The sequence below is a fragment of the Carassius gibelio genome, chromosome B18 (genome assembly GCF_023724105.1).
Source record: "Carassius gibelio isolate Cgi1373 ecotype wild population from Czech Republic chromosome B18, carGib1.2-hapl.c, whole genome shotgun sequence".
Classification (NCBI taxonomy): domain Eukaryota; kingdom Metazoa; phylum Chordata; class Actinopteri; order Cypriniformes; family Cyprinidae; genus Carassius; species Carassius gibelio.
The window spans coordinates 20,812,879-20,884,967 of record NC_068413.1 but is presented as its reverse complement, the minus strand read 5'-3'; the positions used below and the strand labels follow the sequence as shown (position 1 = coordinate 20,884,967).

Here is a 72,089-nt window from a genome sequence, read left to right as displayed (position 1 = left end):
TTTAAGGCAATCAGTTTCCTCAAATGGTTTTAGTAAACCTAATTTGTCGGGTTTTTAAGGATATCTGTTTACTCAAACGGTTTGAGTTAAATTACTTGTCGGGTTTTACAGTGTAGAAGATGACCCGTAAACCCGTAAAACCTTCGTTCATCATCAGAAAACGGATTAACATATTTTTTAGGAAATCTGAGAGCGTTCTGACCAGGGGCGCCCCACCACCGTATAAACTCTGGCCACCCCTGGGGTGATTTGCAGTGGGTACTATTAATTTAAATGCAGAATGTAAATTCACAATAGTTTAAGAAGTGTGTGTGTGTGGGGGGGGGGGGGGGGGGGCTGCACCTGCTGCAGCCACCAAAAAAGATTGCAGGTTGGTGCCACCAGAGTAGTGCGTTCACACATCATATGATGGTCTAGACTAGTTTGCATACGCATTTATAGTGCGTTCTTTCACTGGAAATTTAGAATTATCACATTTTTCAAGATATGATGCAGAAAATGTATAGATCTATATTATTTATATAGTTTCATATAGTTACTATCACACAAAGAGTTAAGTTTTTCTCCAAAAGTCAGCATTATTACAAATGTGATATTGATTTATACAACAGTTCAATAAACAAGAAGTTAATATTAAGAGACTAATATTTAAGACAACATATACCCCATTTCTGCTCTATTTCTAAAAACAACAATCATACCAAAATCAGCCACTGTTTTGCGTCTGTGACTGTGAGCAACATGATAGTGTTTCGTTCCTGAATGAATCAACAGTTTAAATGATTCGGTTCAATCGAAATGACTCAGTTATTAACAGTGACTCACTGCCACCTACTGGCAGTTTTAACTTCACATTTAAAGGGGGGGTGAAATGCTCATTTTCACTCAATATCCTGTTAATCTTGAGTACCTATAGAGTAGTACTGCATCCTTCATATCTCCAAAAAGTCTTTAGTTTTATTATATTTATAAGAGAAAAATAGTCTGTGCCGATTTTTTTCGGAAAAACACGAGCCGCTGGAGGCGTGACGTGTGGGCGGAGCTAAAGAATCACGAGCGCCAGTAGGCTTTTGCGTTGAGAGCATGTGGAAGCTGTGACATTACCGTGAGGAAAAAAAACATCATCCAAAACAAACCATGGCTAACAGTCAGATTCAGCCGTTTATTTATGATCCAGAATCAGATCCAGAGGCTGAAACTGAACGAAAGCAGCAGCAGCAACGACTACAGCAGGACGTCTCTATGTTGTATGTATTGAAGCTGTATATATTTGCTTAGCGGTTTTGGAAAATGACTAAGTTCCACTTTATGTCATCTTTTTTTTCAAGGTTTACTTGATTTGCTAACGCGCCGATAGCTAAGTTAACAACACAGAGATATTTGAAGCAGTTTTACTCATCGCCTGCGGTTCCAACACACGATCGTGACCCTTTTCCGTTGGGACTGCATTATCCTTAAGATACGCAAATCCGTCGTCAAACTGGGCCATGTTTGTAAAACAAGCATCTTCGAAATGCAGGGAACAAACAAAAACACTTACACAACTCCGTCGATGCTCTGTAAAAATAAACTCCGTCCACTGGTCCCTTAATGTTTTTTTTTTTTTTTTTGGTAATCTCTGCAGGGTTGTCTTGCCCTCGCAACCAAAAACACACTTCTTTTGTGACATCTCGGTCTCTCACTCTGATCAGTGAATGTCTCTGCTGTGCGCTGCTCTACGGGAGCGCGCGCTCTTCCAGCAGAAGTGCCATAGGACCCATATAAGGAAATTCCGCTCCATCTAACGTCACACAGACCCATAACGTTGTCCATGTTTAGCATGGGAATCCAACTCTTTAACAGTATAAAAAACTCAGTATGCATGAAATAGCATTTCACCCCCCCTTTAAAGGTACAATTTGTAAGATATTTGCTGTAAAATATCCAAAAACCACTAGGCTAATGTTATATATTTTGTCCAGCTGATTACTAACAATATCTCTAATGTTTTCAACTACTTGTAAATCATGAGAAAATCCCCATTCTAAACAGTGACACGGTGCAGTGCAGTCGCCTGTCAGTGACGTTAGTTACCCTTTGTTACCGCCTTTACTGACGTAGAAACCACATGACAACAGTGTCGTGGACAAATGCGCAAGTAGTGTCTAGCGTCCACCAAACCACTAGCTTGCTTCAAGCAGTTCCTTATTTACTCCTTCTTGCACGTTTTATGGAGGATTGTGTTAATAGTTTATGGAACATAATTACTGTTTACCTTCTGCCGACAATGACAGCTACCATAAACGTAAGCGTACGGGCAAACCAAACGAACTAAGAAGAGTTTGGGACAAGAGGAGAAAAAGAGCGAGGACCAATATCGGTGTTACTTTTCATGTAATCTACTCTCGCAAATCGTTGAACTTCCGTTTGCTATGTATGCCCGATTATTGTGTTAGAAGACAACAAATCCCATCATTCAACGCTCTTTCTTAGCATCATAAAACCACACGATTGTTATTGTTTTGGTAGTGCTCCCTCTAGTGGCAGGTCCTACAACCTGTACCTTTAAGGTCCTGTGAATTAAACCGTAAAATATTGCTATTGTAATTGTACAGTACAATGCTATTTTGTGCATGCAAATTAGTTTTATTGTAATGTGTGTATGAAGTGAAGTTTGCATTCGTTTGAACAAATTTAGGACCAATACAGATGCTGAATTCATTGCATCTGACATGTTTACTCCTCCAAACTTAGTTTTAAAGAAAGTTCAGATTTTCACACTCGTAATTACGACTTTATGGCGGAGTTCATGTGCATTTCACTAAATACAATCCATCACAGTGGGCTTTCATCTCCACTACTTCTTTTGATGTCAATTTGTTGTGTCACAGAGGAAAAATGAGGGAACAAATTAATATCCATGCATTTAAAAAAGTGAAAAAGCATCCATTTGGACTTCATGTTGACTCTATAGAAGTCTACTCCAGAGACCCCATAAAGACTTTGAATAGATCAATTTGCGGAACAGAGCTTTAATCACATCTGCCACTCTGTCTTTGTTCTGTGGTTGTTTCTTTGATGAGAAATGGCAGCCACTCACCGCAGTTTGTCCTCAAATAGCGAAGGACATGTCACTGATGACAGAGGGTTCATTCAAGACTAGAACAACTTCCAAGGCCAGGTACACTTCATACAAAGGCTGGCGTTAATGGACATTTAGTCATAACACACTTGCTGAAGGCAAAGTGAGTCAGTTCCCATAAATTCCTTCTCCTCAATGACTGAAAGCACATCTTGTGCATGTTTCCAGTTTCAATGCCTTCAATCTCTGGTCTTTTTACATTTTCAAAGCAATACTTTACTCTTCTCACAGCTTGCCACCCACCTTCCTTTCTTCCATTCTTTCATTCGTTGCTTCTCTCTCTCTCTCTCGCTCACACACACTCAAACATCACGCAGATGTATTTTAACACTCTGAGCTGCTGGAATCCCATCATTAGTTGACACGCTCACAGTCTTGCCTTGATAGGTCAGTTGCCTGGCAACTAATGGTTTCCGTGGTGACAACAGTACCCCAGCCATTGTGTCTGTAAGTCATCTTAACCTGCTCCTCGCCATCAGTGACCCTCATTTCTGAAAGCACTCCGCATTAGCCTGCTACTGCTCTCATCTGCTGCCACACAAAAGGCAAAACTGCATTTTCAAGCATCTGCAGCTCTGTCAGCATCAGTTATCCGTGCAGGTGTGCAGAACGTGTTCTTCACCTCTGTCCGGCTCTGGGAAAATCACCTGTTAACGCTCATGCACTGTAGTGTTAATTGGGCTAATGTAAGGTTTTGCAGGGCTAATGAGGCACTAAATAATTCATGAATTTCCCAGCAGCCATTGTTATTGGAGATGGAAGATGTTCTGCTACCTGCATATACATATTAGTGTTTACTAGAATAATATAATGCTTTCTCAGCCTGCTATTTTGTTAATTAATAATACAGTAGGATTTCATTTGATTTGTTTAGGACTGTCAAAACTTTTATATTTTGCTCAGGACAGTATATAATATAATAATAACATGTGTTAATGTTTTTTAAAGAAGTCTCTTGCTCACCAAGACTGCATTTATTTGATACAGTAAAAAACAGAAATATTGTGAAATGTTATTCCAATTTAAAAGGGTAACATTTTATTTTAAGGTGTCCTTGTTACACAAGTTACATGTACTTATATTATAATAAAAATAAATTATGTTTACTTACATGCAAGTAACCCTAAACCAAACCATAACCTTTAAAATAACTGTTTTGTTGTTGAATATATTTTAAAGTGTAATTTATTTATGGGAAAATGATGTTATGTGTTAGCTGTGATATTAGTTATGTGATGCAATGCTGAATTTTCAGCATCATTATGGAAGTCTTCAGTGTCACAGAAATCTTTAACATGCTGACTTGAATGATCAATTATTATTAGTGCTTAATTATTAATAATAGTTTTTTTTTTTTTTTGGAGAAACTGTGATATGTCTTCGTAATATTTTTTGTAATATCAATAATTATTTACTGTCACTAGAATGATTTCTAAAATGATCATGTGACACATTTTAAAATATATTAAAATAGAAAACACTTATTTTAAATTGCAGTTCTATTTTACAATGTTACTGTATATGTTGTATACCAGCACCAGAGCAGAGAGATGGGGAGTTGTTCAGACATCAAGTCTTGTGGTAAAACAGCATTTTCCTCATTATTATGAATTATTTGGTCAGCCATAATCCACTTATGAAAATAAACTATATACAGTATAGACTCAATCACAACAGTCACACAATCACACAACATTTTGCAAAAAGTACAAGACAATAGGCGTCTTTCTACTGAAGCTGGAATAAATGGATGGATAAATAGACACATAAAAAGATTTTCTGCAAGTATAATACTAATTTCATATCAGACTTTTCTTCAGCAAATCTGGACTACTTCAGGCTTAAACTGAGGAGAAGCCTGTGCATTGATTAATGTGGCTTTACATGTACACTAAGTTATCACTAGATGGCGCTAGAGACTTTCCTAAAACGACTCAAACTTTTTCAGAACAAGACGATTTGACGGACTGTAAATTTAAACACTGGCGCTGAGCTACAACAATAATTATAATGGCAAATCTCTGGACAATATTCTTAACACTCATTTTTTGTGCAATTAGAAGTTGTGAGAAGTTAATTAATTAATATAAATTGTCACTTTTATCTCCTCCGCGTGCTACGGGGAAAACACGTGGGTAAGTTGTTTTTAAAACTACGATTCAGTAGACTTGAAAAACATGGCAGCACGAAACCTACATCAAGGTGCCAAATGGGCTTGAAAAAGAATGAATCTTAAGTCTCTGTGTTTCCAGGTTTCACACTTATTAGCATAGCTGTCGAAGTATGCCTCATCTGGATGGAGCGCTCCTAACAATCTGGACTGCATTAGATTCTTTTGTCTCCCTCTCTCTTCCTCCTTTCTTCTTCTTTTCCTCCTTTCCCCTCTGTTTTTACTCTGTGCTATTCATATTCCTTTCATTAGGCGCTGCTGCTCCCAGAATGCACTGCTCCCAGGCTGCATGGCAGATGTTTCACAGTTTGTGGTACCAGTGAAATTTAGATCAGTGCGAATAAGTGTTTTCCTCGATTTTAGGCATGAATGTGAGTGCTTCAATGAAGCAGTAATGGTTTTCATTCGCAGACACTGAACATCTGCAAGTTTACAGACACACATTTGTGTTTTTAATTATGGACGTGCGTATTATAAAATGGATGATGAGACACCTAAAAAAAGCGAGAACGATAACACAAACTAATGCAGCTGGCCTGTGATGCCTCGCTCCAAACTTCCCTGCAGAACCTCATGAGGACCGGTGTCACGGGGAGGGTCCACAACTACCCACAGAACAACCAATCCACAGCCAGACTCTATAGACACTATATTTAAGCTACAGGTCACAGATAGCATTAGCAGTTGAGTGTGTGTGTGTGTGTGTGTGTGTGGACGAGACTTCAGCACTAAGTCTGTTCTTGGTTCCTACCCCCTCCTCCATTTTACTCTCAGAACGCTGTCCCTGTAATTGATCCCAGATTGTCTGTTTGCGTTGCCAGAAGCGATTCATATCGTTTTTATCTTTCAGACAAGCGCTCTACCGTTTCCAGATGGAGAAGGCACAACAGGGTTCAAGTTTGTTTTTCAGAAAATGTAATGCTATAATGTCTTTGACTCCCAGAAAAAGCAGCATAAAGCAAGCGGGTCTGTGAACGAGTAGCTCTAGCCATGGACAGATGGGGCGAGTGAAAGCGTGTGAGAGAAAATAAGATCTCCTTTTTCTTTGTGGCTGTGTTCTTGAGCGGCTTTCCTGAGGATCATTTGTTTACTCGTCTGTTTGTTTGTGCACCAATGTTTGTTTGCTCTTCTAAGTGTTAAGAAAGCATATTATCCTCGTACATTTCAAACACTGTCATGGTTAGCAATGTGGTCTGGATTCCATTGAGAGAGAAAGCTTTGCGATGGTGGCTTTCCAGGGCAGTTCCGTTGATGTGTGTGTGTGTGTGTGTGTGTGTGATGACATGTATGCAGTTTGAGAAGCTGACATGAAAATCTCACTCCTCCATTGCAAGCAAATGTGGTAAACAAAAAAACGCAAAACAATTCGCCTGATGTACATTGTCTCAAGAAACCATTCCAAAGTTCCAAATGTTGTTTTGAAAAACCTATTACATTCAAAATCAAAATTTGAGTATGACGTAAATTATTTTAGAAGTATCTCACAATTTTAAATTAAAGGAATAATCTGGAGCAAGCTTCTTGCTTTCATAAGTTACCACAGAAAATTATTTTGACTCATTCTGTAAAAGTAAGAATGTGTGATACCACCACAATGTAAGTGTATGGGGCAAGTGTAGTGGAGGGTTTTGAAGTGAAATAGTGACATTTGACTTTTTTAATTCTTCTTTAAAACTACCTTTTCTGGGTGAAAGAGCTTCTGTTTATATGTTAACCATTTTGAGTTTCATTGGTGGAGTTTTCTTCATACTGTAGTGTCTCTCAAAATTTATCATGAACAATCGATACTGCAAAGCATTTTTATAGTAAATCATATAAAATATATTTTTACATCATGTATTTTTATTTATTTGAAAAGTGAAAAATAGAGGAATCAAATGTTTTTTTTTAGAAAACATTTTAAAGGGGGGATGAAATGCTATTTCATGCATACTGAGTTTTTTACACTGTTAAAGAGTTGGATTCCCATGCTAAACATGGACAAAGTTTCAAAAATTAAGTTGTACGTTTGAAGGAGTATTTTTGTTCCCAAAATACTCCTTCCGGTTTGTCACACGTTTCGGAAAGTTTTTTTCGAGTATGGCTCTGTGTGACGTTAGATGGAGCGGAATTTCCTTATATGGGTCCTGAGTGCACGTCTGCCGGAAGAGCGCGTGCTCTCTCGTATAGCAGCACACCGTGAGTGAAAGTGAAGTGACATTCAGCCAAGTATGGTGACCCATACTAAGAATTTGTGCTCTGCATTTAACCCATCCACACACACAAACACTGTGAACGCACACCCATTTATGCTGCAGTGCCCGGGGAGCAGTTGGGGGTTCGATGCCTTGCTCAAGGGCACCTAAGTCGTGGTATTGAAGGTGGAGAGAGAACTGTACATGCACTCCCCCCACCCACAATTCCTGCCAGCCCGGGACTCGAACTCACAACCTTTTGATTGGGAGTCTAACTCTTTAACCATTAGGCCACGACTTCCCTTTCCCAGTATATCTTCAGTTGGACTTCAGCACTACTTCTAAACAATTAAAGCGCACTAAGTGCAAAATTAGTTGTTTCAATTTAGCAGACTTTAAGTATACCAGCTTAAGTACATTTGCAGGGTACATAAATATGTAAATGTATTTGTAGCATACTTGGCATGAAATAAATGTATTTCAAATACATTTTAGTATATTTATTTTTCACTATAGGGTAAAAATGACAAAATGCATCCTGCATGTGAGGAACTGACTAATGACACCATGTTTAGTCTAAGTCTACAGTATAAACTTTTTTGCATCCATAAACACATTGTACAAAATAATTAATAAATAAGGCACGAATAAGTGACTGTTAATTCACACTTTTGTATACTTGACCAATAGCTTTTATTGTGCATGCATTGCTGTATGTTTTTAGGTTTTTGCAACCTAAGTTTAAAATTATTTACCGCAATAATGGAACAGTATGCCATAGTTGAAATAAACACAGCTTACATTCTATTCAACCTGGGGAAATGCACATTGGCTAGTAGTTCAAGGCCAGTTGCTGCAGTCCTGCGCCAGTTGTTTTCAGCACTGTCCTTGATGTCTCCTTATGGTGTCCTTTGTCAGTTATCTAGCCAGGTGTTGAGAGGACAGCACCAGACTTGATCTCTTTGAAGCCTTTTCTGTCCCTCTATCCTTCAGATTTCAATGTGAAGCCTAATCTCCTCTCTTTATCCCCATGGCATTTATCCATGAGATCATCAGAAGCAACACTGGATTGTAAAGGCTAATTGCACATAATTGCTCACTGGCTTTGAGACTGAAACAAGTAGCTCTGGGAGCAAAATAGAGCCGGTTGCAGTGAGCTGAGGAGATACGAGATACGAGTTCAGGAAGTCGTTTACAGAAAGATACCATATTTTCCTACTGACCAAATGAGGAATTGTAAAAGTCTTCCCATCTTGTGGGATCATCAAGGGGTCACCGATAATGTGAGAAAAGTGTAGCAAAGATTAAGTAAACTAGTCACTCTCACAAAACGCTTATACCCTCGTCCCTACGGACCAGCTTTGCATTTACCACAATGCGCAAATTGAGCTTCTCATTTTTCCCTGGACCCTGAGAAATATGACATCACACAAGTGCAGGAAATCCTATTTTGTAGCCCGTGAATGCTTCGTTATATATGTTTGGGCCGGTTAGAGCCAAGAGCAGAGCGCCAAGATGTGAAACCAAAGAGGGACAGAAAAAAAAAAGAAATTAATTTCCACAAGCTTCTCCTTCCCTCTGCCTTCAGCTTCTTTTGGCAAGACACAGGAAAACAAAGAGGTCTGTTAAGGGCCACCTGCTCAGGGAGGATTCTGGGTATGCACTTCCGCACACTGAACAGCTGAAGCGGAGCCACTGAAGCAATGGCCCTGAGGGAGTCTTTTTCTCCTACTGGGGGTCGGTAAGATTAAGAGGAAGCAGGAAGCAGAGGATGAGGTCGTCGCGGCCACTCGACCGCGGGCGTCGTTGCGAGCGCCAATGCTTCTTCTCTCTGATGGACAGTAGAGCAGTCTACATGCAGTATATAAACGCTCCACGCTACATTAGAGGCCAAAGCCTTTCCACATGTTGTTTGCAGAAGGCCTCTTTGGTGCCTTTTTCCCATCTGGCTCTTTCCAGGTCGACTGGACCACCTCCTCCGCTTATACACACACTGACGTGCACGATCCCTGACGTGAACCTGAGTTCTGCTTCACCGAAATGCAAGCAAACCCTCTCCGGGGGGTTTTTTGGTTTGCGCGTATACGCACACAAGCCAGTCTAGCAATGTCATGGGTCTCTCGCTCCATCGGTGGCAGGTCAGCTGAGCTGTAAAACTCACTCTAGTGTGTCCACCGGTTGGCAGAGCCACAAACATATCTACGGCACTTTGAGAAGCAGTTAAGCTCATCCATTCAGAGCCTGACACACTTTGTTGACAGGCTGCAAGCCCCTCTCCATCATTAAGAGTCTTGAGTGGGCCTGTTAGAAGCCATTATGGTATTGCCCTTGGTATGGCAGCCAAAGATATTACACAGTATACTGTATCTGGAGCCTGGGAAAATATGGTTTGTCTGTACAGTACGAACAAAACACAAAGCTGTCAGCAGTTATGGTAATGACAGAATTAGGAATGAATAAGCAGGGTCTGTCCGCTACCCTCCTTGAAGCTAGTCAGGATAAATTTGATGCTGCTGGAATGTCCCATCAGGCATCGGACTCCACCGTAATTCTTCTGTGGCGGAAAGTTATGAAAATGTGTGCTATTTTTTCAGCCTACCATGGGCTGCTTTTGCTGTGATGTACACTTTTGCTGTCCTTTGCCGTTCTCTCCTTTATCATCATGCTTGTATTTCTGTCATCTGTCTCTAACCTCAAACACAGGGGCCAAGATGATCAAACCAATGCAGAGCTGACAACTGCAACTACACAAGAAGAGACTAGGTAAAACAATATAAGATGTGAGAAGACGAGAGTTGAGATGAGGACAGAAGGAGACAATAGGAGAACAGATGCGACCAAATGAGTTGAGAGAAGAAGTTGAGAGAAGAAGATAAGAAAAGAAACAAAGGAGGAATGTAAGCGAGAAGGTAATACAAGATGAGAAAGGACACAGGACCAGAGGAGACCAGATGAGATAAGTTGAGAACTGAGGAGAGAGGAAAGAGGCATGGTGAGATTAGACAATATAAGAACAGAGTAGCAGAGATTAGATAAGGACAATAAAAGAAATGAGAAGAGATTACATGAGAATAGAAGAGAAAAGAGAGAACAGTAGAATAGATTATACTAGAACAAAATGAGAAGAGACGAAAGGAAAAAACATGATGAGAAATTAGACCAGAAGAAACAATATGGGAACCATGCAGATGAGATAAACTGAGAAGAAAGAAAATAAGAGGAAGGTGACAATATGAGAATAGAGGAGATAAGATAAAAAAAGAGACAAGGGAGAGGATACAAGATAAGAGTACACATTTTAAGGTGAGACAAAATAAAAAAGGAGACAAGACCAATTGTGATAAATTAAAATGTAAATAGGAAAGAGCGAGACAAGGTGAGTTTATGTGATTATATAGAACACGAGGAGAATAAATGAGAGGAGAAAAGAAGAATCGAGAGGATAGATGAAGAAATTATAAGGCTAAATGATAACAGAGAAGAAAAAACGAAAGATATGATGAGAGGCGAAGAGAGAAGAGAAGAGGGAGATGGGAAAATATGACGAGTAGAGAGAAAATGAAAGGAAACAAGAATAGATGAGGAGAAAACGTTTTTCTCTTCTTTCCCATTGTCTTGTCTAGTCATTAATTCTCTTGCATCTTGTCTTTTCTCCTTTGCCTCATCTTTTTTGTCCTCATCTTACCTCTTTTCACCTCATTTATTCTCTGTATTGGTTCAGATAGTGAACCAAACTGAGAGACCATTTTGAAAGCTGAGGAAACCTTTGCAGGTGTTTTTAGTTAATTAGCTGATTGGCATGTCACCATATTCTAATTTGTTGATATAGAGAACTGGTGGGTTTTTGTTAAATGTGAGCCAAAATCATCGCAATTAAAAGAACCAAAGACTTAAACTACTTCAGTCTGTGTGCATTGAATTGATTCAATACACGAGTTTCACAATTTGAGTTGAATTACTGAAGTTAACTTTTCCACAACATTGTAATTTATTGAGATGCACCTGTATGTCAGTGATGTTGAATAAAATAGACCTGACCTCTTCACCAGAATAAAAAAAAAAAAGGTTTTAATGTGTGTGCATGCAGACTGCTATCCCAACTGAAAGTAATGTGGGACACAAGAAAGAAGGGGCAACACAGAAAAGTAGAAGAGCTCTCGGCTAGGGGAGGAAATGCCAGGTTACATATTTAACAACACAGAGGGAAACTGTGCAGCGCTGCACATTAAAGGGTTAGTTCACCCATATATTAAAATTATGTCATTAATGACTCTCATGTCGTTCCAAACCCGTAAAGACCTCGGTTCATCTTCGGAACACAGTTTAAGATATTTTAGATTTAGTCCAAGAGCTTTCTGTCCCTCCATTGAAAGTGTGTACGGTATATTGTCCATGTCCAGAAAGGTAAGAAAAACATCTTCAAAGTAGTACATGTGACATCAGAGGGTCCATTAGAAATTTTGAAGCATCGAAAATACATTTGGGTCCAGAAATAGCAAAAACTACGACTTTATTCAGCATTGTCTTCTCTTCCGGGTCTGTTGTGAGTGCATTCAACAAACCAATATCCCGGACTAATTCATTTACTCAAACAGTAAACTGGCTGAACTGCTGTGAAGAGAGAACTGAAGATGAACACCGAGCCGAGCCAGATAACGAACAAAAGACTGACTCATTCTCGAGTCAAGAACCGTTTCTGTCAGACTCGTCTGATTCGAGAACCGAGTAGCTGATGATTGATTCTGAACTGATTCTGTGCTAATGCTATGAGCGCTGGTAAACCGAAGGTTTGAATCAAGGGCAATCATCGCCAATGACATCATTACGTCGAGAGCAAAAGAACCGGTGAACCGTTTTCTTCAACCAGTTTATTGAATCGAACTGTCCGAAAGAACCGGTTCGCGGAAAAGAACCGAACTTCCCATCACTACTGGTGATCCGAAAACCAATGCAACCGGATCATGACTCGAGAACGAGTCAATCTTTCATTCGTTATCTGGTTCGACTCGGTATTCATCTTCAGTTCTCTCTTCACAGCAGTTCAGTCAGTGTACTGTAAGAGTAAATGAATTACTCCGGGATATTGGTTTGTTTTAACTCAGAGGGAGTGTCAGCCACATTTAAAAAGTTAATAGCTTAAGTCATTTGTGGATTAATGCTTATTGCAGACGCGAACCGTTTAAAACGATTCAGTTCGATTTGGTGAACTGGTCCAAGGTTACATTCGAATGATTCGTTCGCGAACCGCATATCACTACACTGCAGTGAAAGCGCTCACAACAGACATGGAAGAGAAGCCAATGCTGAAGACGTTTTTTTTTTTTTTTTTTTTTTGGACCAAAATGTATTTTTGATGCTTCAACAAATTCTAAAGACCCTCTGATGTCACATGGCCTACTTTGAAGATGTTTTTCTTACCTTTCTGGACATGGACTGTATACCGTATATACACTTTCAATGGAGAGACAGAAAGCTCTTGGACTAAATCTAAAATATCTTAAACTGTGTTCTGAAGATAAACGGAGGTCTTACGGGTTTGGAACGACATGAGGGTGAGTTATTAATGTCATAATTTTCCTTTTTGGGTGAACTAACCCTTTAACTACACACAGAGCTTAGCCTGATACATTAATGACACAAAGGCTATCTGCACATACTCAGCAGTTACAGCACAAACAGCATCTGATCTGGATATGGCTTTCTTCAGTCAGTGTAAACACAGATCCTGATGCAATCATTTACTGCAATCGTTTTAGCTGAGGTCAGATGTTGAATTCATTATTTAGTCATGTGATGATCACTGAAAAGGAAATCACTGGCAGAGATGTCTGTCTTTATATCTTGATACATTCCATCAAGAAAATGCAAATAAGTAAATTTCACTTAAAAAACACACACACACAAAAAAGTTATTTTTTGTTCCATAGTACCTTAGTACTAAAATCTACCTCAAACATGCCTTTATATCACAATAAACAGTAAATACCATGGTATATGAATATCATTCAGTACCATTGCTTCCATAACTACAGGGTACTACACTATAATAAAAAAAACTGTAATATAATGACGATTTACTGGAGAATGTTTTACAGAAATTTCTTCGAAATGCACTAGCTGTTTTTCACTAAAAATTGTTTTTACAATTTTTTTTCCGTGTGATCTAATATTATAAAACAGTCAAGCTGCCATTAAAAAATGTTTAGCTACAAGCTGCTACGTACACATTCACCATCTGATCAAACTGATTCCATCAAATGAATCAGATTTTTATATGAAACAAAATGAGAAATTAAATGGAAAAGCATTTAATACATTTCATAAAGTGATTATTGCTTCTGCTGTACAGATGTTCACACACTCCCGCACACAAAAACAATATGATGTAATGTATGTTCCTATCAAATTACTAGCAACACTATTTTAAAAACTGAATGGTACCAATGTAAATGTATGTAGTAAATTTACCATTGTAGTAAATGGTGTTGTTACCTTTCGTTTTCTAGTTTTAGTTTAAATATATATATACCCCAAAATGGTATTACCATCTGATACCATTACTGTATCCAGCAGATCTGTGCTCTTCATGGCAATCAAACCCTAAATCCCCCCCGCACCCCCGCCATGCACAGCCGGATCTGTGTTGAAAGGGCACCACACCTGAAAGCTTTTACCCAGTAAACAGGCCCCAGATAAGACTCAGAGACTTGTAATACCTTCCACTCTGATTTCTCCATTCCTACCTCCTCTCATCGCCATTTCCCCCTCTTAAAAAAAAACACCCCCAAAACATTTTGTTTTTCTACTGCTCACATTTTCCAGCTTCCCTCCCTCTCTCTCTCCTCCCCTCCCAGGGCTGTAGGTCTGCCGGAGCAGATGTGTCTGGCCTCCGCAGTCTCAGACTGCTTTAATAAGGGATGTGTTTCACCGGTAAGGAATTTGGTCGGCCAGTCCGCCCCATCTAAAGCAGACCCACTCATCCTACTCATCACAAATCAACTCCACTTTGGAATCTCTGTCTTTTATCTACCTTTCATCATTGTCGTTGTGTGATGCAGCATCTGCGGCAATAAAATGGCAGGGGTTGCTTTTGTCTTTTGTTTTATATGTGAACTTGCAGAATTGTCGTGTTCCTGCCAACGAACATTCTGTTCAGTGCAATATGTGAGAATTAACTGACTTCAACATAGCTCAGCAAAAATTGATATAAACGTCTCCCGACTCAAATTTCAGGCATAGGTCCAGTTAAAAAGTACTCACCCTTGCATTATTGCAGACCTGCAAGATTTTCTTTCTTCTGGGGAACTTACAGTCATATGAGCTTGAATTTGAATTAATTGTAATACTACTTGTTCATTACCAGTAGGCCTTGATTTGCTCACATGCTCACATTTCCAGTAACCTATGTGCATAGAAGAGATTGTTACCTAGTAACCAAAGTAAATAGTATGTAGCAATGTTTGTTTTTCTTATTGAATTCCTCTGAACTTCTTATATGAGCAGGTAACAGTCATACGGGATTTCAGAAAGTCCTGTCCCTCGGCCTGCTCAATAATGAATGATGCAGTGTCACCTCCAGATACTCTATACCTGTCTCTGCCTCAGAGAATGAAAGAAACCATACGAGGCACATCAGGGCACTGTAAGGCACTAATAAATTATTTAAAGTAACTGAGATGGAGTACTCTGTCTGTTACCTGAGTCCCAGTAGTCTCTTCATTGGAAGGTTCTGGTTTAGATGGGACAGAAGAGAAACTGTCCTGTTGTGTGTAGGTCTGCTTTTAGCATTTCCTGAAGTTTGTGACACCATGGGGATCGTGCGGTTCTTTCCTTTACTCTGTTGCTTCCTCTTGGTTCTTGTAGAAGGTAAGGAGCAACGATAAAGGATAATGTCTGTTTTAGGACAGAAGTGTGTCAGGAATGTTCTTGATATTAAGCAACAGGACAGAGAGTTCATGTCTGAAGGGGAGGCGTAAGTAGCGATATGCTGAATAGGAAGGTCTGTTATACTTTTGAGTTATTAACAGTAATATTTGGTTGGGGAGAATATTTTTTATGATGAAAGAAAAACCAAGCCAATTAGAACTCTACAGAGTTTACTTCAAAAGTTTTGAGGCCTTTTTATCATCTTGACCAGATAAAGTTAATGCAAAGTTTGCAAACCTTGTAAAATAAATCATAATGTCTTCTATCCCTGTTGGAAAAAAAGAAAACAGTATATGGTTAGGTTTTGAAGCATGACTGCTGGTTTGAGCTGGTTTAAGCTGGTCAAGTGCTGGTCCTGAGCTGGAGTTAGTTGCTTAGGTCCAGCACATGACCAGCTAAGGACCAGCCATTCTTCAAAACATACCTAACCAGCATATGTTGTTGTTGTTGTTTTTTTCAATAGGGATGTCTATGAATTAATATTTTGTTTGGCACTTACATCTATAAAAATTTAAGGTTTAGGTTTAATTTTTAAATTAGTTTCGCTGACCGATACAACACGACTATAGTGACAATATGGGATGTTTTAGTTCAACAATGCCAGTGCACAAATATCCTTTTCAAAGTTGCATTTGGCAACTGTTATGATTAACTGATTTAGATGATGAAAGTGTCTGATAATACACCTCATATGGCTAGTCATTTTATCTTAAGTTGGTGAACCCAATTTAGGGTTGATTCGCTGTGTGAAGAAAACAACTCTTTAATTGGAATATTTATCTCATGTGAGCACAAAACAAGTTACTCGTATATGATTTCTGACAAATTTACTATTGTGTGTGCTTAGGTCTAGATATCCCTGACCCCGATGAAATTGAGTATATCAGGCAACATGTGGAGGCTACAGTAAACAGCACTGTGCACCTTCATTGTGGATCCGATGTGCCAACACTGTTCATCTGGGTTTTCTCCAGGCCTGGGACAGAGAGAAATGAGCCTCTTGCCTACAACCACGGCCAGGGGTCCAAACTCCTGGCCTTAGCCAGCACCCTGGGAGAGATTTCCCTGCTTACTAACACAACCTCTCTGGTGATTGAGGGGGTCTCGGATGAGGCCGAGGGGGTCTACACCTGCCAGGCCTTATACGACATGGAAGAACCGCCTAAGGTTAGGTTTTACTACACCCAGCTGCATCTGCAGGATGAGGAAGAGCGATCCAGGGGGTCAGGATCCTCACCCCCATCCAGTGATTAAGCAGCAGTTTAATTAACTATAATACAACTAATCACAGGAATTTAAAGAGTGATCAATCATGGACAGTTTATGTGATAGTATACAGTATCAGTGTAATTTCACTGAGATTCAATTAGCCTTAACATATTCACATTTAAATAAATGAGTTTTGAATACAAATAAACTGCAGTGGTCAGATTGATTTTGTGATCTAAATAGATTTAATTTCTACTAAACTGGTTTTCACATCCAGCTGACTCATCCACTTAAACAGCCATCATCCAAGTTTCCATCATTCCATCTGAGTTACCATTAACACAGTCAATCTGTCTCTGAATATCTTAGTAGTTAAATTTTTGTTTGTAGGTTTCCACCGTGAAACATAACTTTCCCCTTAGTGTGGGAAATAAACAGCTTTTGGCCTTGAGTAATGAATCCATAAACCACCATGTCTGGGCTTCTATGCTGCAATAGATCAGTCAGAAAACCAGAACTACCGATATAAATATTGGTCACATAGCTCAGTTATTTTTATGATGGGAAATTCAGCCTTGGCCATCGCTATGCTCAGGCAATGGGAGTGCACCACAATTGTAGCACATCCAAAATGATATGCCTACAAATTACGAACAAATTTATTTAGGGAGAATTGTTCAGACTTTTTGCTACTTCAGATATGACTCTGAAGTAGCAAATTTTGGCAGGTACTGTGGGAGATGTAGACGTAGTTCTAACCCTATTGCAAACCGCAACCCTTAACCCACAATCAGGAGGAAATGATAGGTTGATATGCCTTAGATAGTTTGCCCAGAAATGATAATTATGTTATCATATACTCACCATCATGTCATTCCAAACTCTTCCAAAATTATGTGGTTGGTTAAATTCGGGACAGTGGCAGTACACAGAGAAAGGCACCCAAGTTTGTCAGCAAAAGGTACTTGCACTCAGTTTTTTTTTTACTCCTTTAAGTTTTGGTGCCAAACAACCTGATGAAAGAGAAAGTAAATTGAGGAATGAAGAGCACATTTTTACCACTGTACTCTGAGACACTAAATAGCACTCAGGAAAGCAATAGTAGCTGCCACAGTTTTACTGTTAAATTCCCTTAAATATTGGGTTGTTTTTAACAAAACCAGTTGGAGGACTTGAAAATGATCAATTTGCTGACACTTTTAGGTACTTTATTATGTGTTAAAGTACACCACAATGTCCTGCCACTGTATGGCTTTCACCAATCAAAATATTCATTCAGTTGTCTTCTTTTTTTTTTTTTCCCACAAAAGAAATTAAGTATCACGATTGGAAGTGCATGAGTGGTTAATAGGAATATTGTTCCAGTATAAACAATTACAGTATATCACACTTGGCAAAAATACACCAAGTGACCATATTGACAAGAATTGCACTCTGTCTCCCACCACACAAGGCAAGAAAAATAGGAATTGACTTTCACACATCGTCAACTGGAATTGGAAAATGTTGTGAAGGTTGACTGAGGTAACGGCTGATGCTGTCGGCGTGTGTAAGTGACTTGTCATCATTGGTCTAATTATGAGCAGAAACACAGACACATGGAACTCTGAAGCGTAGCACAGGTCTGACCTCAGGAATAACCAAAAGCTTGTAAATTAAAGTTACAAGACTTTTATTCCCTCCACACAACAGAAATATAGCGATAGCCATACATAATTCAAACCCCATATGAAATAACAACCCAATCATCAGCTGATCTGCTAAGTCTTGCATACATTTCCTGTCGGCTGTGGAGATCTTGGTCAAGAAAATGGTAGTTTATTTGTATAACACTGATTATGGGGCCGAAATGTGCTTAAAATAATAGATGTCTGGTGCAGGGCCAGAGTCCTAGAGTTTTTATGCGGTTTTGTAACCTCCTGTGGATAAATGGCTTGGAAGCAGAGTCAAATCAGGCAACTCTCAGAACAAGAGACAAGAAAAGAGAAAGAATCGCGGACTAATTCATGTGTTACATTCATTCAGGGTGTGCCAAAGAGACAGGCGAAGAATGGTGGGCGGAGGAGGGGGTTGGAAAGGGTGCTAACAGGTCCTCTCAGAGACTGGGGGAGGAATTTTTGGAGTGGACAATGGGCACATTTGTTCCCATGGTGCCCTTAATAAGGGGTCTGAGTGCTGTGCAGGAGGAAACAGGACAGGCTTGAGGCTGGGTAAGTAGAGAGCGACTTCAGACAGAAGCAGGTCTTTATCAGGAGGTCCTGAACCTTATCTTCATTTCATCATATGACCTGAGACCTCTGTCAACATCTCTCTTCTTTCTCTCTGTACCACCATCACTTTTTTCTTCTTCAGTATCCTTTTCCCATCTATTGTTTTTTGGAGTCTTTCTCAGTAGAGGGGTTGGGAAGTTTTGGTCCTGGAGGGCCACTGATCACTGACTGAGTTTACTTCCATTCCTAATCAACAATCGTTCCTACATTCTCAGAAATAAAGGTACAAAAGCTGTCACTGCTGCAGTACCTTTTCAAAAGATACACCTTTGTACATAAGAGTCCATATTGGTACATACAGTATTAGTACGTAAAAGGTACAAAAGTAACTTTTGAAAAGGTACTGCAACAGTAACTGCTTTTATACCTTATTTCTGTGAACATATGCTTTCATAATTGCTTAAAAGTTACAGGCGTGTATGTTTGATTAGGGCACTAAACTCTGCAGGACAGTGGCCATCCAGGACCTAAGTAGCCCATCCCAGTAGCAGAGTATGGTTTTAGCACCTTGCCAAAAGGTTCTGATTCTCTTTTGATTTTTGATTCTCTTTGATCAGTTTTGAATTCCCTGGGAATTGAACCCTTGACATTGGCGTTACTAGAGTCCTGCTCTATTATTTGAGCTGAAGGAATGCCTTTGTGGCTCAAGCTATACTGGTCACCGTTCTAAAAGTCATCTTCACAATACTAAAAAAAAAATTCACAGGTCCAGGAGGATAAGCTTCGATATCATTGCGTAATGTGATATGCTTCAGGTTTCTAAGCCTACCTTTGCCTGTTGTTTAGATCCTGGCTTTGGTTTTCCAGCTGAAGCCCAGTGGAACAGAAGGGAAATTTTCAAATCCAGACACCGTAAGCCCAGCCAGAATTTAGGAAACCACCTTGAAGTGGCCTGGATAGTACGCTAAATGGTTCACCACAATCTGGCAACAGTAAGACCTGCTGTCTTTCCTTCATCTCTATTTTTCTTTCCAACCAAGAATGACAGATGGAAGCATCATGATGTCAAAGATTGTATGTAGGGAATAACGTGGGCTTGAGTGTCTGGTGGCAGTGCTGGCACTATAATTGGAGAACACTGACTGGTTTTACTTGGAACTATGAGACTAAAAGCGGACAGCTCTGTTAACCAATATCCACTTCAACAAGCTTACTTTACTTAGAACTTAGGCCAAAATATACAGAGGTTTCAACATCCCAGTCATGGTTAGTCAACTTATAATGTCACAACATGACAAAGGCTTAGCTCATGAATATTAAGGTAGACACAATTTTTCTTTATCAATTAAGCTCATTTTCAAGTCAAAATGGGAACATTTATGACTTAGTAACAACATTTAGCAGTGAAATTCTAAACAATTTAGAAATAAAATGTGAGATGTAGGTGCAATCGTTATTTTCAATCAGTGGTCAAATTAGTGCATTGTAGAATACTTTCTGTATTTTTTGCATTCTTCTGGCAGCAACAAACCTCAGTACTCTAGGGTGCAATAAAAAAGCATTTAATATGTCTGCATTAATATTTCAGAATGTTGCTTTAAACATTGACTTCATTTTGTTTTGGGAGGTTATCTCCAAACTGTTTCTCCACCATGACAACAGTGAAAACTGACAATTAAATAATTCCACCAATTCCTGCTATACTGCCCCTTGTGGAAGTTCTGAAAAACATAAATCACTCATAATGTTTATATGAAAAAAATTTCTTTAATAAACAAAAAAAAGCTAGAGGATATATTTTATATCAGCAATATGAGCTTATCTGTTTTCCTATAATACTGGAAGAGTCGGCTTTGGATGAGCTATAGACGGGGAGTATCAGAGCTTTCTTTTACAGGAAGGGTGTAGCCAGGAGTCTCTATGTGAACAGGGAGGTCAAGATGACATTAAGGGAACATAAAATTAATGATAAAATCAGTGATCAGTACAAAAGTTCAGGAGACATTTTTGAAGCCCAGTATAAGTAAAAGCTCTTTATGAATGATGGTGGAGGATGTTTTGGGTCTGGAAGTTACGGTGTGTTTCCATAGTACACCAAGCTCTCGTATCTCAAAAAAATAAAAAATAAAAATAATTATTATTATAATAATAATTTATCCAGATCCCATGAGAGATGGAATTATGAAGAACTATGAAAACACATCTTTATTAATCCAGCCAGTCTGAAATCGGCTGTTAAAATGCACCACCCACACTTTGGGGATCTGTGGACAGTCAACTTGAGTACAAACCACATCTGAAGCTGAAATAAGGAGACCACAGTAATGAGCTCCACCTTGCAACCAAACAAAAACACTCACGTGATGTCACCACGACCAGCGCCTTTCAACACAGTCTGGCAAGGTCAAAGGTCATTCAAGCACTTGCATATTTGTTTATGGTTAACAAAGAGACGTGGAGAGCAGTGAGGAAGTGTGGCTGTGGGGACTGACTGTGGGAAACTTCAAAAAGCTGTTGCAATTACCAGATACTTGAGCGGATATTTCTGATATCCCTCAGACACCGACAGTGCAGACTGCTTTATTGATTATTGTGGGAGCAAACTAATTTTAGGTGAAGACCACAAAACCAAATGTTTTAGTTGCGAGCTTGCAAGCTTCCTGGCTTCCTAGCTGTGGATAACACGTGTTTTAGGGGTGCAATAAACCATGTTGAGGGGCCATATGAAACCATGTTAATATTCCTCAAAATCTGGCAGTTTGGCAGAGCTGAAAGTATGGTATAGTGTTAAAACCTCAGAGGAGTAAATGGACAGCTGTAATACTTTATCTTCTCTTTATATTATTACAAAACTTTACACATACAATGGCTAAGCTCCACATTGTGTGGAGCAAACAAAAAAAATTACAAATGAAATCAAACAACAAAAAATAAAAAGCTTCTCAAAAAAAAAAAGGCATAAATAATATAAAAGAAACTTTTTTTCTTACAACAGATACATTCATATGAAATAATATTTTACTACTACAAAAAATAAATAAGTCATCTAAAGAGTTTTTACTTTTAAAAGTCCTCTCACAAGTGGGATCATTTCAGCCTTTGAGTCTTCCATCATTTTTGCCTAAAAGTCTCTTCTGTCCTTCGTACTCTTGTCAGTCTTCTCCAGCTCTGTAAGCAGTCAGTTAAGTGTCCATTTCGAGTCACACAATGTCTCTGACCAATCCATCACCGGCCGTTTCATTTTTTTTATTATTCATTTATGTTCCAATTCCCAATTTCTCTCTTTTAGTGTGTTTGATGCATAAGTGTTTTCTGCTTTAAACGTGTTCAGATCTCTTGCATGGTAGGCTGGATGAGATCTCCAGTCAGGCTTCCAGTAGAGATCCAGGCAGTTTTTTCCTTACAGTCCAGATCAGGCAGTCCCAGCCGTTCCCAACACACCACAGGACCCTCCGAGTCTTCATGCTGCACGGGCTGAACTCCTGTTGCACACACACACAAACAGATTTATGCACTAACTCCAGTATGCAGCAGTCTAGTCAGGTAAAATAATATTGCATGATGGGTAATTTACAGTTTGCCAATGCTGTAATTTCCTGAAGTGCGAGAAGAAACAGTGACTTTCCTCATTCAGAGGGAGTACGGAGTGAATCAGAGGGCTCTTTATAGGACTGAAACTCTCTCACCTCTCTGCTGCTCGAGGGTGGATTTTGTTTCCACTGGCAGACAAGTGGAATTCTGGGAAAGGGGTGGAGCATTGCCCTCCTCTGCCTCTTCGGCTGGATCTCTCTCCTGCGGGCTGTCACGTCCATGGTAGTGAGACAAAACGGTGTTGAGGGGCATCATTTCCAGCCCGTCGGGTTGGCGCGCTGCCACGCGGTGCATTAGAGGGAGAGTACCGCCCGAGAAAGTGCCATTGGTTTTTGTGTAACACCTATCGGTAAAACACAAACGCAAAAGATGTGAATAATGGCCACCGCACGTCCCGAGGCTGAAACTTGAACTTTTTTCACTTCAAACTTCAAACTAAGCATTTTCTAGATAGTCTCATGAAAACACAGATATAAACATATATTCTTTTGCCAACAGGAGATGTTTTGGCAAAAAAAAAAAAAAAGCATCATAAAAGTGGTGCATATGAATATACTATTATTTCACTATATGAACTTTAGTTTTAGTCTTCTAATTTTTTTGTGCACAGAACTACCTATTTCAGTAGTATCATAAAGATATTATTATAGTTTTTTATTAACAGTTTTGTTAATAGCGAGAATTGAACCTTAATATAAAGGGTGACCTTTACATCCATTGTCACAATATACTTCTAGTGTACTGTGCAGCATGAACATTCTTCAAAGTTTCTACTTTTGCGTTTTACCAAAGAAAGTCACACAGGTTCACAGTGATATAAGGGTGTGTAAATGATAATAGAATAATATTAATTTTTTTGTGAATAAAACCATTATAGTACAGCTCGAGTCTGTGTACCAGCTGAAACAAGCATCTCGGCAATGTCAAACTCTGATCGCATCTGAGATCACAGATTTATTTCCGCGAGTCTCTACGCTGCCTGACCAGACTCAACAGCCTGTGTCTCTGTGTGTTTGCACATGCTGATAAGACAGAGACTTCAACACACACACACACACACACATAAACAAACAATACCTGAGAGCATAAATACACATGCAGATAACTGTATGCTCACTCAAGAAGTAATCGGGGATATAAAGCGTACACAGATGCACACGGTTATCTGGTACGCTGATATCAGTTCCATTCAGAAGGATTTCCCTCAGCTCTCCCGCTGGCCACGGCTAAATAAACACTCCGCTCATTAAGACTGTAGCAAGGGTGCGTTCAGTGTAAACTGTTACTGCCGGACACACTAGAGTACACAAACAAGCCTCGTCGAGGGGAGTCGCCATGTGTGTATGTGTGTGTGTGTGTTTAGCCCAGAACAGAATAAGCTCAGGTCAGGGGTGAAATGAGAACCAGATGGAACAGATGATTGGTTTGCTGACTGGAGGCGTGCTGAGCAAAACATAATTCTGCAGGCATGTAAACACCAAACATTAACAAGCTACTGGGCTTGACTTCTCCAGTATTACATTTCGCTCTTTCTTACCTGTTGTTGTTGCAGAAGTTTTGACAGCTCATGCAGTCCGACGAGTCGTTTTGGGGCAGAGCCGTGTATATCCCTCCACCCTGCCAAAGCAAACACACAACAGATATAACTTAACTAGCCATATTTCACTTCCAGTCACATATGAGTGTTTTATAGGCTAGCACTGTTTCTTACTCTCAGTATCACTAAACCACACTATAAGAAAAATTATACCAGGGAGCAGATGGACTATTGATGTTTATATATATATATATATACATATATATATATATATTTACTGTATGCATATGCTTTTATATCTACATAATAAATATACACAGTACACAAACATTAATCCTTTGACAGTACTAGTTTAAAGAATAAAACATTATACTATGCTACAATATACTGCTCTATACAGTATAAAATGGATTTAAATTTTATGGTTCTGGATGCTGATTGGTTAATACAGCATTCCACAATACAGTAACCGCTATAACAACAAAAACTGCATGGGGATCAAACAGGCCAACAGTGTCAGGCACTTTATCTCTGTCCAGTTACCAGAACTGAAATCCAATCACACATGCACACACATTTACTCACGTTATGAAGGTGATGAGGGTGTGAGTGTTCGTACTCCATGGTGTTGTGGGGCAGAGAGGCGTCATGTGTGTGCGGATGCCCAGGAGGGTAGAGGCCACCTGATCCGTTCAGCAAAGCCAGACCATTCGGCAGCTTGTGGTGGAGGTGATGGCAGGCCTGGGGCATCATGGGAGCGGTGTGTCCACAGCCCGAGTGCACGCTTCCATTCACATGACTGGAGCCGGGCAGCGTGGAATATTCCAGAACATGGCCGTTCATCTCTGCAGACTGGTACAGGTAACTTGGAGGGTCGTATTCTACAGACAAGATTTTTTTTACGTTAGTATGTTTTGTCATGGGTAGCTGACATCCTGTTGTGTGACACGCTAAACTGAATCTAAAACTATTTGTTAATTGCTGTGTCATTATTATACAGTGCTATTCCAAAGTTCATTTTTTTAATACTGTTCAAACTCTTGGGTTAGTTCTGGGGTTTTCCCCAAGAAATTAATACTTTTATTCATCTAGGACAGTATGTTACAAAATATTTCAAATAAAAACTTTCTGAAAAAGCATATCAGTTTCCACGAAAAATATCTGTGCAGCATTTCAACACCGATAGCAATAATAAATGTTTCTTGAGCAGCAAATCAGCATATTAGGATGATTTCTGGAGGATTGTGTGACACTGAAGAGTAATGGCTGCTTAAAGTTTGGAATGACCAAAACAGGATTAAATAACATTTTTAAATATACTAATAAAAACTGTTATTTTAAAGGGTTATAATATTTCAAAATATTACTAGCCTTGATGAGCATAGGAGACTTTCAAAACATAAAACAAATATTAATGACTCCAAACTTTTGAACAGTAATGTAAATGGTAAAATTCTTTATTCATATATTATTATTAATTCATATATATATATATATATATATATATATATATATATACACACACACACACACACACACACACACACACACACACACAAAACATAGCTACACTAATAAATTATAGTCAAGATGTCAATATTGTATTAAAATGCTGAAGATGAAAGCACAAATATGTAATTATAATGCTTACGTCAAACACACATGAAAAACCAACTAGTAGCAAACCGGAGTGTGTGTGATTAAAGTTAGCAGGGCCATTTGTGGCCTATTTCAGGGGGAGGTGTGTCTGTGTTACTACTTATACACACTGCTGTGGCCAGCACTGTTTATTCTGTTACTCAATCTCATTGAGAGTGAAAGAGAGAAAAAAAAAAGGCAGAAAGAAAGAAAACTTCAAAGGGTCGGCTTTCGAGGAGAGGCAATGAAAACCAGGCCTGGATCAGGAGGTGGACTTAAACTCAGTTTCATAAAGAATTTATTGACATAACATAACCTCTCTTAACCTTACAGAAATACTACATAAACTAAAACAACAAAGTGCTGCTGGTCTTCTTACTACATATCTAAATATAATAATAATAACAACAGTGGCTTCAAAAGAAATTTATACTTACAAAAGCAACAAAAATATACACCTTAAAACAACATTGTAACCATTCTTGGACACTACAGAGATGGAAATTCAATAGTTTTCTTAGAAATCATTCAGTACTTTGGTTCTCAGCAGCCCCAACAAGCATATGGACACAAACTAAAACCTAGACCAGGAAGTAAACAGGAAGTGGTGCTTACTATGCAGACTGCTCTGCTGTCGGTTCCTCCACAAGCACATGACGATGAAGACCAGCAGAATGAGCACCATGACGCCCAGAACACAGCCCACGATCAGGTAGAGCAGGCCGCCCGGCTGGATGGGTGTATCTGCAGGGGAAAAGTCTGGAGGGGTAATGGGGCGCTGGCTGGGCACACCTGGAGGTTGACGGGCTGAAGGGAAAGAAATAGAAGAAAGTTAGTGTGAAGGGATGAAACATCTGGATATCTTTCAAGACAATATGTCACAAGTTCTACATTTATTAGCTTTTTCATTTAATTTTTTTTTTTTTTTTTTTTACATTTACATTTTGCCCAGGCAAACTTCAATGACACAATATTTAAAACCCAAAGTATACTTCGGTTTTTACACATACGTAAGGCATCACGTATTTGTAATTCATAATTACGTATCATCAAATCAAGTATTTGAGCTGTAAGGTGTTCGCAGGGTATTCTATACTGATGATAGAATGTTCGGAGTGGATTTTAGTGTCAGTGAATAAATAGGAAAACAAAAGTTATTTGAAAAAGTAACCCAGATATTTCTTTGCGAATTTAAAACTAATGTGTTACTTTACTAGTTACTTGGTAAAAGTAATCCGATTACATAATTACTTGTAATGTGTTACCCCTAACACTGGTCGTTAATCAACGGTATTGCTTTTGTCTAAACCATCAGCCCATACTACTTTAACGTATTTGTGAACCTCTTCCAGGTGAAAGGTTACATTACCCATAATTCTACTGAGAAATCTCCACCAATCAGATATTTGTGATAACCAAATTGCATTCTAAGAAAACTTTAGCAACGGCCCTCTTAATTATTTTGTTTCTGCATACCCAACACATTTAAATCAATATATTTATATTTCCCCATTGTTTTTTTTATTGAATAAGTGCTTTGTAGTTCTTTCTCTCATTAAGCACAGTCTTGTACTTTTGTCTTTTGTCCGATTTTCAAATACTTTTTTGCTTTAAATCAAAGTTCTGTAGTGTTCTGATTCTAGAAATACTTTTTTCAAATCCCTACTGGAAAAAGTAATGGTAAAAATACTTACAGATAAAAAAGTAAAACATAGGCAGCAGTGTTGCACTCAATATCTGCAAGGGTGTTCTGGGTGTTCTTGCTAGGCCGCTGCTAACCTGCTAAGCTGTTTGGGATGATTTTAGCACATTTACTATGGTGTTATGGATTCTTTCTTGATCACGAGAGAGCCTATAGCAAGCCTACAAAATAATTTTCTACTCTATGGATTATCTTTCCTCTCGCTTGTTTTGTTCCATTCAAAAATATATTGTTTCAATTGCTAAGAAACACACAGCTCTCCTCAATAAGCTGCATGAATTGATGAGTCAATCATGTCTGTAGAACTAATGGAGCAGGATAGATTATGCATCGTTTAAATTTAGGATTAGGGGTTTGTTCAAATCTCTAACCCAAGTATAAGCAATAATGAAGCACCACTAGCAAATGCTGGCACATAACAATGCAACTGTTGTCAGTCCTAAAGCTTGCGGCAGCAGCAGGTCTGTTTGCACTCCATGATTTTTATTTGCTCTGGCTGTGAATGACGCTCTGGTTTGATTTCAACAGTGCTGCATTAGGGCAGTTATCAGTGAATGATGTCAAGGAGATGCAGCACAATGTCTCTCTTTGTCTAGCTACTAATAAAACGATAGCTTGCTTTCCTCTGTCATTACTGCAGGGGTTTTATGGGTTCCTGTCTACACGTTAAATATAGCGTTCATGTGACGGGACTTCAGCTTCTCACCTCTAGTCTCGCAGATCATGACGTTACTATATTCGCTCTCGCCGCCGTCGTTAAAGCACTGCATCTTGATGTCGTACGACGTCTCCGGTTGGAGGTGACCAATCAAGTGACTGAATTTGAAGCCTAGGAGAAGGAGGCGGGAAAAGGAAGGCATTGAGAATGACTCTACTGAATGAGAAGGGCTTTTCTCAAAGCATGTGTTGTTCTCTCCAAACCACAATTCATTTTCTCAATCTCAGTTTTCTCTCTCGCGAACACACACTCTCGCTCTCTCATTCTCACAGTGTCCCAGAAGGATTCAGACAGTTGCTTTGCTGCAGACAGGCTCCTTATAAGGCAGCTTAACGTTTGTTTTGGCCTGGCTCCAGTATTCCCACTGAACACACTCAGGGCCCTGAGTACACACACACACACACACACACATATCGCCACAGTCACTCGTGTATGCTGAGAGCCAGCTTTGTGCCACAATATTTTATTTGTGTAGCTCGCTTCTCTTTTTAACACAGTGAAGGCATGGTGTACACTAAATGACCAGCTGCTGTACTGCATAATGAGAGAGAAAAACGCTAAACACAGACTTGCACAAACATGACAAATGCTTTACAGGCTTTTTAGTGCACTTTTTTTTCTCTGCACACAGAACATCAGTGTTTCCTGCACTGTTGTTCATCATGACTGCAGAATCAACTGTGACACGGAAATAGAAATGATATATAAATTGTGAGTTTGCAGTCGGAATTGAATGTGATGAGATAAAAAGTTAGAGTAAAACAAAAGAATACAAATATAATAATTATATATGTTTGTGTATTAGGATTTGAATTATGAAAGTAAACAGTATAATTTTTAAACCCTAATATGATACATTAGGGTTTAAATGGTTAAAAATCACAATTTACTTCCATAATTCAAATCCAAATTCAAGATCCAATCAATTTTTTAATGATTAAAATAATGCTTCTTCCTACATTTTTTCCAGGTTCACTTTCCACTGATGGAAAAATGGGTTGCAAACAGCATTTCACACTGACTTTAAGACCAACATTTTGTAGGACACACTCCTGAGATTTCTGTAAACGCTGAGACGTATGAAGCCATCTTATCTGCCCAGCGTGCTTCTGACAGCTTGTTGTTTGGATGGACGAGGAGAGGTTCGAGGGGCCAGTGTGAACAGAGAGAAAGTAAAAATAGGAGACGGAGGACAGGCGACGGCAGTTAACATTCCTCTCAGAAACTTGAATCCCTCTATGAGCGGTCAGTGTTGGGTTTCAGTTCAGGCCCATTAGTATGGCAGCCATTTATTAAAAACACATTTTACACAGACTCATTACTCTGAGCGCAGAACTCACTACACATCAATCAACAGATTACGCTGTCTTTGTCCCGCCCCCTCAATAACCATTACACACTCAGACTACACGGCTCTCTGGAATACCTTATTCTGATTGGTCTACTGTAGCACTTATCTGTCAAATACTTTTGTGTAATGTTTAATCAGCTCTATAAATGATCACTGTCCCAGGCACCTGATTTCCTGTGTGTATCATGTCTCTCTTATCATCTTTTTCTTAAAATGTTTGTTTTTGTTTATGTATTGTGTAAGAAGCCATGAAATAAGAGCAATAACAGAAGAAATACACCACGATCTCACCTTCCACCACATCTCTCTTGTAGTCACTGTCATTGTCGCTGTCTGTTGGCCGATAGTAGATGTAGAATCCCTGGATGGGTGTGTTGTTATTACTGGAGGGAGTGTACTATGAAAGAGATTGGGGAAAAAAGCGAATTAGATATTTTTGTTTCTTCAATATACACTACGCCATCAAAGTTAAGAACTAGGGCTGCATGATAAATCGCATGTGATATTTAATGCGCATCTTGTCAGTAAAGCCGGTTCTGTAATCAGCGGAAAAATCTCCATCTCCTGCGCACTTTCACATGGACCAGCATTTAATACACAGAGCCGTTGTTCAGTGACAAGCTGCGCAAAAATCAGCAAAATATGATCAGTCAGTAATGACAGATTTGGATTTTTTTTAATTACCTGAAATGAACTGCAGAAGGTGTGGACTTCATTGTTATTTTTTTTTTAACATTAAATTTTCAAGTCATTGTAATTGTGCGGAAAAGAAACGCTAGTACATTTTTCCAAAATAATTTCCAATTCCACAAAACAAATACAGATGAAGCGAAGTAAACAACAAAAAAATTTCATTTCTAGATGGACTTCTCCTTTAAGACACATCAAACTTTTTCTTCTCATGCATGTCTTCTAAAAATAGCTTAACTCAGTCAGTCCGTTCCACTCGTTAAGGCAGGATAAGGATTCCTAATCTGTTCCTAAACTCACATACACTTTTTCCTGCAAAACTGCACCAGTATCCATTGCCAATTGCAGGTCTGTTTGGACATTCTGGGGTGGCTCTCAGGGGCTGATGGGAAAGCTACTACACAGTTCCTGGAAAAGTGCGCACACGAATGCACTGCAGAGAAGAACGAACCGGGGAGTGAACTTGTTTTGTGGTTAGTTCTGGACACTTTTTACACTCTCGTTTTCGAATTAAGCAAGAAATGTGAGTGTAATTAAATTGGCCAATAGATATAAAAGGCATATGTCTTAAACAATAACACACACAAACACACACACTAGTTTAAATCCCGGAGCTGCTAATACGAGGTTCAGGGTTATTCCTTCAACAGACCAGAAACAGAAACAACATTTGTTTGTACAAGTGGTGAGACCCTTTTTAAGATTAATGTGCTAATGATACATGTGCAGAAGCACGGAATGATAGAAAAACTCACAGTTTATCCAGTGACGAGTTATTGAGTGCCTGACAGAATCTGTTCCAAAACCTAGAGAGCTGCCTCGCTGTCTACTGCCTCTATACGCTGCTCCCTTTACTTTAACCTGAACCATAGTAGATTTTGTTTCCTACTGTTACCAACAGCCTTTGTGTCAGCAGTACACCTTAAAATGGGCAGCTCAGTTTTGGGGCAGAGTAAGTAAATGTGAATGTACTGCATTTGTGTACTCACAGTCCAGCGTAACATGATCTGAGTATCGCTGACAGCGTCCGTGGAAGAGATGTGAGGGCCAGTGATGGGACGGTTTGAGACGGGTGGATTGGACAGGGAGACCTGGTACGGCCTGGAGGTGGCACTAGCAGGGCTTTCACCATAGGTATTCATGGCAATGACACGGAAACGGTATGTGGAACCTGTCACGAAAAGATTTATTAGACCTAATAACATTTATGTATTTGACTACTAATTACTTGCTAATTACAGAACAGAATTTCAGTCACTTTTTAATACTGAATAATAATAAAAAATGATTTGATTATTAAATCAAATACAATTGATTTAACCATGATTATTAAAATAAACAATGGTAACACTTTAGTTTGGGGGGCACTTCTTACTTTTAACCAGTTGCTTATTAGCATGCATATTACTAGCATATCGGCTGTTTATTAGTACTTATAATGCACATATATAATCATATATAATGCATGATCATTATCTACATCTATTAATCCTACCCTATACCTAAACTTAATAACTACCTTACTAACTACTGATTATAAGCAGTAATTAGTGAAATGTAATTTAATCCTGTTTCGGTAATTCCAAACTTTCAGCAGCCATTACTTCAGTCTTTATTGTCAGATGATCCTTCAGGAATCATTCTGATTTTCCAATTTGCTGCTCAAGAAACATTTATTATTATTATTATTATTATTATCAATATTTAAAACAGTGGAGTACATTTTCTTTAATGAATAGAAAAGAACAAAGATCAGCATTCATATTAAACAAATAAAAACATTATACAGCATAACATTCAGAAGCTTCGAATCAGTATAATGTTTTTTTTTTTTTTTTATATCTACTTTTATTTAGAAAGGGTGCATTATATTGCTCAAAAGATGATTATGATAATGGCATTTATAAGGTTACAAAAGATTTCTATTTCAGATAAATGCTGTTCTTTTGAACTTTCCATTCGTTAAAGAAACCTGAAAAATTATACTCAGCGGTTTTCAACATAATAATAATAATAAATGTTTTTGAGCAGCAAATCAGAATATTAGAATGATTCTGAGGGATCGTGTGACTGAAGTAAAGATGCAAAAAATTCAGCTTTGAAATCAAAGGAATTCATTTTATTTTAAAATATATTTCTAAATGTTAAAGTTTTTGCTGTACTTTGGATCAAACAAATGAAGGCTTGTTGACTTCTTTAAAACACATTAAGAAATCCTGGTGTAACCTTACCTGGTTCCAGGTTGCGCACTTCCACAGACAGTTTAAGTGGTGAGATATTATCGGCCGCGATGATCCAGTCCCCACTTTTGCCCTGCTTCTTGTACTCCACACGGAAGGCTGTGATTGGAGAGCCACCATTGGCTCGTGGGATCCAAGTGACATAAACAGAGCTTTCTGTCGCCATAGAGATAGTTGGGCGGTCTGGGGCCTCGGGAACTTAGGGATGAAACCAACCAATTAGAAGTTCGAAAAAAATATACGCAAACTATAAGATCTAATTATTGTGTTTTCCAAAAATAAACAGCAGTTTTCATGTCAAGTGCAAGATGTAACCTCAACATCCATCAGTGAAAAGACCAAAAGAGCAGACAGAGATAAAATAAACCTACACACACACACAACAGACCGACAGCATGCCAGAGTCAATTGAGTACTTACTGAATGGGCTCTGAGCCATAGACACAGAGACGCAAGCAGAGAGAGAAAGACAGAGTCAAATTTATGTGGCAAATAAAACTGGGTACATACCCATAAGAATCTAAATGTGCACACACTCAAACTCTAATTACAGATATGCATCTCACACACCTGTGAGTCCCTGTGTATATTATAAGATTATTTCACCCAAAGTGAATATTTACTCATCCTCATGTATTTTTATTTGACATGGAACACAAACAAAGACATTTTGATGAATGATATAAGAATGATATAACAAGTTGTGTGGAGTAAACTTCTGTGTAGATTTTTTCTTATTTTTCGGTCCTTAACAGTGCAAAAAAAAAGTCACAATATGGTTGTTAGCATGAACACATCAAAATATCTCCTTTTGTGCTCCACGGTATAAATACAATGATTTTCCTTTTTTTTGGTTAACTGCATTTGGAGGGTAAGTATATTACTGGTTAGAGCCCTGCACAGGCCTTAAATTTAGGCCCTAGCCCTTCCCTGGCCCAAGATGGTCAGGCTTATACTACGGTTGCAACTATTAAAATACTTCAGTTTTGTATGTAATGGCAAAGTGATTATATTTAGTTTAGTTTAGTAAATTTAGAAAAAACGTTTGGAGAATTTTTTAATACATTTTTATAATTGAAATATAATTGTTTGTATTTTAAAGTAACGACCAAGCAATCAGCAGCAGACAGTTAGCTGATCATAGCATATGTTTGATCAATTTAGCCTTCTAAAATCATTTCAACTTGCCTAAAATAAAATCTAGATATACTAAAATAGTTCAAGCATATAACAATGTTCAAATGTTAAACCATTGTTACAATAAATGTGTGCTATATCCAAGTTTGTGCGGAGAGTGGAAGGTAAAGTGCGATTTGGAGGACATGGAGGCACCAGGGCAACTACTTGCATTTTTTTTTCAGTGGAAACAACTTAAAATAACCTAAGCCATTATTTTTTGCTCATAAGAGTAATACATCATTCGGAACTGTAAAGGGTCTGATTTGTATTTGTATGCACTCACAATATCAAAAAAATTTGTGCTTTTATAAAATAAAGACAACAAACATGATGTGCTTTCTGCCATTTCGGTCTTGAACAGGAGCACTTCACAAAAATGAATGGAAACTCAGCGAATACATGCCTCACAGACATGATATATATATATATATATATATATATAGAGAGAGAGAGAGAGAGAGAGAGAAAGAGAGAGAGAGAGAGAGAGAGAGAGAGAGAGAGAGAAAGCTTTAAATTACCACTTCACAAAATAAATCTAAAACAACAAAATCTCTTTCATTATAATCATAATCAGGATCACCATCTTCATCTTTGCTACATGGACTCAGGAAGCACTAGTTTATAAGTAAATAATTCAAATGCTGAGGATTAACTGCAAGCTGAAGCCTATTCTGTGCATCTGAATGCTGAAAAGCTGAATGCTGCTGTGGGACACTAAACAGAGCTGCTCTTGACAGTCGCTGTAGCACGGTCTTGTTTTGTTCACATTAGCGCTGCTAATTTTTTTTCCATCACTAATTGATGAATGTCCAAAATAGAAAAATTAAGAGAAGCCTAACATAGGCCTGAGGCCCGGACCGCATCTGAACCACGACGTGAAAATTAGCCTGAAGTTTAGCCCGAGGGGTGTTAAAAATTCAGGGCCAGTCATGCCCAGACTGAAATGTAGGGCTCTATAACTGATGATTAGTAATCAGAAGACAGACCTTTGTGGTGTAATAGCATTGTGGGACGTCCCCTTACCTCTGTCATGTATGACCACTCCATAGTAAGTGTTGGTGGTTTTATCTTCCAGTGTTTTCTCTGGAAGAGGCACAACCGGAGCCTTGGAGGGGTTCTTATTAGAGGACGTCCTCTCTGAGAAGAAGATAAAGAAAAGTTATAATCTGATTCATAATGTTGCTATTGGTGATCATGCTGTATTATGATTAAAACATGGTAAGACTTTCTTTTTTTTTTTTTTTTTTTTTTTTTTACCAAACAAAAAAAGTGTACATTATGAGCAGCAAGTGGCAAAGCAAAAATTATTTCCTATCCTTACTTTAAATCTAGAACATGTATGAGCTAGAAAATATAAAACATATTTGCCAATGCAATAGGGCTGGGCGATATATCTAATGATATTATTATGCACATTGTACAGCCGTATCATAAAACTTTGTAAAATTAATTACTTACCATATAATATAATAATCGTTTAAAAGTTTGAGCTTGTATTTTTTTCTCTCTCATGCTCACCAAGGTATGAAATTGTTTGCTTAAAAAAACTGTTACAGTAAAAATATTTATATTGTATAAAAAAGTATATTTAAAAAATCAATTGCTTTACTGTCACTTTTTTTCAATCGAATGCATAATTTGCTGAAACTTACTGACCCCTAAAGTTGTGAATGGTGGTGTACATGTAATATTATGCTTTCATAAACACAATTCCTGACCTATTTTCCACTGCTCAGATTCACAGAATTATGATCTTGTTCTGATGTAATCAAAGCCAAAAAGCTTTGGAAAAGTGAAAATGAGCTTCAGCTGAGCAAACTGTATTCTCACCCTTTCCAGTGCGGAAGGTCAGCATGGCGGGCTGGCCCTCTCCTGCAGCGCTGCGGGCCACCATCAGAACCTCATACAGGCTGGACGGCTCCAGCTCAGACAGGGGCAGGGACTTCTCACTGCCTGGCACCCGCACCGTGTGCCAGTTCCTCACCACATGACCCATGTCGTCCACCTACAGGGACATTCAGCACATGCGCAGTCAAGAGACAGTCTTACCTCATGCACCTTTCAGCCCTCATATTCTGTCCCTGACTGCACATGCTGCACATAAAGTTCAACAAAGAACAGTAATGTCTTTCTTATTCTCCTACTCTGAATCATGACAAAAGATCAACCCACTCAACTTTTCCTGAGAACACAAGCTGTGTCACACTTTCCTGAGCCAATGTGACAAAAGCTGCCAATGCAATCTTGAAAAGAACCAGAGCAGTTTTATTAGCCGAGGGAGCTTATTATTGAAGAAAACACAGGCTTTTAAAGAGGAAATGACCAACTTCTTACCAAAACGCTGTTGGCTGGCAGATACTGCTCAATTGTGTTAGCGCTGACTTTTACAGTAAACGGCACAGGGCGTTGTTATGACTATGTGCTCATTCTCAAATCTAATAACTATAAATCTGACCTGATAACTAACGCCAGGGGGAAAGAAGAGGGTGGAGCACGGTTCAGTCATTATTGACGAGGTAATAATTATCTACATTTTGTGCCCCACTTAAAAAGTACATCAGTGAAACATTCATAATGGAAAATCTGCAAGCATACTTCATGATTTCTTACCTTGCGGTATTTAACAAAGTATGCATTGATAGGGATGCCCCAGTCCCGACCTGCTCGCCACTCTAGATCATACATGTTGGGTTTGTGCGTTTGAGGTGGGCTGATTATGATTGGTGCTTCTGGCGTAGGTTGATCGCTGATTCTCTCAGTGGCCAGTCCTGTAGTTTCACCAGTCACCCCCTCCCGTATGGAGGGGAACAGATCATCACCCTCATCGCTCTGGATAGGGTGGACAGAAGGCTCAGTCTTCATGGGAGCTCCAGACATGGAACTAGACTGGGGTTCTATAGGGAAAATAGAAAATTTTGGTCATACATTTTACAAAACAGTTACAATAGCTAATTATTCTTAAAAGTTATTCATTTTACCAATGCAATGTTTAAAGGTGAGGTTAATATGGTGTAATATTACATAAATAAGTACTAAATAATATTAATTAACAACATTACTATAGTACATAATGTTGAACCCCAATAAAATATCAATGATGCAAGCAGTCAACAACGCAAAAGAAGACAATAAGAAACCACAAAGACAATAAAAGGAAGCAGCTCCCATGTAGCGTCAAACGCCAGTCTTTAGGATAGACTTAAAAACAGGAAGTGTTTGAGCCTGTCTAACGTAACATTTGTAACACGTTAAAATAAAGTGTTACCATTTTAAGTTAATTAACACAGCTATAGCTCTCTGACTGGCGATATGCAAGGCTGGAAACAACTTCTCCAACTTTAAGTTTTCCACTGGCATTAAAATAAAAAGCAGAAAACCTCCAAGGGAACATAAAATAAAGCTCTATTATTAATTGATTTATTTTTATTAAACCCCACCAGAATGGTCCACTTGGGAATCTGTGCTTATGACACTGGCTTGGCAGCGGATCATCTGAGCAGAAAGTTTATGAACTTGGATTTAGTGAAAGGCAACAAACTCATTTAGATTTGGATTCCTTGTTATGTGCGAATAGCTGTTCACTGTGCATGTTGTATACAGTTGTATACATTCAGAGTAAGCGTCAGATAGCAATTGAGTAATCCTAGCTTAACAGCTGAAGAGCAGTTGTAGGAGAGGTGAGGTTTGTTGCTGGTTCTTAAGGTCTCTCATTCGTAGTTGTTGGATGTGTGGCACTGGTTTACCTTACAAAACAAACAGCCCCAGAGTCAGTAACTCTAGAGCTCAAACTGGGCCCGACGCCAGCCGCCACACATTCCACCCTTTGGCCATTAAAATACCAGAGCGAATCAGAGCCCTTCACCAGCTCACAAACCCACCTTCCAATCATGTCCTGTTTGAGCCATAGGGCAAACCATGAATGCTTTATGAGAAAGCCACGGTCTTACACCTGGTATCTGAAATGAATGAAGTGTACTAATCTTTTATATTTTTGACTACACTGAAAAGTGACTCCAGGTCCACCTTTAAAGAAAGCCTGTGGGCCTGTCCCAATACCAACACTTGCGTGCACACATCTGGAATTGCACAAGACTGTCCCAGATCTGAAAAATGCCAGACCTCAGTGCCCTCAACACACACTATTAAGTCCACATCATCTCTAAAACCACTTAGGAACATTATTTAAGGCTAAGTTTAATGTAATCTATCATTAAAGTTAAGGAACTCACCTGCCATAAGAATTCCAGAAACACTCTACATACAGTGCAAGTTACATACAGTTTGGTAGCAAAACGTAACCTTTTCTTGGTGCAGAGATTGGTATGTGTATTTTGTAAAATGTTTGCAAATGTTACTGTCTTCATGCTTACTTGGCACATTTCTGGGCCGAGTGTTTATACAAGTAGACAAGTGGTCAAGGGCACAGACTGCAAGTGTGGGTACTAGTGGGACTGACATAATGTTGTTTTTAAGGGATAGTTTACCCAAAAATGAAAAATTCTGTCATTAATTACTCATCCTACTTGTCATTCGAAACCCGTAAGACCTTTGTTCATCGTCACAAGACAAATTAAGATATTTTTGATGAAATCCAAGAGCTTTGTCCCTGCATAGACAGCTTTGCAACTATCACGTTCAAGGCCCAGAGAGGAAGTAAGGACATCGTTAAAATAGTTCATGTGATATCGGTAGTTCAACCCTAATGTTATGAAGCTACGAAAAATTTTCATTTTTGGGTTAATTATCCCTTTAACTGTTCTGTCACCCACAAGACAATTTGATGTATAATTCATTTCCATTGCACAAACAGTACTGGAGCCTCATACATTGGTTACGGGTACTTAAACCATCTGGCTTAAAAAAAATAAAAAAAATAAAAACTCAGACTTTGCGTCAAGACTTTTTATGGTGTCTAGGTCAGTATCCTCAACTAAATCTAAAGCATTAAATCTACAACTTGTTTTCACACGCCCAGAGCTGATTAGGTCTAACGCCGTTTCTTCTTTTTCCAGCAGCCTACGGATCACGCATCTATCTCAATTCTTGCCGTTAAACATAAACAACTCTACTTTTACAATGACCTGCATTTTATCAGTGCGAAGTAAATCACTCTTGTAGCCGAGCCAGGAAAAAAGCGATACGAGCCAACATTTGGAAAAGACCTCCGTCATGTTTTATCTATTCTAAAGTCCGCATATCTCTAAGCTTATCAATCATGTTTGGAGACACAGTGCAAGGCTGAGGAATAGCCTCAGAGGAGGGCAGGGGAGGGTTGTGTGTGTGAGAGAGATGTGTAATAAATGTAATAAATATAGGGCTAGTTGTGTGTGATGTTGACAGCAGGGTGGTCTGGTACTCGTCATAACCTTGTGCAGTTACTCCTTACATTCCGCTTTCCAAGAGCTTATCCCAAACAGCACACACAAAGCTCACTCTCACAGCCTTCTCATTACCAGCCAAATACACCCACCCCAACTCCTCCTTTTCCAGCCAAACTCCAGCTAAACTCTCTGCCCTGCTGGAAGAATATACCGTCCCAACACACTGTACGGAAAACCTGTATCTATGGCTAATTCTACTACCTTTTAAAGATTATCCAGGGTGTTGTTGGTAGTTGCCAGGCTTTTATTAAGGTGATCTGGATGATAGTGTGCACTGAAGCATCGTCTTACCTGATTGGACACTGAGTTTTCCCACTGATTGTGCAGAGCTAATTCCGTTGTCAAACAGGCACTGGTAGATTCCTTGATCTTGGTCCATTACTGAAGAGATGTGAAGGGAGGGGCCAGCAATTTGAAGGCGGGGTGAAGTAGCAAGAGGGGCGGAGTTGAGGAACCATGTGATGTTTGGGGTTGGACTACCATTGGCAGCACAGGTAAATCTCACGGAGGAGCCCTCTGTCACAGCCTGATCTGACAAACCTTGCAGGATGCTTACTTGTGCTGTAAAGAGTGGAGGTGCTGGAGTTAATATACACAAAGAAATTATACAACTATTCTTCATAAACTACTAATTATGTGTTCCTTTCTACATTTTTTATGGGATATTCCTACTGAATATTTCCAACATCGTTGTTAGGAAGTATGCATAAAAAACAAAAATGGTAATGCTAGCATCTGTTGAGGTTATAATGTTTCCAAGTTGGACATCTTGTGCCATTTTACTGCATATTTCCTATATATGAAGATTGGAAATTCTGAATTTCACAGCTGAATGAGACAGAATAATTCAGACCCTTCATGCAAGGAACAGTACCCAGTGCTTCCATACAAAAGCTGTTGAGATTGAAGAGAACCTGAACTAAATAAATTAAGCGGTCCCAAACCTTGGTAACATAAAGGGATATTAATGTAAATTCCTTACCAAGCACATTCACAGTGTAGTTGACACTGACCACAGCTCCATGATCAGTCAGAACAGAGCAGCAATAATGTCCTCCATCACTCAGCTGAACATCATTCAACACCAGGTTGCTTTGCAACAACATCCATTTGGAGCTCAAGGAAAGCTCCACTCCATCTTTAATCCATTTGACCTTTGAAGAACGACTTCCTGATACGACACACTCAAGCGTCAGAGATCCAGATTGGTCCACTGTAAGATTGCGAGAGGAGATGGGATAGATGATCCTTACAGGTGAAGGATCTTCTGAATCTACATGAAGAGAAAGCGTTCAATCATATTATTCCTTCATTCAGAAATATAAATATTTTAAATAAAAGTATACACCCATTATCTAACAGAAAAAACATCTCAGAATATACAGCAGCTGATTTTATAGCAAAACTTATACAGAATGAACTTCATGTGAAGTGCAACTCAAATCTTTGTGGTACCTAGAAAAACGAATAGAGTTCGCTCAACCAACCTCTGACTATGAGTTTAGTGCCATGAGCCTCTACTTGAGTCTCTCGGGTTAAAGGGTTATAAGCACCACACTTATACATGCCCTGATGTTCTGAAGACACTGAGACAATCTGAAGGGTCCCGGAAGGCAGGATTAAATACTCGTCTGAAAAACAGACAAAAGAAACAATATCTCAAAGTGTTCAACTGTATATTAATGTGTTTCTGGAGGGTTTAGCATTTGAAGCTGTCTTGTCTGTACCTGTTGACTGTTCCAGCCATTTCCCCCGTATCCGGAAACGTGGGAGAGCAGGTGGGTTGCTGCGAGGAAGTGGGCATTCGATAAAAGCAGTTTCGCCCTTGTTTACAGTAAATGTCCTCCGATGGGTCTCGGCAAACCTCTCAATATCTGAATGAAGAAATCAAAAGAGCATTCAAACGCATCCAAGCAACAGATGTAAAGTAACTTTTATCATGACCAAGTAATGATTTTCAGTTGAAGAAAGAAGCTGTGTAGTGATATGAGAGAAACTGAACTAGAACAGCTAGTTTCATAACTGGCTACCTTTGACAATAGTCAATTATATAGTTTAGCGATCATTCTACAAAATATCTGACCAATGAATGTGGCATCTGACTGATCAGTATCAAACATTTATGAGAGCTGTGCAATAAACTGGTATACTCATTGCATCACAAAGACCTTCTGTCAAAGAGGTGTTTATATTGGATCGTGAGTGGCAGAGAACATGTGCTTTCCACTGAATAATGCAGTCTTATCTGCAACCCTGATCAGGCCCTGGGTCGGCCGCCGGGGGGTTTGCGTCCGCTAGGGCGCCCTTCCCGGCATCAGCTCTCAGTACGACACAGGAAGGCCCCAGGCTCATTAAGGATACTGCTGAAGAGGTGTCTGGATAAGTGCCAGACTGAAAAGAAAGAACCATTTCCTTCCCCTCCAACAGTCATCAACGGTTGGCCGTTCTAACAGTGTTAATGGCTCGAGAAATCCGCCTTCTGATACTTCCTGTCTTTCTTATCCAGCGACCTCTTTGAAGTGCAGTCTTGTAAGAGTGTTGTTCTTAAAGTGTATTTGCCAGCATACTATGCCTGTGATCAAGTGTGCCTACCTGCAATGCGAACTCGTGCATGCCGGCTGATGATGGAGCCTGTCTCGGACTGTGCCAAGCACTGGTAGGAGCCTGTGAGAGCTGATTGGAGAGATGACAGAGAAAGGGACCCTGGACTAAGTTCCACTCCAGACTGGTGGCTAGGGTCTAGTGGTTGACCCTGAAAAAGCCAGCTGATTCTGGCAGTGGCTGGATGCGCTGTGCAACGCAGGTGGACCGCACTACCCTGCTTCTGTACCACAGAGAGAGGCTCCACACGAAAAGAGAGAGACAGGACAGCTAAAGGAGAGAGACATTGGGATAAAAGAAAAGAAATAGATCAACAGGCCATAATATGTAAATATTCCTCCAACAGCTTGCTGAGATGATGTTTAATGTCACTTCTCAATTAGCATTTCAGTTGCAATGGCTTGACACAGGTGTGTGCTAATGTTTTAAATGCTAGTGTGTTACTAACAAGGGCAGTTGAGGAGCAGGGTTTGGCAGATGCACAGCACAGCAGACAATAATCTCAGGCCACTGTCCTCCATGACGCTGTTTCACCTCTGTGCACTAACCTGGGGCCTCACACACACCCCCTCCACACACACTGCACACCTGGAACACATACAAAAGAAATATTGGGCAATACAATATTTGAAAAGACTGAACATGATCAATGACAGTTTAACATGGTTTATGCAACAGTTATAACAACAAAGGGTGTTACCAGCAAAACATAAAATATGAACACTTTGCCAAATATTTTGTGTTGATTATAGATGAAAAATACACAATTCTTCATAATTCTGTAAAGTGTACTTAAATACAGTTGCATTTGTCAAAGCACGAACAGAAAGTATGATCAAAATAGATTTAGTGGATCACTAGTTGGTTGATATGGTGCGTCTCTCCAACACTTTGGTCCAAAGATATGGTTTATTTCACTCCTTTAAAGCTGCAGTAGGTAACTTTTGTAAAAATATATTTTTTACATATTTGTTAAACCTGTCATTATGTCCTGACAGTAGAATATGAGACAGATAATCTGTGAAAAAATCAAGCTCCTCTGGTTCCTCCCAGTGCTCCTATTGCCATTTGCAGAAATCCATCGCTCCCGATAAGAAACAACCAATCAGAGCTGCGGTCCGTAACTTTATTTGTGTTCAAAATGTAGAAAAATGTATATAATAAGCGAGTACACCATGAATCCATTTTCCAAACCGTGTTTATAGCTTGTCCTGAATCACTAGGGTGCACCTATAATAAGTGTTTATATTCGGACTATTTTAGATTGCTTCGGGGGTACCGCGGCGGAGTAACCCAGTACCTTTGTGATTCTTCAAAGACATAAACAGAGAGAAGTAGTTCCGGCTATGATGTCCTTCCGCAAGACGCAAGCAGTTCTGTTTATTAACCGCTAGAGCGTAAAAAATTACCGACTGCAGTTTTAATGCAAGTTTGTAGGAATTTTGAGCTCATATTATTATTGTTTAATTATAAAACACACATACAAACCACTTTGAAAGGTCACAGCACACTTCCCCTCAAAAAGCAGATAGCACTGTTTTCATCTTCTATCTATAGCTGGTCAAGGAGTTCAGCTTGTGGGAGTTACAAAACTTAACATTTCCCAGTTAATCCTAAACAACACTTTCAATAACCTTTATGACACATTCCCTTACACACGCCTTGATCTCGTACAGCCTTCCCCCAAAGAGAAATTTCCTTCTGCTGATCTACGACCCATTCCCACAGAGCGCTTCTCCAGTGAAACAGAAATTCCTGAACTTCTACGCCCTCTCACCCACCCTCAACCTACAATCCTTCTCCCTTGCTCTCTTTTGCCTCTTCATTTCTACCCATCTCCGATGCACGAAACTGCATTTGAAGAGTCTGCTTGTGGTCTACTCTTAATATCACTATCCTGTCACAGTGCATTGCTTTCTCACAGACTCACTGTAGCCTGAAGAGCCTCCACATGGCTTTCACACACTCACACACAGTCTCAAACGCCCTAAAAGAAAGACCAGGGGAGCGCCCAAAGGATGAGACACGGAAAAGAGTGAAAGGATCGTAATTAGGAGCATTCCTCTTTGCTTTTGAACCCATCCCTCCCCTAGCGCCAGTCCTCTGTATCTGGGCTGCGTTAATCCGGAGGGCCTTTGATCACAGGCTCCTGGTCTGTGAGTCTAGTTTGGGCCAGGGGGTGGCGGACAATGGCCGCCCAGCTGTGATATTCACCCAACATCAGCCCAAAGGACAGGCCACTCGACTGGGTCAAATTAAAGAGGTTATGTCTGGGTGAGACCACTAAAGCTGAACAGGTCTGTGACAGGACACACACGCTCAAATTTACTCGCATTCAAGCTTACTAAATACTTCTCTTATTTCGCTTATTCCTTTTAAATGTTTTTCTTGAGCAGTGCTTGCTTTAATAAGCGGCATTATTAGATAAAATGTCTTATAGCGTATTAAAAACCTGACAGCTGACTTAATTAATGGACAATAAAATAAGCAAAAAGAAAAATCCCATTACACTGAAGCACAAATTAGAGTTATACTGTATCTTGGATCCAAAGTCAGGAGAGGGCTTTTTGGTCAACCACCTAACAACTATTCAAAACACCCTAGTATCCACCAAAATAATGCCCTCTTGGCAACTATAGGCCCTTTCACACCACGGGAACCTTTTCATAGTAACAGAACTAATTGTGGAACTACCCACTTTTTGGCATTTTCACACCGCCCGAACTGGTTGCAATTTTAGCACCGGACTAGCTTTTTACAGAACCAAATTAGCTCCTACTCCAGCGCAGGGTCTAACCAGCACAGCTGATACTAAACGTGCCGCGCTTAGACATTGATTGGCCAAACGCATACCAAAACGCCCTCACCCACCATGATTTAAAACGCAGTGTAAACATACTGTAAACATTGTGTCAACTTATTTCGTATGGAGAACGTATGGAGAACAGCGACAGATAGACAGACGCTGAAGTGGTGGCACTTGTAGCAAATGTAGCACTGCCAGTTGTCGTTGGTGATTCTAAGTCCTCCTCTACTTTCTTTCAATCTCTTTACGTTTACGTCGACATTCCATGTTCAATATTGAGTTACCCGCGAGACACAACAAAAACACAGCTCCGATTCACAGCATCTTCCATCCTCCTATTGTTAACTTTGTTCCTCTTTGTTTCCATTGTTGAACGCCACAAAAACGACGTCGCTGTCAACCGGCACTTCCTAGTACACACTGCCGGTGCGAATGCAACCCTTTAAATGGTACTGGGAAATAGTTTGCGCAAAATCATCCCAGTACTTTAGTACTGTACATTTAGTTCTGGAACTAAAGCGGTGCGAAAGGCCCTCATAACATTGTGCTGAAACAAAAGCATATTAACAACTATGCTGCAACTTTCCACAACACCTTTGGACGAATGCTGGACTTAAAAATCAAGTTAATAGTAGGGCTGTGCAATTAATCGTCCTACGTAAAGCCAGGTTCACACACTACATCTGTGGTGCATATTTTTTCAGAGCCCATGTTAACGGATCAGAGAGTACACACTGCACACGGTAACAAATGCGAAAGATGTGAACAAAAAAGAAATCGCGATAGGTTTTTTTAGTCCATATCGCAACAGCCATAGTTGCATTCTGAAAGAATATATTATCCCATTATTCATTTTAGCTGCAGTGAAACCTTCAAACACTCTTCGCAAGAATCAAACATGCACATACATACAAAGCATCTCCCCCGCCCCCTGCGGGACCAGTAAGAGGAAGACGAAGTAGGAAACACAGGAAATAATAAACTCTCCCAGTCTCCTGCTAACGCCCCCTCTAAACCAAATGTCAAGGGTCACCGGAGAGCAGAAAGTCAGCGGGTGTCTGGCAGTTGTGGCCCCGCCCCTTGGGGTCACCCCAAAAAAAACAAGGTGATTAAAGGATCTGCACTTGGCAAGCACAAAATAAAGCAAAGCAGATGGGCGTTTAATAAATCTGAACAAAGGTTATTATAGTTTTGCTTTTTTTAATTAGTTTTTATTTTAATATCGTTTTCAATTTTGCTTTAAATTTAAGTTTAGTTTTAGTTAGTTTTATGAATGGTTTTGTTAGTTTTAGTTTAGTTTTTATTTTGCAAACACATTTCTATTCAGTTTTTATTTTATTTACTTTCAGTTATAGTTTCAGTAATTATAGTTTAGCAGCTAACAGAACACTTCCAGTGTAGACCAAAGAAAGCAAAGCAAGACATTTATTTTCAGCAAAATGTAATGTTTGCACAGATTACAGTTAACTCTTGATAAAAATAACAAGGGTTTGAGATGCAAAAAAGAACCAAACAAATGCACCTTAAATTTACATAATACATGATGAACATGCATATGAACAAACATACATATTAAAGACTAAATCTTTTTGAGTTTCTGTGTATGTGTTGAATGTTTTATTCAGCGTGACAATGCATTTGCTTTTTCCTGTTTCGGAATAAAATGAGAAATAGTTCCAAACAGGGCTCTGTCGTTTCCTACCCCCTGCCATCATTCATGTCTGTCGTATTCATCAGTTAACTGGTGTTGCTGTCAGCCTCAGCTAACCTCACATGCATAAAGCGCCATCGACAGATTATACAGCCTGTTTGGTTTTAAACTAAACTACGTCAGATTTTCAGCCACAGGATGAGAGCTTATTAATAACAAAAACGAATACTTTATTTTTGATAATTATTATTTTATTTCAGTTCGTTTTTCAATAACTGTTGCTAGTTTAATTTAATTTTAGTTTTTTATTTATTATGGATTTTACATTTTATTTCAGTTAAAAAAAAATTTCTAACTGATTGTTTGTCTTATTTTTTTGTTTTCATTTACGAAAATAACCTTGACCTGCACACTTTTAAAAACATTTCATAGAAACTTTACCAAGATTAGTCAAACTCAGCAGATCTGGCTATAAACAAGTGTGTGTGCATGGTTCATCAGTCCATGGATTCTAAGGGTAACGTGTCTTGTCCACGAGTCCCAACAAGCCCTCTGCAGTGCCCCATGCCATCAGTGGAAACAATCTTCTCACTCCCAGAATAATAATATATAATTACAACAATAACAACAGCCTTGAATGAAAAACTGGCAAAGATTGGCAACATCGCCCCATGTGTACATAGATGGCGATGTTTGTACCCTTGGAGGGGTGGGTATAACCCTGGATATCTGGTGTGAGGAGTGACGCTGCGCCTCTTCCTATCTCTGCAACAGATCTGGCATGACGAGGAAACACAAGCATCATTCCTGTGTTTTATCTCTTTGCCTTTCTTTTGACATCCGCCTGTATGTACTAGGCTCAGGGCAGACAGACACTTTGTAGGATATCTGCTGTCCTCCATCAGAGAGAGAGAGAGAGAGACAGGCAGCTACTACTACATGCAGGCAAGAGAGACAGCAGGGAATTGGAGCAGTCTAGAGCCTTCAATAACAGAGATATAAGTATAGAGAGAGAGGGACAGAGCGGGTAGCGGAGTGCTGAGACATGTCTGATAGTAGAAGGGAAGGGAAGTCCCCTATGCCTACTGAAGATCTCCATCATATAGGCCACATCAAAAGAGAAGATTAAGGACAAAGAGAAAACAGTGCAGAAGGAAGCAAGGGTTTAACAAACAGTGAGAATTACAAACATTAACTTGACAGCACCTCTATTTATGTAACATCACTGTACTACTAATGACTCAAACAAGAATGCTTGCTAATAAAGCTATGGAACTATCGGCTATCCAATCCTTGGTAGAAGAACCTGCTTAAAAGTATGAAACAGCTTTGACCAACAAGAATCATGATCAATCTACAATCAAGAGATAGATTTGGCTGAATTTCCTAGGAAATCAATTAACAAAAACATTAACGGACATGAAATTTTATTGTTAGCTTCATGTTTAGCTCGATTACACACTTTAATTAAAATTAAGGGTATTGGTCATGTTGCACAGCTGATGTCCAAAGTTTTCCTTATAAAAAGATCAGCCTAGACTAGGGTTGTGATGGTGAGGAAATTTTCCCATGGTGAGGAAATTTTCCCACCAGTTAATCAACGCGTTACAACACCGGTAATACCGATATCACCGTGGGGGCGGGGCGTTCATTCTTTTCCTCGCTTTTACTTTTCATATAGTTCGTTAGAATTTTCCCTCTTTTCCTCGCTTTAATTCGCTTAAAAACACAGTGTGCATTTTACTTTCACTTCTGAATTAGCGGCAGTTCGGCGTCAATTGCTTGAATGCAACAACAAAATACAACATCCAACTCACTTGTATATAAAACATATAACTTTTATTAACAAAACAAATAAAAATACACCATGCTATAGGGAAGGCTATGCCTAATATAAAATAACAAATAACATACATAAAGTTTAGGTATACAAATAAGCTAAGTAAACATGTATAGTATATAAACAAATAAATAAAAGAAACATAGAATGTTTATTAGCAAAACGAGTAAGAAAGCTTGGAGACATGGCATAAACATTGATGTCAAATAAACCAATTAAATAAGAAACAAATGTTTAAAAAAATGTTTAAAAAAACTTCCAAAATCACCTTAGATAAATGGCAAAAGTCAACAGGCTTTTCAAAATCCAAAATACTGCCAAACAGGTGCTTTTGTATTTCATTTCAAAACGAAATAATCCGCCATCTTATCTGTCTCAACTCACTCTTTTTGTCAGTCAGCTGTCCTCACGTGATAAATTAAATCTGATCTGTGATGCGACTGTCGTTCGGCACACTGCACTGAGCAGCCACGTTCAGTTTTTAATTGTAGTGTCTGTTCTTTTACTCAACTAGAATGATTTTTATTACTATAAAAATTCTAAATGACGGTGGGGGTCGGTGCCACGGTGGGCAAGTGATGTAAACCGGTGTTGTGGCATAACAACGGTATCACTGTCAGCACCGTCTATCGTGGCAAGCCTAGCTTAGACTAGCCTGAATTTCCATGTTGGTTGTGGCTGGTAGGCTTCTGACCTATTCCTGTGGGAAAGAGCATGCTGTTCTCCAGCAAACTCTAGACCAAAGTATTAGCTTAAGCTAGTTGTAAAGCATGGTGGGGGAGCTAGTTGCACTGCAGCATCCCAAAACAAAACATACTCTGGTCATCAGAGGTATTTTGTTTACAGGGATGGATCTTTGGCTAGCATGCTACTCCAGAGTCTCCAAAAGTTTCAGAAGACTTCACCTGCAAGCCTCTCTCTATTCTGTTATTACATTTACAAGCTTGATTAAGGATTTTCTCAAGCCAGAAGAGAAGATACACACACACTGAGTGTTTTTCTGAGAGGCTTCCAAAGAGCCTGATCAAACAGCAGTCCAACAAACCCACAGGCAGTTGATGATCATAAATCTAACCTTATCAGTTGTCAAGAGTAAAAACTGTTTTTCCTTTCTGTTTTCTCTCTGGAATGAGGGAGCAAGACCAGGGTCATACCTGAGATCCTGCCAAAGTGCGGGGAAGGAAGACAAGACTCCTCAGGAAGTCTAAGAACATCCATCCTCAAAAAATTCTATATTCTGCAAGATAATTCTGCAAGACTCTTCCAGGCATTAATTAATGTGCAGAACAGAGTATCCACACTGAAAATAAAAGTGTCTCTGATACCCTCATATCTTTATATGACACATAGCTTTTGCAATAACATTCTGCTGGAATGCTGGGACAATCTTGCAGAAAGATGGATGCAGTGTAAGCAGAAAAGAACACAGGATGACAGCAAGGAAAATAAACAGTCTGGCAAGCCCCTAGGTGTGTGTGCAAAGGGGGCGGGAAGTGGCACCTGCAGTCATATAAAAAAAAGTGTGAACAAGAATGAGTCTTTCTCTGCAAGTAGTGCTTGAAGTTTCATCTGCCCCCTGCCCAGATACCTGTCAAATTGAGTAAACATGAACAAAAGACCCCACAGGGCTCTAGAAGAACAGGTCACAACTGGTACAAAAGTAGAGGCCTGAACTTAAATGGATAAGAAACAAATAAACCTAGCAGTAAAATATCCACAAAATGGATCTTATTAAACAAACAAATGAGTCATATGGCTATGGTTATTAGGCAATGGATAAAATAAGGACACACTAAGAAGCAGAAACATGAGGGGCACCAGAAGGAGGAGACTGAAAAACATACTACAGAAGACAGTGGGTTAACGGTTTGTAAGAGGAGAAGAAGAGTGAGTGAATATCTTTTCTGATAGTCTGATCTGACCCTATGTGGTAAGGTTGATCTTCCTGCTGTATTCTGAACCTGTCCACACTCGCCCCCCACAAACCCTGACAGAGGAGCCGCTCTCCAAAAGAAAAAAAGAAAAGAAAAAGAAAAATATGACAAAATAAGAGAGGTGGCGTAAGTAAGTGAGATAAAACAAAAAAACTGATGCAGGAAGAACAGGAGATAGGAGAGTGAGAGGAAGGGAGTGACAGTAAGGAAAAAAAGGGATTCATCGGGAGGTGAATACTTGCCAAACTTCAGCTCATTTCCCAAGATAATGCCCGACAGACAAACTTGTACTGTGTGAACCTTGCTTGTAATCCTTCCAGTCAACTGACAGTACAATGTCTTGACTTGGTGCAATCAGAGAGACCTGGCAAGCAAAACAGGTCAGGAAAGGGAGAAAGTCTAAGAGACTTCAAAAGGGGGTGGGAACCAAGGCCTAGTATGGAAGACCCAAGTTCGGCTATAACAGGCTACTACTGGTCCAAGTGGCAGGAATGAGGGCAGCTCCGGGCCATGCAGATGGGACTAATGAATGGAAATACTGGGCCTCTGAACTGAGCAGTGATTAAAGGGAGCAGACATTATTAAAAAGAGAGAGAGGGGAAGACAAACAGGAGAGAGAGAGAGAGAGAGAGAGAGAGAGAAAGAGAGAGTCAGAGACATTTGTAAGTTAGTAAGCATTAAAAAGGGAGCATTTGCTCTTTTTTTAATCTATGAGCAGAGATGGAAATCAAACTACAATTAGGCAGCACTCATCAGCATCCAGAAGGCTCAAAAGAAAGGGCAAACGGAGGATAACCTTCAAATGCTCTCTTTAGTGAAAGAGTGGGTGAGAGTATGTATGTGTGTGAAGAGGCATTACATTAGGAGTTTGATGCTACTTCCCCGGACCAGCCTCCCCCAGTCTCTGTTGACAGGAAATTGTATCAGAGTCTACACAGCGCAGGCAGCACTGATTTGAGATGCTTGTTGGGAAACGGGGCACAGCCTGGACAACCATGGAGTGGTTAACAGTGAAAGGAAAGATGGGAGGGGAGGAGAGAAGACAGGAATGAGAACAGAGGCCCCAGGGATCAGACAGTCACCTCTTACAAAGCACTGTTTACCAAGAACACACACATCTCTTTACCACCTCTCTCCTCCTGGGGGGATTCTCAGCAGAAACAACCCGGTCTACCTCCGCCTCCTTACCATGAGTGCCAGGCCTCAGACCAGGGAGACAGTGCTAATTCCTGCCCCAGGCAGTTTGGCCTTAGTCACAAACACTCCACACACAGATCGCCCGGTGAGACGGGGTGGGAGGGAGACCCTTAGCCCCTGTACAGTACAGAAGAACCCTCTTAATTGGAGTTTGTTGTTTGCCTGGGAATAGGAGGAGGTGGCGTGGAAGGGGACGTGGTGACATAGGAGGGGTGCAGAGGTAAGAGGGCCGTTTCCCAAGGTTTTCAACAACAGGGATTAGGCAGAGAACTGAAACTCAATAGGGTTGTCTCGGACACTGGAAATGGATCTCAGGGTATCCCGCCGCACAAGGCCGAAGCCAAAACTGCATAAAAGCAACATGCATAACTAACAACACCCACGGTATTGTAGGAGCCACAGAATATTCTTCCAGATGAGTTCACAGCTAATCAGAACCCTCGAGGGGACGTTTGCACACAGGAAGGGTACTTCTAATGGAGAGGAGGAATGTTACAGATAGGAGAGACAGCGGTCTGTCTGCCCAGAGGGTGTGCTGAGAGACAAAGTTGATAGGTAGGCTATGCCAAGAGTGTCTGATTCATCAGCCAAACGGGAGAATGAGAATGAGTGTGTATGTGAGGTTGTTAGAGTCAGCAGAGCATTGGATGACTTCTCCGGTAGATGCTAAGCACTCAAATTCCAAAAGCTTTGACTTGACAAAACAGTAACATGTCAGAGCCGTGGCCTAGTTATATGAACATGTTCCAGAATCATCAAGCTGTGGTGCTCATGTAAGAAATGCTGGTTTTAATCTTGACTGTGCCGCTTTCCGTCTAGATGCTCTTGCAAATTTAAAGACAAGAGTCCAGTTTTTGAAAGGATGATCGCTGCAGAAAAGTTGGAGGCAGCTAGTGGTTTTCCTATCTCTGCTTCAGCTCAGATTCAGTCCTCCCTCGCTCTCCTGGATTCCATCACCTCTCCATCACCATGGCAGTAAGCTGGACATACAGCTACACAACAGGTCCTGCTCAATGCCCCACCGATAGGTCTTTGGCCTCCGACCAAAAGCACTCACAGGGCAGGGACATATATTTGAAGTTGTGATTCAAAGCATGTACCAAACAAAAACAAGATGACAGCAGGATTTGAAATCCTTCCTCACTAGCAAATATTGAAGACCAGGGACATCACTCTAACATTCATGCTGGCCAAAGACTAACTAGATATGACTACAAATTCAATCAAGAAAAGAAATGTAAAGATAAAAATGATCAACATTCATTGTGAATTGAATTTGACTAGTTTAAGGGTATAATGCTGTGCCTTTTCAAAAATGACAAATTAACCTCATAGAACAAAAACAAACAAGATGTAAGAGGCTGTGAAGGCTGAATTATACTTTCTGAGTGTGTTGAAAACCCCCCAAAACATAAGGCCAACTCTCTGCCTTGTATGTACAAGCTTGAGGGCTCTGAAATAAATATCCACTCCAAACATTGCCTCTGACTGAATCTATTTAGGTTGTCTAAATGTTTATCTGTCTTGTCTTGTAGCCCTCTGCAAGCCAAGAGGTCATGTTTTCCAGTGCTTCCAAAATAACAAAACAAATTGTGTGGTGTGAGTTCAACAAATGTGCTTGTCCTGAATTGCTATCGCTGGCTGTCAGATACTTGAACTATCGATCATATTCAGGCTTCAGCTGTTCTCTTATCCTGATGGTGAGCATATTTCAGCCAGTGGCATCAGACGGTGCGAAAACCAACATTACCTTTACAAAATGTCAACATAATAATAATGATAATACAACTTGAACTCACTACATTTGCAGTATACTTTCCCACCATTTGGGAAGCTTATAAAAGGCCTCATTCAGAGCACCAATGGACGAGGTTTTACAGACACGGACCAGGAAGCCTGTTTGTCTGAGAATAATAAATATTTTGCATCTCCCATCCTGTATCTCAATCTAATCTGGGTTGTTTTAAAGGGATGGGTCAGAGGTGTAACAATGCATGGCTTTCTTTGGGCTCACCCCTGTAATTAATTCCTGTTTCCTCAAGCAGTTGAAAAAGACTCTATAAATGACCTTTTAACTTTGTTCCCCAGAGGGGCTGCCTCTTCCCGCGTTGCGAGGCTCAAAATGGCACTTATTACCACAGGCCTCACAGTAGTACCCACAGTGCCTCAGGCTCTGATCCACCAGTTATGCAGCCCTTCCAAACAAACAGTCTGTTTGTCAGGAGCATGGGGAGAGCCAGCCGTGGTTGCTTTTTCCTTAATATAGTCCTGCTGATCTGTTGCCTGGCTTGGGCACTGGGCTACAGAGAAAACCCATGTCAGATGTCGCTTATGGGCAGCAGTGTTTGAAATAGAACGCTGTGGTATAGCTGGGCTTGTGCTAAAGTTAAAAAAAAAGAAAGAAAAAGGATAGAAGGAAGCGTTCTGGCTGCTCTCAAGGCTGGATCTGGTGAAGAAGGGGCAGTTCAGGAAGTCTCAGAGAAATGAATCTTGAAAACAGGAAGGTGCTGAGGATGGAGAAAACCCTTCCTAAATTCTGCACAGGGTCAGGGCTCCCCAGTCTTTTTATAAATGCGGGAACAATCAGTAATGTGTAATACAGTTCAGAAGTTCACCCCAGACATTACAGTCTATTGGGTTTATTTGACCAACAACAGCTAAGTGTGCTTAATTCCATAAAGTTGTTATAAACCTGTCTGATTTTTTTCTTCTAAACACGAAAGCAGAATTTTGAAGGATGTTGATAACTAAACGGATGCTGGTCCCCATTAATGTCCATAGTTTTATTTAGTTAAATACAATGGAATTCAATGGGGACCAGCAACTTGTTTGAAACAATTTGAGGGTGAGTATATGAATACAGAATTTTAATTTTTTGGGTAAATTATCCCTTTAAATGACAACACCCATCACAAGAGTAAACTTCATGTACTATTGTGCTTTTTTAATTTACATACAGGAGTCAAAATACATCTTTAATGCACTAAAAGCTAGACTAATGGAATTGATGGCACCCAGCGTTAACTTTCCGTGCTCCTGATAAAATCTGTAATTCTTTTAGTTCTGTCCTTGCAGTCCCACAAAAGGATAATGACAAAGCTGGAGATGAAAATATTTTGATATCTGGCTCTTAGGTGATCCAAAAGCATAGCTTTTCTGTGCAGTATGCCAATTAATTTTGCACAAAAACCAGGGAGTAGATTTTAAGGATGTGTCTACATTTTCTGTTTAACTCTAAGGATATTAAAAGTATGATGGGCAATGAATCATTAAATATTAATTCTTATTGTTGCCTCAGATCAGTGGGAGACGACCTTGGCGTCTAGTGAATTCCTTTGTGATAGGATCATCTTTTTACAGCCAAATTTGCTACAATCTGTTGAGCTAGAAACAAAACCTGTGCGATATACCATTCACGTGATGTACATAAATGCTGGACGGTATCCATCACCAATACCAGGGCCCTAAATCACAGCAAAGCTTTGGCTGCCAGCAGTGATCCATCTCCGATTCCTACACCCCTCCAGAAGGACGACGGCTGTCAGCTAACCCAAACTAATGAGACCTGGGCTTCAGGGATTAAAGGCAATTATTCCGGGTGGTGGACCAACTCAGTATCACAGTAGTTATGGTATATGTAATGTACCATCATCAAATCTTCCACCTCCATGAAATCCTTTATACTGGTCGAAATCAGACATCATGGTCCCAATTAAAAATAACCTCAAATTTGTTCGGTGGTCGCTCTAATCAGAATGGGACCGATTATGTATGCAGTGTGACGGTATGCTTGCCACACCGCATGACCATATCTGTCCGGTCTGCATGGAATGAAAGTAAGGCAATTTATTGAATATCCACCATATATTTCACAATGTATTTTGGCTGCAAATATTAAAATATATTTAAAATATATAAATTTATTTAGAAATATTTTCCAGCCCTATATGAAACTTAATTTCTTCATCTCGCTATTTACGGCCAATGGTTAATCTTGGAATGGTGCAGAGAGCAAAGATCATAGCCCCGAGCTAAATAAACCTTCAAACCACACAGCCCTACAAAATCACTTTCATCCCTCCCTCCCTAGGGCGGGGGTAAAAAGAAAGCTGCCTAACATCTGTTGGGCAACAGAGGCAGGGCAGAGGATGACTCCCTAAATACACCAACTTTCTCTCTTTCGTTTAAGTCTCCCACGCCTAAACGCCTGGACTGCCGCTCAAAGCTACTCAAACACATTCATCACTCACTTTTAATGTGCATTTACATTCTATCCTGCCCGCAGCCCAAATATAAACAGATGGAATTAAAAAAAAACATAAAACTTTGTCTGAATTGCTCAATCCACTTTAATGAAACTTTGCCCGTCTTTTTTGCCCCAGACTGATCCCTCTCAATTAGCACAGTCCTAACTACTAATACAGGGCTTTTGCTCGCCCGTGTATTGATCTAAAGCAGTGTTTCAAACCCACCAAGTGCGACAAACTACGACAGACCACCAGAATGACTGGAAAGGCCATCACTGGGTCCGAACCATTACACATGCTTACATTCAAATTGGCCACTTAGCATACCTTTTCAACAGCCCCATGTGTTTATCATTACCCAGAACCCTCTAAACGGCCAAACATTATTCTAGCGCTGTAAATAGAACTGCAGCGTTTAGCTACAGTCTGTACTGGATAACCGATGCCCTGCTAATGATTTATAAATGCTCGTAATTAGCGAAGGGACACCGATGGGTCATGACTTTACAAACACAAAATGTCATCAAGTCATTTAATTAGGAAACCAAGAGGGCTTGATCACAAACGTGCAAAGACACAAAATGGGGAAGCAATTGAAGAAAAGTACTTCTTGGTCCAACTTATCTAGAAAGATAAATGCTAAGTTGCACAAAAAAGAGTGATCTCAGAAACCATTGCAATCATTTGACTGAAGGATAGGAATGAACGGGAAATGCTGGCTTGTCCCCCTCCAACACTTGTCAAAACTGAGCGTGGGTTCTCTGACGGTGCCCACCTGTGGCCCAAAGCCTCAATAAAAAATATTCAGGGTGATGTTTTCTGGAACGTCAACTCCAGCAGATTCTAAGTGCAGCCCCTATGTAAGAAAAGTCTGTTTGAAACAGTGGAAGCATACGGGCATCATTACTAGTAGCAGACAGAAAATGGAGATCCCATCCAAGATGTGGAAGCTTAATAAAGTAAATGATCAAAGCTAGTGGAGGAAGGACTTTCTTTTTCATCCTTCTCTTTTTAAGCTGTATATATAGGGATGGTGAAACATCAACATTAAAGTATAAAGTATAATCGTATAAATTTCCTACAAGCTACACAAAATGTAGCTTCCGAAAATTCAAACTACTAAATTTAAAGTGGTTAAACACTGTAACACTAGCTATGGTAGAAGTTACTAAAGAAAAGTAGGTAATTACACAGATTTTTTTCACAGCTGTATTTTTCTGGTAACAAAACTACAATAGATTTGTATTTAGAGTAACAGCATTTAAATTAACAGACACATTTACACTAATGGACCAAAGATATTTAAAAAAAAAAAGCTTTAAAATGCAGGAATTCAAATTGAAAAGGTACAATTCCATTACCATCTGAACAAACTGATTCCCCAGAATAAATAAATTTCTGCTGCTATTTATATGAGGTTTAATTATTGTTAATTATCACTCGATTTTAAAGCTATGTGTGCAATTCAAAATAAAATCAAAACATTCTTGTAGCATTTTTTTGTCACTCTACAACACTACTCTTTGGAAAAGCTGTGAGAGACATCCTGAACTGCACAGTAACAAACCAAAAATACAGCCAGAACAACAAAACTGAAACCTTCACCACTGCGATATATTAAAAAACCCAAAGCAATCTGTATACATACACACCATATATTTGCAGTTTAGATTTGTGGTTATGAAATCTAAACATTGTTTTATCTCTAACCAGAGGGACAGGAAACGATTTCGACAGCTCCAACTGTGCAAAGTGAGATTTTGTTGTGTAGTGATTATGATGAGATGACACGCGTATGTTCAATCCATCAGCACAGTTGTCTTTCTCCCCATATTTTATTCTGACAAGATCGTCTGAAGAATGAGAGACAGGGAAAGCCATCAGGTGAAAGAGAACCAGTCGGATTATACGCGACCGAGCTCAACATTCCTGCCCGGACAAAACTAAAGACTTGATGATAAAAGTTCACTCCGCTGTCCTACAGTCTCTTATCCTCTGTCTACGCCTTTCACACGTCCCATAAAATACCACAGCGTAACTGCATAGCAATTTTCAGCTAAATGCATGGGGTTGTAAAAAGCTGTGAATGTAGCAAAAATGAAAATGAAAAGAAGTCAGTCTTACATTCATTCATTCATTCCACTTGCTTTTCCTGGAAAGCACTTCTTAAAACTTTTATTGTGCTGGTATCTGGAGATCTCTCGGTCTCTTTCTCTCCCGAGCAGAGTGCATGAGGGCTTTGTTACCCAGCAGTCATGTTGTCCTAACCTCTCTGATCACACAAAAGACACTCACATGCCACATGTAGGCATCCATTTACGCCTCTTTAGAAGCAGAACCTCAAAAGAGTCCTTACGCCCACAGGAGAAACAATACATAGAAGCAAATCTCTATCTACTGCCGGAATCATAAACATCAATATGCAAATAATTTTTTTTTTTTTTTTTTTATCACATACAAAGGCATATGCATTTATATAGATGCAAGATCAACCTTTCAAATACAAAACGTATAATCTATTCTGAAGTACACCGTGACTATAATGAGATATTTAATATGAATTTGGGTTGGTTTAAACTCTACAGAGAGTTTTACCTTTCAGCTAAGAGGGTTTTATACAAAGACATGTTTCCTTTAATTTGAATCAAATGATGAGAATCTTCTCAAAGGGCTTTCAAAACCATATTTGAATCGGTTCACACATATACTTTCCCCTTAAAATATGACTAATTCTGGCACAGCCTGTTGCATCTTCACAAGTCGAACCTATATTTTAATCCACAACAAATAAAAATGTTTCCAAACGCTTTTAAACATTTTATCTGTAAACACTGAAACTGAACTGGTCATCAGATCAACTACCGTACATATGTTATGTTCTTTAATATGCAACTCTTAAATAACCCAATCTGTGGATTATCTATTCTGTGAAAAGTTTTTATTTCATTGATCTTCAATCTAGTGCTTTTTTATTTTCCAGAACAAAAAAAACCCAATGGATTCTGTCTCACAGGTATCTCATTTCAAAGAGTTTGGGGTCTGACTAATACATACTGTGGGGTTTGTTTTCATCAATAGCTATCATCAAACTGCAACATTAGTAAAGAAATGACCATTGTTGCATGCATTTACATACAAAAACATATATTTAACAGCCAAAACTTTCCTATGAGAGACCCCAGAGCTCACGACCAGACTAACAATCCTAACACAACACGCGTCACAGAGAACAAACTCGTCCAATTGTTTAATGTTTTTATATTTACTGAGATAACTCTATAAGCGCCCCAAGGTCAACAGGAACATCGTGTTGTGTTTATACAGTTACAGTTATGATTAAAATCACTGTCAGAAAAAAAAACTAAGAAAAAAACTAAAGTCACCTTAAACTCAAGGAAAACTGAAATGGTTTCATTCATGGGAATGTTTTTTACGCTTGCCACTTTTACACTGGAACAGTTTGAACAGTCTGACTCTAGATAGTTTGTTTCAACACACTTCACACTCAGGGAAAAGGAGTGTTCGTGCATTCCGACACAAAATCTTTTACGCTTAGATTTTGTAAACTTGTATTTGCACTTTGTTTCATAATCACATCATAATCACATCATGTTTAAAACTTTTAACCCTCATTCAAAATAATTATTTGTTGTTTTGTTTACATAGGTTGTTTCTACATCCTTTACAATTCTGCATTTACTTTGTACTTGGATATTTTGTTTCCAGTCTTTAAAATTTGTTTCTACACTCCTCACACTTTTGTATATACGCCCTTTTACACTCAAATAGTTTGTTTTAAGTCTTGAAATTTGATTTCTATGATTTAAACTTTATTTCTAGACTCTTTACATTTGGGGGAAAGAACTGTATATGTTTGCACAAACAAACCTTTTTCACTTGGCACATTACATCTATACATTAGGTTTTGACATCTGGACAGTTTACAGTCGAGCTTCTAGTAAAACCTTCTGCACGCTTTAGTCAGAAGTCGCGCATTCCCGAACAAAACAAAAGTACATTTTAACACTTGGCAATTTAAAATTTCTCCTCATGTATGATGTCTGCAGTGCAGACAGCTGCCTCTCGTCAAGGAAAGAAGGAAAAAAGGAATACACATGAACTTTTCACACTGTTAACACTTTTCAGCGGAAGAGGCTCGTCCGCGGCGGTGGGTGAAGCTTCTTACCTTTTCCAGGAGGACACACTAGCAGTGAAACACATTCTCTTGATGGCAGATCCGCACGGGGCCCTCCATTAGACGCGGGCGCAAAGAGCAAAACAACGGGGGGAAAAAATAGAAAAGATACGCCGTTTCACTCGCTTTCTGTCCCAGACGTACAGGCGCGTGCACGCCGCGGAGTGAAAGTACGTACTCAAACCTTCAGATCCCGGGGAAGTTCGTAGTAAGTGAACCCTACTCGTCTAACTGTTTACCTTCAGTCCTCTCTTTTCCCTGCACACGTTCACTCTCTCTACTACTAGTGTCTTTTCTACACACACGGAGAGAGAGAGGGGATCATATTGCTCAGCAGCTCGTCAGAGCAGGAATGTTCCAGCCCTACAGCAGCAGCAGGGCAGAGCTTCAGTGTGCAGGGGGTTGCCCTTCTGCCGCTGTGTGTGTGTGTGTGTGTGCTTAATGAATATTTCCAACATACCAGCCTGCACCCCACAACCCCAATCATCCAAAGCCTGAATTAGTTTCTAACTGGAATAAAAAAAAAATAATAATAATAAAAAAAATTACATTTAGTTCAGTAATATTTGGTTATTTTATTTTAATATAATATACAAAAAAAGTATAATTTAAAGATTTAATGGAAGTAGTGTTTCATTTATTTATATTATTTAACTACTTGAGTTAACATGAACTATCAACGAATTATTTTAAGAGCATTTATTAACATTTATTAATGTTAATACAATATTTAATAATATATTTAATATAAATATAATATTTAAATATAATATAATATAGAATATTTTATAATATTTAATTTTTAAATTTTTTTTAATTTAATTACAATTTTTAATTTAATGTAATTTTATTTTATTTTATTTAGCCTACCTATGCATTTTTAAAATCTATCTATCTATCTAGCTATCTGACTATCTATCTATGTATCTATCTATGTATCTATCTATCTATCTATTTTTTGTTATTACTTATTTACTTTTCAGCCTACCCGTCTGCAATTTTTAATTGAACTGAGAATTTTGGAATTTAAATTGTGATACAGTTTTTCACATAATTGTGATAAATAATAAACTGCAATAAGTGTAACTTTTAACTAGAAAAGTGTGTTTGGCCTTGTATGGAAGTTTAAAACAAATTTAAATTTTAGATTAGAATAGACCTTACAGACATGAACAGCAAGAAACATTTGCACAAGTATCCAAATTAAAACATGAAACACTGCTCGCAAATAGGCCTGTTTATCTCGTCACACATAAATTTTTTTTAAAAATCTAATTTAATTATTTTTTTTTTTCTCCATTGCTCTAAACCTGTGAAAAGTCCACTTTAACCAAGCATCACTGAGACAGATGTTGGTGCAGTGGCAGGTGGTGTCCTTGTTTGCATGCCTCCGTGATCCTCAGCAATGCAGGAGTTTTCAGGAAGAATGTGATATATTTGTGGAGAGCACATTCCTCAGTCATTCACAGACAAGGACAGTTAGAAAAAAACTTTTGCATTTGCTTTTGTAGCGCCTGTTAAAACGAGATTGTTTGTGCCTTGTTTGAGTAGCTGCATTCTATGGGTCATTTTGGGCTCTGGACTGTTGGTTGGATGTAGCTTGTGTTTTTTGGCTGGGACTATTTCCTCAGCACTTTGTGTGATGGGGAGTGTGTGAGGAGAGGTTCAGGTGTGGGAGGAATGGCTGGCTGGTTAATGTGTGTGTGTGTGTGTGTACTGGGTTCTTGAGTTTGTGTGTGAAGCAGTCATCTGTTCTGTGTATAGGCATGTGTAAATAACATAATCATCTTTGCACATGTGATCATTGGACAAGACCAGTGACGGGACGGCCCACCCGGACCGGTGGACAGCAGGTGTTTCTGACAGCCCATTCCGGTGGAAGGTGTGATTCAACTTCTCCAAAGTCTGCAGAGAATCATGCTGTTTGTGGTCTCAGCCAAGCCGAAGAGCCTATAGATTCCTGACACCAGAGAGAGAGAGCTGTTGGAGCGTAGAGGCCCTCTTATCTGACAACTGCTGCTTTCTATTCTGCTTGAGCGGATCTGGACATGCCAACATGCCCTCACTGCCCCGCTTTTCTCCCTTTTGATTTTTATGTGAAACAGATTTACAGCTGTTATCAATACTGAAATATTGTGAAATAAGCGTATTTTTTAAAACCTTTAATGGCGGTTGCATCACTGTTGTTAATGCTCATATCTATGGTTAGTTATTGAACATGTATTATACTTGGCATGTAACTCGTCCCATGCTGTGAGGGTTGAGTGTTATCTGTAGGGACGGCCAGATCAATCCTCACATAGGAATTATCATTTCAAAAGTTTTTTATTATTATTATTATACTAGAGATTTATTTTTTCCATTAACATAAATGTTATTGCACTTTTTAAACTTTGAAATTTAAAAAGAACTTTGTATGCAGAATGCTGCATTCAGGAAAAAAACAATGTTAAATAAACTCAAGAAGAAATGTGGAGAAAAGTAAAAAGTTTGGAATAATTCAAATGTAAATATATACATAGTATTTTCTTTTCTTTTTTTTAAGTAGAAGTCTTTTATGCTTAGCAAGACTGTATTTATTTTATTGATAATACAGTAAAGACAGTAATATTGAGAAACATTTATTACATTTTTAAAAATAACTTGTATTGAAGTATATTTTAAAATGTAATTTATGTAAAGCCATATTTCTAGCATCAGTACTCTAGTTTTCTCAGTTTCATGATCCTTCAGTAATCATGATGATATGGTGCTCTAAAAGCATTTCTTATTATTATCAGTATTGAAAACAGTTATTCTGCTTCATATTTTTGTGGAAACCATGATCCATGACTGTACAGAAGTTTGGGGACAGAAAGAAAGAAAGAAGTTAATACTTTTATTCAGCATTAAATTGATCAAAAGTGATAGTAAAGACATTAAAAATGTTTAGTGAGCATAAGAAACTTCTTTTAAAACCATTCAAAAAGCTTAATTATTCCACAAATGTAATGGGTAGTTCTACATTTGATGGTCATGTTCTATGATTGATCATTATAAATGGAAAACAAAATGGGCATAATACCCATTTTATCACCATAAATCACTAAAATGTTCCATTCTACACAGGTCTTGGTACAGTAAGCAATAATGCTAAAAGCTATAGAACGCCATAGGGGTCCCAAAGCAACACTCACACCAAAAACTTTGTTTAAAATATCTCAAATATCACACAATGTGGTCCTACACCCATTTTTGAACTTTTTCCCCGACCATATTACTGGCCTTTGCCCCAACAGTCCCATTCCTCTCATCTCTCTGCACCTCAGCACAGAGCTTTCGCCTTCTTGAATGGGATTTTGTCATGGAGAAAAGCTCAGTCCAAGCTAAGAGCAGCAGGCTGTCTGTGTGCCCGGCGCTGGATATAAAGGCCTCTGTATTGGGCTGCATGAATTCAACAGGTCCTGGAATGAAATCAACGGTGTTCACATGAACCAGACTCCAGGAGAGGAGGTGTAGACCTCTCCGCACACAGGTCATGTATGTAACATCTCTCTGTTCAGCCCAGAGATCTTTCTCACTCTAGTTCATTACCTCTGTTTTACCTTTTTGCTTTGCACTGGTGGGAGTGTGTGTGTGTGTGTGCACGTGAGAAGGAGAGAGCTACTGCGTGGCGGGTTCAGAGGCGTGGAGGGGGGGGGGGGGAGGGGGGGTTTGAGGGGAATAATTTGACACAGTCTCATGTGAAAGGCCAGAAAGCGGGCAGCCCACAGGGAGCAGGGGTCTTCATACAAAAGAGTTGGGAGGGGGTCAGACACAGCACTGAGAGAGTTAGAGCGGCCGGAGCCATGCTGGGAAGTGAAGCGGCTACATAGATTCCTCCCTGGCCCTGCAGTCTCTGTTTCTCATACCAACATGTCAGTTCAGAATGAGAAACCATTCTGATGGCCATGCATGTGTGCTTCTGAAAAGCATTTATTTCATGATTCCACTTGACTTTTCAAAGTCTATGCAAATAAGAACATCAGAATACAAATAAAGGAATTTTATTTAGCTTAAAATTAAATTGTGGCCTACATGGACTTCCTTTTAATAACATTTAAGCCTATTTTTCTTCCAATTTTCATTGCCATGTTGCAACATGATTGTATTATTTCAAATGTGAAATATTTATACATCATGGTAGCATGTATGGTACTTTATGCTAATTTTGATTATTTCATTATTAAAATCATTTGTATATTACATAAAAATATTGCACATATCTATATCTAAATCTGTTTCGGTCTATATTATTTTAATGATTGGTTTGTCTTATTTTAAATCATGAAGTCATTATGAAAATTAGACATGATTAAATTAAATATATAGTGCATGATGTTTTGATATAAATCTTTGTATGTTGATTTTATGTGATTTAATTGTAATTATTTAATTTTTTAAACTCGTAAAAAAAAATGTTTACTGCATTAATATTTTAATTGTAACAGGAAATTGAAGTCTAGAAATCACATAAAAAATGTAGAAATCACTTTATTATTGTTGTTGTTGTTGTTTTGGCTTATTTTAATGTTTGGTTTTAAGTATATACAATAAAATATAACAATTTAAGAGTGAAATATAACCTAGACATTTCTTTTGTGGCCCCAGAAATAAAATCTTAAAAAAGATCCTTTGCATTCCAACTCTAAATCTTAAGCACCTTAAAATTAGCCACTGTATCAGAAATCCCCCACATGCCCTTTCTGTAAGGTTCTCAACCCATAGTCCTGTTTATTGTTTGCTTTGTGTTTGTGTGTGTGTGTGTGTCCCGAGATAATCAGGATCTGATCACTGTCAACAGAGTGTTTACGAGCTGCAAAGCAACACAGGGTGGTGTTGACTTTTCCAGTGGGGGCCGTGATGCTCCGCTGTCCCTCCTCCTCTCCCACTATCAAAAGGTCATTAGAGATAGCAGGAGTGCCATCAGGGCTTTGGGTTAGAGTCAGGGGTCAGAGGTCAGAGTACACAGCTAAATCAAACCTGGGAGAATCCTCAGCCTTGCACAGGAATGTGCGTTCTTATGTCAAAGGTTAGCTTATTAAATCCTGCTTGGAAGAACTCATCCTACTGTATGGGTTTGTAATTCAATTTTTATGAATTTCTTACAGTTATATAAAGACAGTTACTTTGAATATACATTGTAGATTAAAATAAACTTTATAAATCCCAAGAGAAAGAAAGTGCAGTGTTGCAGCAGCAGTAAAGTTGCTAACCAATGTTATGTGTTTTGTGTTGTGAAACAGGGTATTTGTTATTTTATCATGGGAAATTGATTGGATCATTACATTTGATCACTAGGGTGTGAGAGAAGATACAATGAAATCCAACAATAGAAAGAAAGTCATTGAAGAGGCAAAGAAAGTTGTTACTTTTGAAAAAAAAAATACAAATAGAAACATCAAACCAGAAAGTGTATTAAAGTCCATCTTACATTTTTTAAGATAATAATTTGGTCTACCGGAATATGTTGACATGCTTTAATATTCAAAAAACACATTCTTTTTAAAATACTGTACACTATTGTAGGTCCTCTATGCCCTGCCTCTCTCAAACACGTCGTTTTCTACAAAGTCCCTCCTTGAGTCAAGAACAGTCTGCTCTGATTGGCCTATTGACCTAGTGCATTGTGATTGGCTGAACACCACAAACACTCATCAGAAATGTAATGTCCCTTTCCATAATCGCGAGCTTCATCTGTTAGTAATGTCCTTAGTTTTACCATCAATTCAAGCCCAGTGATGGAAACACAGTGATGAAGCTCCTATGTGTTTGCAGTACACAAGCCTCTGTTAAAACAACTAACACCACTGCAATGTGTCTCTCTCTCTCTATCTCTCTCTCTCTCTCACACACACACACACATACAAACAAACACACAGACACACACACGGCGGGCAAAACTCAGCATTTGGACATTCAACAGCAAATACTCAAACTAATAACAAAACATACTTCCAGTATAATTCAGAAGCACAGACTGTCGCAGCATAGTCAGAAGTACTTCCTCTCCTAGGTTCACGAAACGGTTGTCAATAAAATGTGTTGCTGTTCTGTTTTAAGTAATCTTAAAGATTCCTAAATGCATCTACTTTTGGAAGGCCAAATAAAGAGCTTTTGCTTCCGTCTAGAAACACACAGCATCTCCCTGACATGACTGTTTCAACACGAACTGCATGTGGTTACTGAAACCATGCCTTCTTTCTTTGTGTGAACATTTGGGTGCCATTACACAATTTCCACATAGTGATGTAGACATGTGGGGGCGTGTTTGAATGAGCAGTTTTAGGGTCTTAACCCTGAAAAAGAATATCTCTTTGGATTTGAGACTTTAGTCTTTGCAACTTTACAGATCTTCTTTATGCACGAAGAGCTTGTAACACTCTAAAGAGAAAGGAAAAACTGAAATCGCATCATATGACCCCTTTAAAATGTACAATTTACAAAATGCTAAATATACATTTTAAAAAACTGAAATACTACATAGTTAATATAATTATAGTTAATAAAAAGTACAAAATAATAAATACAAACTATGTTTACTATTTTATTGGTATTTTAATTGCTCCAATTAATTACAAATGTTGGGTCTAAACCCGGTTTAATATTTGCAATATAATTTAATATAATATAATATAATGCTCAATTATGAAGCTCAGTTCTTGATCATTAAATCCATTTTGCAGTATGTAAAGAAACTCCCTTTATTTTACAGTTGTACAACACAAGTAACCAATATCCCTCAGAAAGGCTATATATCTCTTAACTCACAGACAGGTGTGTGTGTGAGAGAGAGAGTGAGAGAGATTTGAACACCATGACCCCAACACCCCCCACCCATCTGGTTTGTGCATCACTGTGCCCAAATTGTATTATCCATTCTGGCCTCTCTGGGAATTTCATCAGTATGTTACATCTCACTTATTCAGTCATCTCTCTGCACTCTGTTCTTTCTCACACACATACTCACATACATTCTTTCGGCCTCAAACATAAGTCATTCATACACATACACACACTCACAATCACTGTTTCCTTGGAGAGTTTGCAGAGTGCTCGAGTTATTTACTCCCCTCATCCTATCTTTATGTTCAGAGCAAAACAACTCTCCTTTGTAAAAATGACGATAATTCTGTTTAAAAAATCTAGAAAGCATTAAGGCATCATAGGTGCACTTCTGATTCAAAAGCTGTTCTAAGTTACGCTACTTTGTAAGATACCTCGTTTTGACCAAAACATCACAAGTACCCTTCAGGGACAAGGCAATCCCAGAATGCACTGAAATAAGCTCAGTGAATCTAAACACTCAAGAGCAGCAACTTTTGCTCTGCACAAATAATTCTCTGAACAAGAGACTAAAGTCATAATTGATTTCAATCGAGTTTGGCATTAGCATGTTACTAAGCTAATAGCACATCCTCTAATGACAATATACATAAACATTTTGGGTGAAATAATACATTGTTTGGGTACGAAGACCTACATTTTATAGAAACTAATTCTGGTTTACAAATAGTTCTCTGAACAGGAGACTACAGTCATAACTTATTTAAATCGAGTGTGGTGTTAGCATGTTGCTAAGCTAACGGAACATCTTCAACAATGCAATATGTAATACACATAAATATAGGGTAAAAATTAAATATTTTATATTATATATTATAACTACACAGACCTATATTTTATCCAGACAGCCAGGTTTAAATTAGCTTATAATAAATGTATTATAAGCTCTCGTGTATTTTCCGTAATCGAAGTGTGAAAGCGGCTTATGTGAAAAAAGTTTGCGGCATAGAATCTTTAAAATATGTACAGGAGTTTTACAGACCGGTCTTTTATTGTGGGCACATTTCCACGCCTTGAAACGTGACGATGAACGAAATGAACTGTGATTGGTTGTTTGACATATTGGTCAAACAGCCTCATAGGCGGGCCTCATAGGAGGGCCTTGGCCAATGAAAGCTCCAATGAATTCCAGGCCTTCAGCTAGGCAAGACTACCCCAAACTTAAACGTTAGTGGAAAATGTATATATGAGATTGTACAAGTTCATATGAATTTGCCAAAACGCAAAATAGTTACGAATTGCCATGAAAGTGTGTTGGATTTATTTATTTATATACAGGTACGAGCTTGTTGCAATGCATTCTTGCCTGGTCAGGAAGTTCCCAGAATGCAACTGTGTAACATATACATGCAACCATGAGGCACATTTTTTGCTGTCTTTTCCTCTCTGGAGAACATTATATGGATATTGTAGATGGAGTATCGTTAAAGATAAGCTGGAAAGTGATGACACAACAGGGCTCATCCATGATAGAGTGAGTGAATGTGAAACAAGGGAAAAAGAAGGGAAGGAAACAGGTAAAGAGAGTCATCAGTCACAGGGTGCAGTAAAGTCTCCTTCAGTCCTGCAGTGTTGGCCTCTGCTGATTTATAGCACCGGGCGGCTGAGAACATCACAACACTCTCACTCACACGGATACATGTGTGAGAGAACATGCAGAGATACACACATGGAAGTATGCATATGTGCTGTGGGGGACAGGAAGGAGTATATATACACATACACACACTGCAAAAAAATAAATAGTTCAGAAGGCAAGTTGATGCAGTACGGCTTTTGATTTTCTCAACAATAGATTTTTTTTTTTCTTCTCAGGACAGACACTTTGTTTAGCCAAAAATACATTTATTAAAATGTATTAGTCATAAATGTGTTTGTTCATGAATAATCATGAATAATCATCCTACAAAACCAAGAAATCCAGTTTGTAGAGTGTTTGAACACAATCTAGGCCTCAATAATTGACACACAAACCTCATGAACTGTGGCGATGTAAAACACCTAACAAGCATGTTTTTTAGCTGTTGTTTTTTTTGAAGCCAACAAACAGAAAAACAATAATCACATAACAGTAACTGCATAATTAATTCATCCTGCAATGCATGCTGGGAACTTACAAAGCCTTTATTTTTCAGTAATATTAAATTATTTGCTCTAACAATTGTGTTTGACTAGTTGAGACAACATTTGGGATAATTCTATTGGTCTGATATGGGCTTTTATGAAGTTTCATGAAAACTGCATTTCTTCTTATCTGAGATTCAAAAGGTTTTGCATACTGGGAAATATGCAGTTTCTTTTTTTATTCTACTATTCTACTGTTCTAAACCTGGACCAAATCAAACTGGATCAGTGTTCAGGCACCTTTAATTACAAATATGTAGGGGTGGGTGGTATACCGTATAATGTGTCAATTATTAGAGATTTTGGACCATAATCTATATAGCGGTTACATGCTCTTGTGATTTTTCTGTGCTAAGTGGACAAAAATACAAAAAGTGAGCATGTGATTTTAAGTCATTGAAATGCAATCAGCAGCGAAAGAGAACTTATTTCATTATATGTGTGCACTTTTTATGAGATGTGCACATGCAGATGGTGCTCACAGAGTGTGGGAGTATTGAACGTTGAGTTTTTTTCTATAAATACACACTTGTATGTGTCAAAATGAAGATTAACACATAATCCTCATTTAATTGCAGTTTTCTTCACAAATAAGACAAGAACCATCAGTGACCAATTCTCCACACCGCAGACTGAAGATACCTTCATAACAACTAATGCACACTCTCTCTCCTCCTTCTCTCCACTCTCAGAGACGGATGTTTCCAAACTTATCCTGTCCAATCATCCTACTACTTGTCCACTTGATCCTATCCCCACTCACCTCCTTCAAGCGAACGACACTCCTGTGGTTTAAGTCCTACCTCTCAGATAGATCCTTCAGGGTGTCTTGGAGGGGTGAAGTTTCAAAGTCACAACAACTTGCTACTGGGGTTCCTCAAGGCTCAGTACATGGACCACTTCTCTTCTCTATCTACATGATGTCATTAGGATCTGTCATTCAGAAGCATGGCTTTTCCTATCACTGCTATGCTGATGACACTCAACTCTACTTCTCATTCCAACCAGATGACCCGACGGTAGCTGCTCGCATTGCAGCCTTTCTGAGTGAAATTTCTAGCTGGATGAATGACCATCACTTTCAGCTCAACCTTACTGAGACAGAACTGCTGGTGGTTCCAGCTAACCCATTGTTTCATCACAACTTCTCTATACAGCTGGGTTCATCAACCATAACTCCTTCCAGGACAGCCAGAAACATAGGAGTTGTGATGGATCATCAGCTAAGCTTCACAGACCACATTGCTACAACGACCCAGTCCTGTAGATTTGCCTTATACAACATTAGGAACATTAGACCCTTCCTTGCCTACAAGACGACCACTGGCACGGCACCAATATACCTAAACTCTATAGTTCAATCTTATGCTCCCTCCGGAAGCTTGCATTTTGCAAGTGAATGACGCCTTGTGGTGCCATCCCAAAGATGTTCAAAATCACTCTCACGGACCTTTTCCTGGACTGTGCCCAGCTGGTGGAATGTCCTCCCAATCTCAATTCGAACAACTGAGTCTTTACTCATTTTCAAAAAAACATCTAAAGACTCATCTTTTTCATCAGCACTTGAACAACTAATACTAGCACTTACCTTTTCTTGTCTATCCTGATGTGACGGAGTGACTGTGACGGGGCGAAACCAAAAATGATGAAGATTAGTTCAGCCCGGACCATATATCGCAAACACCGCCGCTTCCCGGGAACGCCGGCAAACCCAAATCGGCGTGTTATTGGGAACAGGTGTCTTGTTGAGCGTGGCGATCACTGATTGGGCAATTTGGTGAAGAGGAGACACATAAATAGGGCATCAGAAACACAGGAAGTGGTTGGTGATTCCCAGTAGTTATTGTGGGTGCAACGGAGTGGAGGAGAGAGTTGGAGAGAGAGCGTATGGTGTACTGTGGAGTTTGGGCAAAGAGAGATACACACACAGGGCTGAGTATACGAATATCTTTATTGGAGCATTGTGTTCAGATGCATTGTGTGATGTGAAGTTAACACACATTGAAGATCTGCTAGGATTGCTGGAAGGAGATCGTGCTGCCAGTTGTGTCGGATGTCGGTTATCTGGAAGAGAAGTGGAAAGATCCAGTGTTGATGAAAGTGTGAGTACACTGAAATATTCATCGAGTCAACAGTTATTTTGCAAGTGTGGAATATCCATATACCTCTTTTGAGTTGTGACCAGTATGAGCGGCCCCACCGTAATAGGATTGGTGGGTGAGCCGGAACCAGCGAAAAAGGAGTCTGGTGCCTTGTCGTGGCTGTGACGTTTCCTCTGGCCGTCTGCTGCATCGGTGCCCCCAACGTCCAGGAACTAATCCCCGGTCCTATGTGGTTTTGACCCTAATTCAATGTGAGTGTGTGGAGTGCAGTGGGTGAGTCCTTTTCTTTGCTGTGTGTACACTTGAAGTCTGCAGTGTCGTGCTGTGTCATGTCGTCAGTAATCACCTTCTAGGCTGGGAGAGAAAACCCTGTGAAGAAGAACGTGCACCGGTGTTGTGAGACGACCGTCTTTTATATACATGCCCGCTCGTGGCTTTGGACCCCTACTCCGCCGAGTGGTGACGTTGTCAACAATAGCAAGTAAGGAACAGTGTGCATATTGTGGGGGACAACGACTGAGAGAAGTGTTGGCTGCTATATGAACATCCAGCTGTGTAGCCCTTGTGTATGAATACCTGTTTGTGGAGTGCTTACAGAGGTTCGCCCCTGTCTAGATCTCTGGTCCGTTGTCTGGAAGAGAGGAGAGGGAAGCGTTCGAGTCATTCTTGAGGTACATACCCGGTGGCACAAACCTACCTGAAGTCACCCAGCGTGGTGGCACCAGCTGAGGCAGTGGAAGGCCCAACGTGCAGCAACTTCAATCTGTACTTCTATCCACTCTTGGTCAAATTCGAGAGGTGGTGTGTCTTTCTCCATATATTCACTGAAGCTAAGTAAATTTGTGAAGGTACTCTGTCTGTCTGTTACCAGTCCTACAGGTCTGAGCTTGAGGCTCTGAGTCGTCATGGGAGAGTTTCCACGGTTGGAGGTGACCGTGTTGCGTGTTGGTCTGGGAAGTCTGCCCCGGTGAAGAAGACCACAGTTGTCGTGACATATACACCTTCTCTAGACTCCCGAGCTGAAAAGGGCTAAAGCCTGACGTCCACCTCTTCGAGGGTCTGTGAGTTGTATCCATGCAGTATTGTCATTGTATACCCACCTGCATGCCCAGAGCAAAGCTCCAGTTGCCCCTGTAAGCCCATCTGTACGCCTCAAGCTAAGAGCCAGCGTATTGCCCTTGTATACTTACCTGTATGCCCAAAGTCAAACTGGATGTGACTTAACTATAAACTATCCACATTAAAATATTGTTTACATGTTGCATACACCACCAATGAAAGTTACATTTGTAACAATAAATTCATCCTAATCCACTGAATTAAGAAACTTCAGTAAATCAGCTGACAAACATTTTGCAAATAATAGTGCTTGAACAAAAAGATGAGTTTAACAGTATAGCCTCTTTTCATACATTTACATTGTAATAAAAGTGTATTGCTATAACCAGCTTTCCTGGAGAAGTCAAAAATTTATTATTGTTTTTTAAAGAAATGGTTTTTAAAGTATGTCACAAATTCACACACATTCCTTATTACAGATCAATTCTATTTCAGGTAGATGCTGTTCTTCTGAACTTTCTATTCATCAAAGAAAAAAGGGGGGAAATCACTGTTTAAAAATATATATATATATATTAATCAGCATGTTTTAGTATTTAAATAATAATAATAATAATAAATGTTTCTTGAGT

At 39.2% G+C, this 72,089-nt stretch overlaps 1 protein-coding gene across 1 annotated transcript; it reads right to left on the bottom strand.

Annotated features, from left to right (window-relative positions):
• Nucleotides 1-20,357: 20,357 nt before the first annotated feature.
• On the bottom strand, nucleotides 20,358-59,730 carry cdon (cell adhesion associated, oncogene regulated). Its single transcript, XM_052582494.1, has 19 exons — nucleotides 59,300-59,730; nucleotides 41,887-42,026; nucleotides 41,430-41,708; nucleotides 40,565-40,711; nucleotides 40,325-40,468; nucleotides 39,820-40,110; nucleotides 39,129-39,398; nucleotides 36,067-36,350; nucleotides 35,287-35,461; nucleotides 34,480-34,593; nucleotides 32,269-32,475; nucleotides 31,027-31,208; nucleotides 29,639-29,744; nucleotides 27,985-28,107; nucleotides 26,192-26,383; nucleotides 24,524-24,819; nucleotides 23,939-24,018; nucleotides 22,497-22,744; nucleotides 20,358-22,292 (listed from the first exon to the last, which is right to left on the bottom strand). Exons 2-19 carry the CDS (start codon nucleotides 41,957-41,959, stop codon nucleotides 22,138-22,140), a joined length of 3,366 nt encoding a protein of 1,121 aa, XP_052438454.1. The 5' UTR covers nucleotides 41,960-42,026; nucleotides 59,300-59,730; the 3' UTR covers nucleotides 20,358-22,137.
• Nucleotides 59,731-72,089: the final 12,359 nt, after the last annotated feature.

Bases quoted from the DNA above. Each gene is read 5' to 3' on its own strand.
- cdon (XM_052582494.1), bottom strand. From the start codon at position 41,959: ATGGAGGACAGTGGCCTGAGATTATTGTCTGCTGTGCTGTGCATCTGC. The intron at 39,399-39,819 runs GTAAGGAATTTA...CACTCTTTACAG, and splicing joins CTACACTGTGAATGTGCTTG to CACAAGTAAGCATCCTGCAA. The intron at 22,293-22,496 runs GTGAGAGAGTTT...TGTGTGCAACAG, and splicing joins CACCCTCGAGCAGCAGAGAG to GAGTTCAGCCCGTGCAGCAT.